We start from the raw sequence: 72,089 nt of genomic DNA, 5'->3' as shown, positions 1-72,089 counted from the left end.
CGGAGTCTGGATAAACTCAAGTGATCGGGGACTGGATAAACTCCAGTGATCGGGGTCTGGATAAACTCCAGTGATCGGGGACTGGATACACCCCAGTGATCGGGGTCTGGATAAACTCCAGTGATCGGGGTCTGGATACACCCCAGTGATCGGGGAGTGGATAAACTCCAGTGATCGGGGTCTGGATAAACTCCAGTGATCGGGGAGTGGATCAACTCCCAGTGATCGGGGACTGGATAAACTCCAGTGATCGGGGACTCTGGATAAACCCCAGTGATCGGTGACTCTGGATAAACTCCCAGTGATCGGGGACTCTGGATAAATTCCAGTGATCGTGGTCTGGATGCACCCCAGTGATCGGGGTCTAGATAAACCCCAGTGATCGGGGACTCTCGATAAACTCCAGTGATTGGGGTCTGGATACACCCCAGTGATCGGGGACTCTGGATAAACCCCAGTGATCAGGGACTCTGATAAACTCCAGTGATCGGGGTCTGGATACGCCCCAGTGATCGGGGTCTGGATAAACTCCAGGGATCGGGGTCTGGATAAACTCCAGTGATCGGGGACTGGACAAACTCCCAGTGATCGGGGACTGGATAAACGCCAGTGATCGGGGCCTAGATAAACTCCAGTGATCGGGGTCTGGATAAATTCCAGTGATCGGGGACTCTGGATAAACACCAGTGATCGGGGTCTGGATAAACTCCCAATGATCGGGGTCTGGATACCCCCCAGTGATCGGGGACTGGATACACCCCAGTGATCGGGGTCTGGATAAACTCCAGTGATCGGGGTCTGGACACACCCCAGTGATCGGGGAGTGGATAAACTCCAGTGATCGGGGTCTGGATAAACTCCAGTGATCGGGGAGTGGATAAACTCCCAGTGATCGGGGACTGGATAAACTCCAGTGATCGGGGACTCTGGATAAACCCCAGTGATCGGTGACTCTGGATAAACTCCCAGTGATCGGGGACTCTGGATAAATTCCAGTGATCGTGGTCTGGATGCACCCCAGTGATCGGGGTCTAGATAAACCCCAGTGATCGGGGACTCTCGATAAACTCCAGTGATTGGGGTCTGGATACACCCCAGTGATCGGGGACTCTGGATAAACCCCAGTGATCGGGGACTCTGATAAACTCCAGTGATCGGGGTCTGGATACGCCCCAGTGATCGGGGTCTGGATAAACTCCAGGGATCGGGGTCTGGATAAACTCCAGTGATCGGGGACTGGACAAACTCCCAATGATCGGGGACTGGATAAACGCCAGTGATCGGGGCCTAGATAAACTCCAGTGATCGGGGTCTGGATAAACTCCAGTGATCGGGGACTCTGGATAAACACCAGTGATCGGGGTCTGGATAAACTCCCAATGATCGGGGTCTGGATACCCCCCAGTGATCGGGGACTGGATAAACTCCAGCGATCGGCGTCTGGATACACCCCAGTGATCGGGGACTGGATAAACTCCAGTGATCGGGGACTGGATAAAATCCAGTGATTGGGGACTGGATAAACTCCCAGTGATCGGGGAATGGATAAACTCCAGTGATCGGGGTCTGGATAAACTCCAGTGATCAGGGACTGGATAAACTCCAGTGATCGGGGTCGGGATACACCCCAGTGATCGGGGTCTGGTTAAACTCCAGTGATCGGGGACTGGATAAACTCCCAGTGATCGGGGACTGGATAAACCCCAGTGATCGGGGACTCTGGATAAACCCCAATGAACGGGGACTGGATAAACTCCCAGTGATCGGGGACTCTGGATAAACTCCAGTGATCGGGTCTCTGGATAAACTCCCAGCGATCGGGGACTGGATAAGCTCCCAGTGATCGGGAACTCTGGATAAACTCCAGTGATCGGGGACTCTGGATAAACGCCAGTGATCGGTCTCTGGACAAACTCCCAGTGATCGGGGACTGGATAAGCTCCCAGTGATCGGGGACTCTGGATAAACTCCAGTGATCGGGTCTCTGGATAAACTCCCAGCGATCGGGGACTGGATAAGCTCCCAGTGATCGGGAACTCTGGATAAACTCCAGTGATCGGGGACTCTGGATAAACGCCAGTGATCGGGGACTGGATAAACTCGAGTGATCGGGGTCTCTGGATAAACCCCCAGTGATCGGGGACTGGATAAACTCCAGTGATCGGGGACTGGATGAACTCCAGTGATCGGGGTCTGGATAAACCCCAGTGATCGGGGACTCTGGATAAACCCCAATAATCGGTGACTCTGGATAAACTCCAGTGATCGGGGTCTGGATACAATCCAGGGATCGGGGTCTGGATAAACCCCAGTGGTCGGGGTCTCTGGATAAATTCCCAGTGATCGTGGTCTGGATAAACTCCAGGGATCACGGTCTCGATAAACTCCAGTGATCGGGGACTGGATAATCTCCAGTGATCGGGGTCTGGGTAAACTCCAGTGATCGGGGACTCTGGATAAACCCCAGTGATCGGGGACTCTGGATAAACCCCAATAATCGGTGACTCTGGATAAACTCCAGTGATCGGCGTCTGGATACAACCCAGGTATCGGGGTCTGGATACATCCCAGTGATCGGGGACTCTGGATAAACTCCAGTGATCGGGGACTCTGTATAAACAACAGTGATCGGGGTCTGGATAAACTCCAGTGATCGGGGACTGGGTAAACTCCCAGTGATCCGGGTCTGGATAAACTCCAGTGATCGCAGACGCTGGATAAACCCCAGTGATCGATGAATCTGGATAAACGCCAGTGATCGGGGACTGGATAAGCCCCAGTGATCGGGGTCTGGATAAAATCCACTGATCGGGGACTGGATAAACTCCCAGTGATCGGGGACTGGATAAACTCCAGTGATCGGAGTCTGGATAAACTCAAGTGATAGGGGACTGGATAAACTCCAGTGATCGAGGTCTGGATAAACTCCAGTGATCGGGGACTGGATACAACACAGTGATCGGGGTTTGGATAAACTCCAGTGATCGGGGACTGGATAAACTCCAGTGATCGGGGTCTGGACACACCCCAGTGATCGGGAACTCTGGATAAACCTCAATGATCGGAGTCTCCGGATAAACTCCCGGTGATCGTGGACTCTGGATAAACTCCAGTGATCGGGGACCCTGGATAAGCTCCAGTGCTCGGGGACTGGATAAACTCCGAGTGATCGGGTCTCTGGATAAACTCTCAGTGATCGGGGCCTGGATACACTCCAGTGATCGGGGTCTGGATAAACTCCAGTGATCGGGGTCTGGATAAACTCCAGTGATCGGGGACTCTGGATAAACCCCAGTGATCGGTGACTCTGGATAAACTCCCAGTGATCGGGGACTCTGGATAAACCCCAGTGATCGGGGACTCTGGATAAACTCCAGTGATCGGGGTCTGGATAAACCCCAGTGATCGGGGACTCTCGATAAACTCCAGTGATCGGGGTCTGGATACACCCCAGTGATCGGGGACTCTGGATACACCCCAGTGATCGGGGACTCTGATAAACTCCAGTGATCGGGGTCTGGATACGCCCCAGTGATCGGGGTCTGGATAAACTCCAGGGATCGGGGTCTGGATAAACTCCAGTGATCGGGGACTGGATAAACTCCCAGTGATCGGGGACTGGATAAACGCCAGTGATCGGGGCCTAGATAAACTCCAGTGATCGGGGTCTGGATAAACTCCAGTGATCGGGGACTCTGGATAAACACCAGTGATCGGGGTCTGGATAAACTCCCAGTGATCGGGGTCTGGATACCCCCAGTGATCGGGGACTGGATATACTCCAGTGATCGGGGTCTGGATACACCCCAGTGATCGGGGACTGGATAAACTCCAGTGATCGGCGTCTGGATACAACCCAGGTATCGGGGTCTGGATACATCCCAGTGATCGGGGACTCTGGATAAACTCCAGTGATCGGGGACTCTGTATAAACAACAGTGATCGGGGTCTGGTTAAACTCCAGTGATCGGGGACTGGATAAACTCCCAGTGATCGGGGTCTGGATAAACTCCCAGTGATCGGGGTCTGGATAAACTCCAGTGATCGGAGTCTGGATAAACTCCAGTGATCGCAGACGCTGGATAAACCCCAGTGATCGATGAATCTGGATAAACGCCAGTGATCGGGGACTGGATAAGCCCCAGTGATCGGGGTCTGGATAAAATCCACTGATCGGGGACTGGATAAACTCCCAGTGATCGGGGACTGGATAAACTCCAGTGATCGGAGTCTGGATAAAATCAAGTGATAGGGGACTGGATAAACTCCAGTGATCGAGGTCTGGATAAACTCCAGTGATCGGGGACTGGATACAACACAGTGATCGGGGTTTGGATAAACTCCAGTGATCGGGGACTGGATAAAATCCAGTGATCGGGGTCTGGACACACCCCAGTGATCGGGAACTCTGGATAAACCTCAATGATCGGAGTCTCCGGATAAACTCCCGGTGATCGTGGACTCTGGATAAACTCCAGTGATCGGGGACCCTGGATAAGCTCCAGTGCTCGGGGACTGGACAAACTCCAGTGATCGGGGTGTGGATACACCCCAGTGATCGGGGCCTGGATACACTCCAGTGATCGGGGTCTGGATAAACTCCAGTGATCGGGGTCTGGATAAACTCCAGTGATCGGGGACTCTGGATAAACCCCAGTGATCGGTGACTCTGGATAAACTCCCAGTGATCGGGGACTCTGGATAAACCCCAGTGATCGGGGACTCTGGATAAACTCCAGTGATCGGGGTCTGGATAAACTCCAGTGATCGGGGTCTGGATACGCCCCAGTGATCGGGGTCTGGATAAACTCCAGGGATCGGGGTCTGGATAAACTCCAGTGATCGGGGACTGGATAAACTCCCAGTGATCGGGGACTGGATAAACGCCAGTGATCGGGGCCTAGATAAACTCCAGTGATCGGGGTCTGGATAAACTCCAGTGATCGGGGACTCTGGATAAACACCAGTGATCGGGGTCTGGATAAACTCCCAGTGATCGGGGTCTGGATACCCCCCAGTGATCGGGGACTGGATATACTCCAGTGATCGGGGCCTGGATACACCCCAGTGATCGGGGACTGGATAAACTCCAGTGATCGTGGACTGGATAAAATCCAGTGATTGGGGACTGGATAAACTCCCAGTGATCGGGGACTGGATAAACTCCAGTGATCGGCGTCTGGATAAACTCCAGTGATCGGGGACTGGATAAACTCCAGTGATCGGGGGCGGGATACACCCCAGTGATCGGGGTCTGGTTAAACTCCAGTGATCGGGGACTGGATAAACTCCAGTGATCGGGGTCGGGATACACCCCAGTGATCGGGGTCTGGTTAAACTCCAGTGATCGGGGACTGGATAAACTCCCAGTGATCGGGGACTGGATAAACCCCAGTGATCGGGGACTCTGGATAAACCCCAATGAACGGGGACTGGATAAACCCCAGTGATCGGGTCTCTGGACAAACTCCCAGTGATCGGGGACTGGATAAGCTCCCAGTGATCGGGGACTCTGGATAAACTCCAGTGATCGGGTCTCTGGATAAACTCCCAGTGATCGGGGACTGGATAAGCTCCCAGTGATCGGGGACTCTGGATAAACCCCAGTGATCGGGGACTGGATAAACTCGAGTGATCGGGGTCTCTGGATAAACCCCCAGTGATCGGGGACTGGATAAACTCCAGTGATCGGGGACTGGATAAACTCCAGTGATCGGGGACTGGATAAACCCCAGTGATCGGGGACTCTGGATAAACCCCAATAATCGGAGACTCTGGATAAACTCCAGTGATCGGGGTCTGGATACAATCCAGGGATCGGGGTCTGGATAAACCCCAGTGGTCGGGGACTCTGGATAAATTCCCAGTGATCGGGGACTCTGGATAAACTCCAGTGATCGGGGTCTGGATAAACTCTAGGGATCGGGGTTTGGATAAACTCCAGTGATCGGGGCCGAGATAAACTCCAGTGATCCGGGACTGGATAAACTCCAGCGATCGGGGTCTGGATACATCCCAGTGATCGAGGACTCTGGATAAACTCCAGTGATCGGGGACTCTGGATAAACACCAGTGATCGGGGTCTGGATAAACTCCAGTGGTCGGGGACTGGATGAACTCCCAGTGATCGGGGTCGCGATAAACTCCAGTGATCGGGGACTGGATAATCTCCAGTGATCGGGGAATGGATAAATTCCAGTGATCGGGGTCTGGATAAACTCCAGTGATCGGGGACTGGATACACCCCAGTGATCGGGGTCTGGATAAACTCCAGTGATCGGGGACTGGACACACCCCAGTGATCGGGAACTCTGGATAAACCTCAATGATCGGGGTCTCCGGATAAACTCCCGGTGATCGTGGAATCTGGATAAACTCCAGTGATCGGGGACCCTGGATAAGCTCCAGTGCTCGGGGACTGGATAAACTCCAGTGATCGGGGTGTGGATACACCCCAGTGATCGGGGTCTGGATACACTCCAGTGATCGGGATCTGGCTAAACTCCAGTGATCGGGGACTGGATAAGCTCCCAGTGATCGGGGACTCTGGATAAACTCCAGTGATCGGGTCTCTGGATAAACTCCAGCGATCGGGGACTGGATAAGCTCCCAGTGATCGGGGACTCTGGATAAACTCCAGTGATCGGGGACTCTGGGTAAACCCCAGTGATCGGGGACTGGATAAACTCCAGTGATCGGGGTCTCTGGATAAACCCCCAGTGATCGGGGTCTGGATACACCCCAGTGATCGGGGACTCTGGATAAACCCCAGTGATCGGGGACTCTGATAAACTCCAGTGATCGGGGTCTGGATACGCCCCAGTGATCGGGGTCTGGATAAACTCCAGGGATCGGGGTCTGGATAAACTCCAGTGATCGGGGACTGGATAAACTCCCAGTGATCGGGGACTGGATAAACGCCAGTGATCGGGGTCTGGATAAACTCCAGTGATCGGGGACTCTGGATAAACACCAGTGATCGGGGTCTGGATAAACTCCCAGTGATCGGGGTCTGGATACCCCCCAGTGATCGGGGACTGGATAAACTCCAGTGATCGGGGTCTGGATACACCCCAGTGATCGGGGACTGGATAAACTCCAGTGATCGGGGACTGGATAAAATCCTGTGATTGGGGACTGGATAAACTCCCAGTGATCGGGTACTGGATAAACTCCAGTGATCGGGGTCTGGATAAACTCCTGTGATCGGGGACTGGATAAACTCCAGTGATCGGGGTCGGGATACACCCCAGTGATCGGGGTCTGGTTAAACTCCAGTGATCGGGGACTGGATAAACTCACAGTGATCGGGGACTGGATACCCCCCCAGTGATCGGGGCTGGATAAACTCCAGTGTTAAGGGTCTGGATACACCCCAATGATCGGGGACTGGATAAACTCCAGTGATCGGGGACTGGATAAACGCCAGTGAACGGGGACTGGATAAACCCCAGTGATCGGGTCTCTGGACAAACTCCCAGTGATCGGGGACTGGATAAGCTCCCAGTGATCGGGGACTCTGGATAAACTCCAGTGATCGGATCTCTGGATAAACTCCCAGTGATCGGGGACTGGATAAGCTCCCAGTGATCGGGGACTCTGGATAAACTCCAGTGATCGGGGACTCTGGATAAACCCCCAGTGATCGGGGACTGGATAAACTCCAGTGATCGGGGACTGGATGAACTCCAGTGATCGGGGTCTGGATAAACCCCAGTGATCGGGGATTCTGGATAAACCCCAATAATCGGTGACTCTGGATAAACTCCAGTGATCGGGGTCTGGATACAATCCAGGGATCGGGGTCTGGATAAACCCCAGTGGTCGGGGAGTCTGGATAAATTCCCAGTGATCGGGGACTCTGGATAAACTCCAGTGATCGGGGTCTGGATAAACTCCAGGGATCGGGGTTTGGATAAACTCCAGTGATCGGGGTCTAGATAAACTCCAGTGATCCGGGACTGGATAAACTCCAGCGATCGGGGTCTGGATACATCCCAGTGATCGAGGACTCTGGATAAACTCCAGTGATCGGGTCTCTGGATAAACTCCAGTGATCGGGGTCGGGATACACCCCAGTGATCGGGGTCTGGTTAAACTCTAGTGATCGGGGACTGGATAAAACCCAATGAACGGGGACTCTGGAAAAAGCCCAGTGATCGGGGACTCTGGATAAACTCCAGGGATCGGGGTCTGGATAAACTCCAGTGATCGGGGACTGGATAAACTCCAGTGATCGGGGTCTGGATACCCCCCCAGTGATCGGGGCTGGATAAACTCCAGTGTTAAGGGTCTGGATACACCCCAATGATCGGGGACTGGATAAACTCCAGTGATCGGGGACTGGATAAAATCCAGTGATTGGGGACTGGATAAACTCCCAGTGATCGGGGACTGGATAAACCCCAGTGATCGGGGTCGGGATAATCCCCAGTGATCGGGGTCTGGTTAAACTCCAGTGATCGGGGACTGGATAAACTCCCAGTGATCGGGGACTGGATAAACGCCAATGATCGGGGACTCTGGATAAACCCCAATGAACGGGGACTCTGGATAAACCCCAGTGATCGGGGACTCTGGATAAAGCCCAATGATCGGGGACTCTGGATAAACTCCAGTGATCTGGAACTGGATAAACCCCAGTGATCGGGTCTCTGGATAAACTCCCAGTGATCGGGGACTGGATAAGCTCCCAGTGATCGGGGACTCTGGATAAACTCCAGTGATCGGGTCTCTGGATAAACTCCCAGTGATCGGGGACTGGATAAGCTCCCAGTGATCGGGGACTCTGGATAAACTCCAGTGATCGGGGACTCTGGGTAAACCCCAGTGATCGGGGACTGGATAAACTCCAGTGATCGGGGTCTCTGGATAAACCCCCAGTGATCGGGGACTGGATAAACTCCAGTGATCGGGGACTGGATAAACCCCAATGAACGGGGACTCTGGATAAAGCCCAGTGATCGGGGACTCTGGATAAACTCCAGGGATCGGGGTCTGGATAAACTCCAGTGATCGGGGACTGGATAAGCTCCCAGTGATCGGGGACTGGATAAACGCCAGTGAACGGGGACTGGATAAACCCCAGTGATCGGGTCTCTGGACAAACTCCCAGTGATCGGGGACTGGATAAGCTCCCAGTGATCGGGGACTCTGGATAAACTCCAGTGATCGGGGACTCTGGATAAACCCCCAGTGATCGGGGACTGGATAAACTCCAGTGATCGGGGACTGGATGAACTCCAGTGATCGGGGTCTGGATAAACCCCAGTGATCGGGGATTCTGGATAAACCCCAATAATCGGTGACTCTGGATAAACTCCAGTGATCGGGGTCTGGATACAATCCAGGGATCGGGGTCTGGATAAACCCCAGTGGTCGGGGAGTCTGGATAAATTCCCAGTGATCGGGGACTCTGGATAAACTCCAGTGATCGGGGTCTGGATAAACTCCAGGGATCGGGGTTTGGATAAACTCCAGTGATCGGGGTCTAGATAAACTCCAGTGATCCGGGACTGGATAAACTCCAGCGATCGGTGTCTGGATACATCCCAGTGATCGAGGACTCTGGATAAACTCCAGTGATCGGGTCTCTGGATAAACTCCAGTGATCGGGGTCGGGATACACCCCAGTGATCTGGGGTCTGGTTAAACTCTAGTGATCGGGGACTGGATAAACTCCAATGATCGGGGTCTGGATACCCCCCAGTGATCGGGGCTGGATAAACTCCAGTGTTAAGGGTCTGGATACACCCCAATGATCGGGGACTGGATAAACTCCAGTGATCGGGGACTGGATAAAATCCAGTGATTGGGGACTGGATAAACTCCCAGTGATCGGGGACTGGATAAACCCCAGTGATCGGGGTCGGGATAATCCCCAGTGATCGGGGTCTGGTTAAACTCCAGTGATCGGGGACTGGATAAACTCCCAGTGATCGGGGACTGGATAAACGCCAGTGATCGGGGACTCTGGATAAACCCCAATGAACGGGGACTCTGGATAAACCCCAGTGATCGGGGACTCTGGATAAAGCCCAATGATCGGGGACTCTGGATAAACTCCAGTGATCTGGAACTGGATAAACCCCAGTGATCGGGTCTCTGGATAAACTCCCAGTGATCGGGGACTGGATAAGCTCCCAGTGATCGGGGACTCTGGATAAACTCCAGTGATCGGGTCTCTGGATAAACTCCCAGTGATCGGGGACTGGATAAGCTCCCAGTGATCGGGGACTCTGGATAAACTCCAGTGATCGGGGACTCTGGGTAAACCCCAGTGATCGGGGACTGGATAAACTCCAGTGATCGGGGTCTCTGGATAAACCCCCAGTGATCGGGGACTGGATAAACTCCAGTGATCGGGGACTGGATAAACCCCAATGAACGGGGACTCTGGATAAGGCCCAGTGATCAGGGACTCTGGATAAACTCCAGGGATCGGGGTCTGGATAAACTCCAGTGATCGGGGACTGGATAAGCTCCCAGTGATCGGGGACTGGATAAACGCCAGTGATCGGGGCCTAGATAAACTCCAGTGATCGGGGTCTGGATAAACTCCAGTGATCGGAGACTCTGGATAAACACCAGTGAGCGGGGTCTGGATAAACTCCCAGTGATCAGGGTCTGGATAAACTCCAGTGATCGGGGTCTGGATAACCCCCAGTGATCGGGGCTGGATAAACTCCAGTGTTCGGGGTCTGGATACACCCCAGTGATCGGGGACTGGATAAACTCCAGTGATCGGGGACTGGATAAAATCCAGTGATTGGGGACTGGATAAACTCCCAGTGATCGGGGACTGGATAAACTCCAGTGATCGGGGTCGGGATACACCCCAGTGATCGGGGTCTGGTTAAACTCTAGTGATCGGGGACTGGATAAAACCCAATGAACGGGGATTCTGGATAAAGCCCAGTGATCGGGGACTCTGGATAAACTCCAGGGATCGGGGTCTGGATAAACTCCAGTGATCGGGGACTGGATAAACTCCAGTGATCGGGGTCTGGGTACCCCCCAGTGATCGGGGCTGGATAAACTCCAGTGATCGGGGACTGGATAAACTCCAGTGATCGGGTCTGGTTAAACTCCAGTGATCGGGGACTGGATAAACTCCCAGTGATCGGGGACACTGGATAAACTCCCAGTGATCGGGGACTGGATAAACTCCAGTAATCGGGGTCTGGATAAACTCCAGTGATCGGGGTCGGGATACACCCCAGTGATCGGGGTCTGGTTAAACTCCAGTGATCGGGGACTGGATAAACTCCCAGTGATCGGGGACTGGATAAACCCCAGTGATCGGGGACTCTGGATAAACCCCAATGAACGGGGACTGGATAAACCCCAGTGATCGGGTCTCTGGACAAACTCCCAGTGATCGGGGACTGGATAAGCTCCCAGTGGTCGGGGACTCTGGATAAACTCCAGTGATCGGATCTCTGGATAAAGTCCCAGTGATCGGGGACTGGATAAGCTCCCAGTGATCGGGGACTCTGGATAAACTCCAGTGATCGGGGACTCTGGATAAACCCCCAGTGATCGGGGATTCTGGATAAACCCCAATAATCGGTGACTCTGGATAAACTCCAGTGATCGGGGTCTGGATACAATCCAGGGATCGGGGTCTGGATAAACCCCAGTGGTCGGGGAGTCTGGATAAATTCCCAGTGATCGGGGACTCTGGATAAACTCCAGGGATCGGGGTTTGGATAAACTCCAGTGATCGGGGTCTAGATAAACTCCAGTGATCCGGGTCTGTATAAACTCCAGCGATCGGGGTCTGGATACATCCCAGTGATCGAGGACTCTGGATAAACTCCAGTGATCGGGTCTCTGGATAAACTCCAGTGATCGGGGTCGGGATAAACTCCAGTGATCGGGGTCTGGGTACCCCCCAGTGATCGGGGCTGGATAAACTCCAGTGTTAAGGGTCTGGATACACCCCAATGATCGGGGACTGGATAAACTCCAGTGATCGGGGACTGGATAAAATCCAGTGATTGGGGACTGGATAAACTCCCAGTGATCGGGGACTCGATAAACCCCAGTGATCGGGGTCGGGATAATCCCCAGTGATCGGGGTCTGGTTAAACTCCAGTGATCGGGGACTGGATAAACTCCCAGTGATCGGGGACTGGATAAACGCCAGTGATCGGGGACTCTGGATAAACCCCAATGAACGGGGACTCTGGATAAACCCCAGTGATCGGGGACTCTGGATAAAGCCCAATGATCGGGGACTCTGGATAAACTCCAGTGATCTGGAACTGGATAAACCCCAGTGATCGGGTCTCTGGATAAACTCCCAGTGATCGGGGACTGGATAAGCTCCCAGTGATCGGGGACTCTGGATAAACTCCAGTGATCGGGTCTCTGGATAAACTCCCAGTGATCGGGGACTGGATAAGCTCCCAGTGATCGGGGACTCTGGATAAACTCCAGTGATCGGGGACTCTGGGTAAACCCCAGTGATCGGGGACTGGATAAACTCCAGTGATCGGGGTCTCTGGATAAACCCCCAGTGATCGGGGACTGGATAAACTCCAGTGATCGGGGACTGGATAAACTCAATGAACGGGGACTCTGGATAAAGCCCAGTGATCGGGGACTCTGGATAAACTCCAGGGATCGGGGTCTGGATAAACTCCAGTGATCGGGGACTGGATAAGCTCACAGTGATCGGGGACTGGATAAACGCCAGTGATCGGGGCCTAGATAAACTCCAGTGATCGGGGTCTGGATAAACTCCAGTGATCGGAGACTCTGGATAAACACCAGTGAGCGGGGTCTGGATAAACTCCCAGTGATCAGGGTCTGGATAAACTCCAGTGATCGGGGTCTGGATACCCCCCAGTGATCGGGGCTGGATAAACTCCAGTGTTCGGGGTCTGGATACACCCCAGTGATCGGGGACTGGATAAACTCCAGTGATCGGGGACTGGATAAAATCCAGTGATTGGGGACTGGATAAACTCCCAGTGATCGGGGACTGGATAAACTCCAGTGATCGGGGTCTGGATAAACTCCAGTGATCGGGGACTGGATAAACCCCAGTGATCGGGGTCGGGATAATCCCCAGTGATCGGGGTCTGGTTAAACTCCAGTGATCGGGGACTGGATAAACTCCCAGTGATCGGGGACTGGATAAACGCCAGTGATCGGGGACTCTGGATAAACCCCAATGAACGGGGACTCTGGATAAACCCCAGTGATCGGGGACTCTGGATAAAGCCCAATGATCGGGGACTCTGGATAAACTCCAGTGATCTGGAACTGGATAAACCCCAGTGATCGGGTCTCTGGATAAACTCCCAGTGATCGGGGACTGGATAAGCTCCCAGTGATCGGGGACTCTGGATAAACTCCAGTGATCGGGTCTCTGGATAAACTCCCAGTGATCGGGGACTGGATAAGCTCCCAGTGATCGGGGACTCTGGATAAACTCCAGTGATCGGGGACTCTGGGTAAACCCCAGTGATCGGGGACTGGATAAACTCCAGTGATCGGGGTCTCTGGATAAACCCCCAGTGATCGGGGACTGGATAAACTCCAGTGATCGGGGACTGGATAAACCCCAATGAACGGGGACTCTGGATAAAGCCCAGTGATCGGGGACTCTGGATAAACTCCAGGGATCGGGGTCTGGATAAACTCCAGTGATCGGGGACTGGATAAGCTCACAGTGATCGGGGACTGGATAAACGCCAGTGATCGGGGCCTAGATAAACTCCAGTGATCGGGGTCTGGATAAACTCCAGTGATCGGAGACTCTGGATAAACACCAGTGAGCGGGGTCTGGATAAACTCCCAATGATCAGGGTCTGGATAAACTCCAGTGATCGGGGTCTGGATACCCCCCAGTGATCGGGGCTGGATAAACTCCAGTGTTCGGGGTCTGGATACACCCCAGTGATCGGGGACTGCATAAACTCCAGTGATCGGGGACTGGATAAAATCCAGTGATTGGTGACTGGATAAACTCCCAGTGATCGGGGACTGGATAAACTCCAGTGATCGGGGACTGGATAAACCCCAGTGATCGGGGTCGGGATAATCCCCAGTGATCGGGGTCTGGTTAAACTCCAGTGATCGGGGACTGGATAAACTCCCAGTGATCGGGGACTGGATAAACGCCAGTGATCGGGGACTCTGGATAAACCCCAATGAATGGGGACTCTGGATAAACCCCAGTGATCGGGGACTCTGGATAAAGCCCAATGATCGGGGACTCTGGATAAACTCCAGTGATCTGGGACTGGATAAACCCCAGTGATCGGATCTCTGGATAAACTCCCAGTGATCGGGGACTGGATAAGCTCCCAGTGATCGGGGACTCTGGATAAACTCCAGTGATCGGGTCTCTGGATAAACTCCCAGTGATCGGGGACTGGATAAGCTCCCAGTGATCGGGGACTCTGGATAAACTCCAGTGATCGGGGACTCTGGGTAAACCCCAGTGATCGGGGACTGGATAAACTCCAGTGATCGGGGTCTCTGGATAAACCCCCAGTGATCGGGGACTGGATAAACTCCAGTGATCGGGGACTGGATAAACCCCAATGAACGGGGACTCTGGATAAAGCCCAGTGATCGGGGACTCTGGATAAACTCCAGGGATCGGGGTCTGGATAAACTCCAGTGATCGGGGACTGGATAAGCTCACAGTGATCGGGGACTGGATAAACGCCAGTGATCGGGGCCTAGATAAACTCCAGTGATCGGGGTCTGGATAAACTCCAGTGATCGGAGACTCTGGATAAACACCAGTGAGCGGGGTCTGGATAAACTCCCAATGATCAGGGTCTGGATAAACTCCAGTGATCGGGGTCTGGATACCCCCCAGTGATCGGGGCTGGATAAACTCCAGTGTTCGGGGTCTGGATACACCCCAGTGATCGGGGACTGGATAAACTCCAGTGATCGGGGACTGGATAAAATCCAGTGATTGGGGACTGGATAAACTCCCAGTGTTCGGGGACTGGATAAACTCCAGTGATCGGGGTCTGGATAAACTCCAGTGATCGGGGACTGGATAAACCCCAGTGATCGGGGTCGGGATAATCCCCAGTGATCGGGGTCTGGTTAAACTCCAGTGATCGGGGACTGGATAAACTCCCAGTGATCGGGGACTGGATAAACGCCAGTGATCGGGGACTCTGGATAAACCCCAATGAATGGGGACTCTGGATAAACCCCAGTGATCGGGGCCTCTGGATAAAGCCCAATGATCGGGGACTCTGGATAAACTCCAGTGATCTGGGACTGGATAAACCCCAGTGATCGGGTCTCTGGATAAACTCCCAGTGATCGGGGACTGGATAAGCTCCCAGTGATCGGGGACTCTGGATAAACTCCAGTGATCGGGTCTCTGGATAAACTCCCAGTGATCGGGGACTGGATAAGCTCCCAGTGATCGGGGACTCTGGATAAACTCCAGTGATCGGGGACTCTGGGTAAACCCCAGTGATCGGGGACTGGATAAACTCCAGTGATCGGGGTCTGGATAAACCACAGTGATCGGGGACTCTGGATAAATCCCAATAATCGGTGACTCTGGATAAACTCCCAGTGATCGGGGACTGGATACGCGCCCAGTGATCGGGGACTCTGGATAAACTCCAGTGATCGGGTCTCTGGATAAACTCCCACTGATCGGGGACTGGATAAGCTCCCAGTGATCGGGGACTCTGGATAAACTCCAGTGATCGGGGGATCTGGGTAAACCCCAGTGATCGGGGACTGGATAAACTCCAATGATCGGGGTCTCTGGATAAACCCCCAGTGATCGGGGACTGGATAAACTCCAGTGATCGGGGTCTGGATAAACCCCAGTGGTCGGGGACTCTGGATAAATTCCCAGTGATCGGGGACTCTGGATAAGCTCCAGTGATCGGGGTCTGGATAAACTTCAGTGATCGGGGTCTGGATAAACTCCAGGGATCGGGGTCTGGATAAACTCCAGTGATCGGGGACTGGATAAGCTCCCAGTGATCGGGGACTGGATAAACGCCAGTGATCGGGGCCTAGATAAACTCCAGTGATCGGGGTCTGGATAAACTCCAGTGATCGGGGACTCTGGATAAACACCAGTGAGCGGGGTCTGGATAAACTCCCAGTGATCAGGGTCTGGATAAACTCCAGTGATCGGGGTCTGGATACCCCCCAGTGATCGGGGCTGGATAAACTCCAGTGTTCGGGGTCTGGATACACCCCAGTGATCGGGGACTGGATAAACTCCAGTGATCGGGGACTGGATAAAATCCAGTGATTGGGGACTGGATAAACTCCCAGTGATCGGGGACTGTATAAACTCCAGTGATCGGGGTCTGGAGAAACTCCAGTGATCGGGGACGGGATAAACCCCAGTGATCGGGGTCGGGATAATCCCCAGTGATCGGGGTCTGGTTAAACTCCAGTGATCGGGGACTGGATAAACTCCCAGTGATCGGGGACTGGATAAACGCCAGTGATCGGGGACTCTGGATAAACACCAATGAACGGGGACTCTGGATAAACCCCAGTGATCGGGGACTCTGGATAAAGCCCAATGATCGGGGACTCTGGATAAACTCCAGTGATCTGGGACTGGATAAACCCCAGTGATCGGGTCTTTGGATAAACTCCCAGTGATCGGGGACTGGATAAGCTCCCAGTGATCGGGGACTCTGGATAAACTCCAGTGATCGGGTCTCTGGATAAACTCCCAGTGATCGGGGACTGGATAAGCTCCCAGTGATCGGGGTCTCTGGATAAACTCCAGTGATCGGGGACTCTGGGTAAACCCCAGTGATCGGGGACTGGATAAACTCCAGTGATCGGGGTCTCTGGATAAACCCCCAGTGATCGGGGACTGGATAAACTCCAGTGATCGGGGTCTGGATAAACCCCAGTGATCGGGGACTCTGGATAAACCCCAATAATCGGTGACTCTGGATAAACTCCCAGTGATCGGGGACTGGATAAGCTCCCAGTGATCGGGGACTCTGGATAAACTCCAGTGATCGGGTCTCTGGATAAACTCCCAGTGATCGGGGACTGGATACGCTCCCAGTGATCGGGGACTCTGGATAAACTCCAGTGATCGGGGGCTCTGGGTAAACCCCAGTGATCGGGGACTGGATAAACTCCAGTGATCGGGGTCTCTGGATAAACCCCCAGTGATCGGGGACTGGATAAACTCCAGTGCTCGGGGTCTGGATAAACCCCAGTGGTCGGGGACTCTGGATAAATTCCCAGTGATCGGGGACTCTGGATAAGCTCCAGTGATCGGGGTCTGGATAAACTCCAGTGATCGGGGTCTGGATAAACTCCAGTGATCGGGGACTCTGGATAAACACCAGTGAGCGGGGTCTGGATAAACTCCCAGTGATCAGGTTCTGGATAAACTCCAGTGATCGGGGTCTGGATACCCCCCAGTGATCGGGGCTGGATAAACTCCAGTGTTCGGGGTCTGGATACACCCCAGTGATCGGGGACCGGATAAACTCCAGTGATCGGGGACTGGATAAAATCCAGTGATTGGGGACTGGATAAACTCCCAGTGATCGGGGACTGGATAAACTCCAGTGATCGGGGTCTGGATAAACTCCAGTGATCGGGGACTGGATAAACCCCAGTGATCGGGGTCGGGATAATCCCCAGTGATCGGGGTCTGGTTAAACTCCAGTGATCGGGGACTGGATAAACTCCCAGTGATCGTGAACTCTGGATAAACGCCAGTGATCGGGGACTCTGGATAAACCCCAATGAACGGGGACTCTGGATAAACCCCAGTGATCGGGGACTCTGGATAAAGCCCAATGATCGGGGACTCTGGATAGACTCCAGTGATCTGGGACTGGATAAACCCCAGTGATCGGGTCTCTGGATAAACTCCCAGTGATCGGGGACTGGATAAGCTCCCAGTGATCGGGGACTCTGGGTAAACCCCAGTGATCGGGGACTGGATAAACTCCAGTGATCGGGGTCTCTGGATAAACCCCCAGTTATCGGGGACTGGATAAACTCCAGTGATCGGGGTCTGAATAAACTCCAGGGATCGGGGTTTGGATAAACTCCAGTGATCGGGGCCTAGATAAACTCCAGTGATCCGGGACTGGATAAACTCCAGCGATCGGGGTCTGGATACATCCCAGTGATCGGGGAGTCTGGATAAACTCCAGTGATCGGGGACTCTGGATAAACACCAGTGATCGGCGTCTGGATAAACTCCAGTGATCGGGGACTGGATGAACTCCCAGTGATCGGGGTCTGGATAAACTCCAGTGAGCGGGGACTGGATAAACTCCAGTGATCGGGGTCTGGATAAACTCCAGTGATCGGAGATTCTGGATAAACCCCAGTGTTCGGGGAATCTGGATAAACGCCAGTGATCGGCGACTGGATAAACCCCAGTGATCGGGGTCTGGATAAAATCCACTGATCGGGGACTGGATAAACTCCCAGTGATCGGGGACTGGATAAACTCCAGTGATCGGAGTCTGGATAAACTCAAGTGATCGGGGACTGGATTAACTCCAGTGATCGGGGTCTGGATGAACTCCAGTGATCGGGGACTGGATACACCCCAGTGATCGGGGTCTGGATAAACTCCAGTGATCGGGGTCTGGACACACCCCAGTGATCGGGGTGTGGATAAACTCCAGTGATCGGGGTCTGGATAAACTCCAGTGATCGGGGACTCTGGATAAACCCCAATGAACGGGGACTGGATAAACCCCAGTGATCGGGTCTCTGGACAAACTCCCAGTGATCGGGGACTGGATAAGCTCCCAGTGATCGGGGACTCTGGATAAACTCCAGTGATCGGGTCTCTGGATAAACTCCCAGTGATCGGGGACTGGATAATCTCCCAGTGATCGGGCACTCTGGATAAACCCCAGTGATCGGGGACTGGATAAACTCGAGTGATCGGGGTCTCTGGATAAACCCCCAGTGATCGGGGTCTGGATAAACTCCAGTGATCGGAGATTCTGGATAAACCCCAGTGTACGGGGAATCTGGATAAACGCCAGTGATCGGCGACTGGATAAACCCCAGTGATCGGGGTCTGGATAAAATCCACTGATCGGGGACTGGATAAACTCCCAGTGATCGGGGACTGGATAAACTCCAGTGATCGGAGTCTGGATAAACTCAAGTGATCGGGGACTGGATAAACTCCAGTGATCGGGGTCTGGATAAACTCCAGTGATCGGGGACTGGATACACCCCAGTGATCGGGGTCTGGATAAACTCCAGTGATCGGGGTCTGGACACACCCCAGTGATCGGGGAGTGGATAAACTCCAGTGATCGGGGTCTGGATAAACTCCAGTGATCGGGGACTCTGGATAAACCCCAATGAACGGGGACTGGATAAACCCCAGTGATCGGGTCTCTGGACAAACTCCCAGTGATCGGGGACTGGATAAGCTCCCAGTGATCGGGCACTCTGGATAAACCCCAGTGATCGGGGACTGGATAAACTCGAGTGATCGGGGTCTCTGGATAAACCCCCAGTGATCGGGAATGGATAAACTCCAGTGATCGGGGACTGGATAAACTCCAGTGATCGGGGTCTGGATAAACCCCAGTGATCGGGGACTCTGGATAAACCCCAATAATCGGAGACTCTGGATAAACTCCAGTGATCGGGGTCTGGATACAATCCAGGGATCGGGGTCTGGATAAACCCCAGTGGTCGGGGACTCTGGATAAATTCCCAGTGATCGGGGACTCTGGATAAACTCCAGTGATCGGGGTCTGGATAAACTCTAGGGATCGGGGTTTGGATAAACTCCAGTGATCGGGGCCTAGATAAACTCCAGTGACCCGGGACTGGATAAACTCCAGCGATCGGGGTCTGGATACATCCCACTGATCGAGGACTCTGGATAAACTCCAGTGATCGGGGACTCTGGATAAACACCAGTGATCGGGGTCTGGATAAACTCCAGTGATCGGGGACTGGATGAACTCCCAGTGATCGGGGTCGCGATAAACTCCAGTGATCGGGGACTGGATAATCTCCAGTGATCGGGGAATGGATAAACTCCAGTGATCGGGGTCTGGATAAACTCCAGTGATCGGGGACTCTGGATAAACCCCAATGAACGGGGACTGGATAAACCCCAGTGATCGGGTCTCTGGACAAACTCCCAGTGATCGGGGACTGGATAAGCTCCCAGTGATCGGGGACTCTGGATAAACTCCAGTGATCGGGTCTCTGGATAAACTCCCAGTGATCGGGGACTGGATAATCTCCCAGTGATCGGGCACTCTGGATAAACCCCAGTGATCGGGGACTGGATAAACTCGAGTGATCGGGGTCTCTGGATAAACCCCCAGTGATCGGGAATGGATAAACTCCAGTGATCGGGGACTGGATAAACTCCAGTGATCGGGGTCTGGATAAACCCCAGTGATCGGGGACTCTGGATAAACCCCAATAATCGGAGACTCTGGATAAACTCCAGTGATCGGGGTCTGGATACAATCCAGGGATCGGGGTCTGGATAAACCCCAGTGGTCGGGGACTCTGGATAAATTCCCAGTGATCGGGGACTCTGGATAAACTCCAGTGATCGGGGTCTGGATAAACTCTAGGGATCGGGGTTTGGATAAACTCCAGTGATCGGGGCCTAGATAAACTCCAGTGACCCGGGACTGGATAAACTCCAGCGATCGGGGTCTGGATACATCCCACTGATCGAGGACTCTGGATAAACTCCAGTGATCGGGGACTCTGGATAAACACCAGTGATCGGGGTCTGGATAAACTCCAGTGATCGGGGACTGGATGAACTCCCAGTGATCGGGGTCGCGATAAACTCCAGTGATCGGGGACTGGATAATCTCCAGTGATCGGGGAATGGATAAACTCCAGTGATCGGGGTCTGGATAAACTCCAGTGATCGGGGACTGGATACACCCCAGTGATCGGGGTCTGGATAAACTCCAGTGATCGGGGACTGGACACACCCCAGTGATCGGGAACTCTGGATAAACCTCAATGATCGGGGTCTCCGGATAAACTCCCGGTGATCGTGGACTCTGGATAAACTCCAGTGATCGGGGACCCTGGATAAGCTCCAGTGCTCGGGGACTGGATAAACTCCAGTGATCGGGGACTGGATAAACTCCAGTGATCGGGGTCTGGATAAACCCCAGTGATCGGGGACTCTGGATAAACCCCAATAATCGGAGACTCTGGATAAACTCCAGTGATCGGGGTCTGGATACAATCCAGGGATCGGGGTCTGGATAAACCCCAGTGGTCGGGGACTCTGGATAAATTCCCAGTGATCGGGGACTCTGGATAAACTCCAGTGATCGGGGTCTGGATAAACTCTAGGGATCGGGGTTTGGATAAACTCCAGTGATCGGGGCCTAGATAAACTCCAGTGACCCGGGACTGGATAAACTCCAGCGATCGGGGTCTGGATACATCCCACTGATCGAGGACTCTGGATAAACTCCAGTGATCGGGGACTCTGGATAAACACCAGTGATCGGGGTCTGGATAAACTCCAGTGATCGGGGACTGGATGAACTCCCAGTGATCGGGGTCGCGATAAACTCCAGTGATCGGGGACTGGATAATCTCCAGTGATCGGGGAATGGATAAACTCCAGTGATCTGGGTCTGGATAAACTCCAGTGATCGGGGACTGGATACACCCCAGTGATCGGGGTCTGGATAAACTCCAGTGATCGGGGACTGGACACACCCCAGTGATCGGGAACTCTGGATAAACCTCAATGATCGGGGTCTCCGGATAAACTCCCGGTGATCGTGGACTCTGGATAAACTCCAGTGATCGGGGACCCTGGATAAGCTCCAGTGCTCGGGGACTGGATAAACTCCAGTGATCGGGGTGTGGATACACCCCAGTGATCGGGGTCTGGATACACTCCAGTGATCGGGATCTGGCTAAACTCCAGTGATCGGGGTCTGGATAAACTCCCAGTGATCGTGGACTCTGGATAAACCCCAGTGATTGGGGACTCTGGATAAACTCCAGTGATCGGGGTCTGGATGCACCCCAGTGATCGGGGTCTGGATAAACCCCAGTGATCGGGGACTCTCGATAAACTCCAGTGATCGGGGTCTGGATACACCCCAGTGATCGGGGACTCTGGATAAACCCCAGTGATCGGGGACTCTGATAAACTCCAGTGATCGGGGTCTGGATACACCCCAGTGATCGGGGACTCTGGATAAACCCCAGTGATCGGGGACTCTGATAAACTCCAGTGATCGGGGTCTGGATACGCCCCAGTGATCGGGGTCTGGATAAACTCCAGGGATCGGGGTCTGGATAAACTCCAGTGATCGGGGACTGGATAAACTCCCAGTGATCGGGGACTGGATAAACGCCAGTGATCGGGGTCTGGATAAACTCCAGTGATCGGGGACTCTGGATAAACACCAGTGATCGGGGTCTGGATAAACTCCCAGTGACCGGGGTCTGGATACCCCCCAGTGATCGGGGACTGGATAAACTCCAGTGATCGGGGTCTGGATACACCCCAGTGATCGGGGACTGGATAAACTCCAGTGATCGGGGACTGGATAAAATCCTGTGATTGGGGACTGGATAAACTCCCAGTGATCGGGGACTGGATAAACTCCAGTGATCGGGGTCTGGATAAACTCCAGTGATCGGGGACCTAATAAACTCCAGTGATCGGGGTCGGGATACACCCCAGTGATCGGGGTCTGGTTAAACTCCAGTGATCGGGGACTGGATAAACTCCCAGTGATCGGGGACTGGATAAACCCCAGTGATCGGGGACTCTGGATAAACCCCAATGAACGGGGACTGGATAAACCCCAGTGATCGGGTCTCTGGACAAACTCCCAGTGATCGGGGACTGGATAAGCTCCCAGTGATCGGGGACTCTGGATAAACCCCAATAATCGGTGACTCTGGATAAACTCCAGTGATCGGGGTCTGGATACAATCCAGGGATCGGGGTCTGGATAAACCCCAGTGGTCGGGGACTCTGGATAAATTCCCAGTGATCGGGGACTCTGGATAAACTCCAGTGATCGGGGTCTGGATAAACTCCAGGGATCGGGGTTTGGATAAACTCCAGTGATCGGGGTCTAGATAAACTCCAGTGATCCGGGACTGGATAAACTCCAGCGATCGGGGTCTGGATACATCCCAGTGATCGGGGACTCTGTATAAACAACTGTGATCGGGTATCTGGATAAACTCCAGTGATCGGGGTCGGGATACACCCCAGTGATCGGGGTCTGGTTAAACTCTAGTGATCGGGGACTGGATAAAACCCAATGAACGGGGTCTGGATAAACCCCAGTGGTCGGGGACTCTGGATAAATTCCCAGTGATCGGGGACTCTGGATAAACTCCAGTGATCGGGGTCTGGATAAACTCTAGGGATCGGGGTTTGGATAAACTCCAGTGATCGGGGCCTAGATAAACTCCAGTGACCCGGGACTGGATAAACTCCAGCGATCGGGGTCTGGATACATCCCACTGATCGAGGACTCTGGATAAACTCCAGTGATCGGGGACTCTGGATAAACACCAGTGATCGGGGTCTGGATAAACTCCAGTGATCGGGGACTGGATGAACTCCCAGTGATCGGGGTCGCGATAAACTCCAGTGATCGGGGACTGGATAATCTCCAGTGATCGGGGAATGGATAAACTCCAGTGATCGGGGTCTGGATAAACTCCAGTGATCGGGGACTGGATACACCCCAGTGATCGGGGTCTGGATAAACTCCAGTGATCGGGGACTGGACACACCCCAGTGATCGGGAACTCTGGATAAACCTCAATGATCGGGGTCTCCGGATAAACTCCCGGTGATCGTGGACTCTGGATAAACTCCAGTGATCGGGGACCCTGGATAAGCTCCAGTGCTCGGGGACTGGATAAACTCCAGTGATCGGGGACTGGATAAACTCCAGTGATCGGGGTCTGGATAAACCCCAGTGATCGGGGACTCTGGATAAACCCCAATAATCGGAGACTCTGGATAAACTCCAGTGATCGGGGTCTGGATACAATCCAGGGATCGGGGTCTGGATAAACCCCAGTGGTCGGGGACTCTGGATAAATTCCCAGTGATCGGGGACTCTGGATAAACTCCAGTGATCGGGGTCTGGATAAACTCTAGGGATCGGGGTTTGGATAAACTCCAGTGATCGGGGCCTAGATAAACTCCAGTGACCCGGGACTGGATAAACTCCAGCGATCGGGGTCTGGATACATCCCACTGATCGAGGACTCTGGATAAACTCCAGTGATCGGGGACTCTGGATAAACACCAGTGATCGGGGTCTGGATAAACTCCAGTGATCGGGGACTGGATGAACTCCCAGTGATCGGGGTCGCGATAAACTCCAGTGATCGGGGACTGGATAATCTCCAGTGATCGGGGAATGGATAAACTCCAGTGATCTGGGTCTGGATAAACTCCAGTGATCGGGGACTGGATACACCCCAGTGATCGGGGTCTGGATAAACTCCAGTGATCGGGGACTGGACACACCCCAGTGATCGGGAACTCTGGATAAACCTCAATGATCGGGGTCTCCGGATAAACTCCCGGTGATCGTGGACTCTGGATAAACTCCAGTGATCGGGGACCCTGGATAAGCTCCAGTGCTCGGGGACTGGATAAACTCCAGTGATCGGGGTGTGGATACACCCCAGTGATCGGGGTCTGGATACACTCCAGTGATCGGGATCTGGCTAAACTCCAGTGATCGGGGTCTGGATAAACTCCCAGTGATCGTGGACTCTGGATAAACCCCAGTGATTGGGGACTCTGGATAAACTCCAGTGATCGGGGTCTGGATGCACCCCAGTGATCGGGGTCTGGATAAACCCCAGTGATCGGGGACTCTCGATAAACTCCAGTGATCGGGGTCTGGATACACCCCAGTGATCGGGGACTCTGGATAAACCCCAGTGATCGGGGACTCTGATAAACTCCAGTGATCGGGGTCTGGATACACCCCAGTGATCGGGGACTCTGGATAAACCCCAGTGATCGGGGACTCTGATAAACTCCAGTGATCGGGGTCTGGATACGCCCCAGTGATCGGGGTCTGGATAAACTCCAGGGATCGGGGTCTGGATAAACTCCAGTGATCGGGGACTGGATAAACTCCCAGTGATCGGGGACTGGATAAACGCCAGTGATCGGGGTCTGGATAAACTCCAGTGATCGGGGACTCTGGATAAACACCAGTGATCGGGGTCTGGATAAACTCCCAGTGACCGGGGTCTGGATACCCCCCAGTGATCGGGGACTGGATAAACTCCAGTGATCGGGGTCTGGATACACCCCAGTGATCGGGGACTGGATAAACTCCAGTGATCGGGGACTGGATAAAATCCTGTGATTGGGGACTGGATAAACTCCCAGTGATCGGGGACTGGATAAACTCCAGTGATCGGGGTCTGGATAAACTCCAGTGATCGGGGACCTAATAAACTCCAGTGATCGGGGTCGGGATACACCCCAGTGATCGGGGTCTGGTTAAACTCCAGTGATCGGGGACTGGATAAACTCCCAGTGATCGGGGACTGGATAAACCCCAGTGATCGGGGACTCTGGATAAACCCCAATGAACGGGGACTGGATAAACCCCAGTGATCGGGTCTCTGGACAAACTCCCAGTGATCGGGGACTGGATAAGCTCCCAGTGATCGGGGACTCTGGATAAACCCCAATAATCGGTGACTCTGGATAAACTCCAGTGATCGGGGTCTGGATACAATCCAGGGATCGGGGTCTGGATAAACCCCAGTGGTCGGGGACTCTGGATAAATTCCCAGTGATCGGGGACTCTGGATAAACTCCAGTGATCGGGGTCTGGATAAACTCCAGGGATCGGGGTTTGGATAAACTCCAGTGATCGGGGTCTAGATAAACTCCAGTGATCCGGGACTGGATAAACTCCAGCGATCGGGGTCTGGATACATCCCAGTGATCGGGGACTCTGTATAAACAACTGTGATCGGGTATCTGGATAAACTCCAGTGATCGGGGTCGGGATACACCCCAGTGATCGGGGTCTGGTTAAACTCTAGTGATCGGGGACTGGATAAAACCCAATGAACGGGGACTCTGGATAAAGCCCAGTGATCGGGGACTCTGGATAAACTCCAGGGATCGGGGTCTGGATAAACTCCAGTGATCGGGGACTGGATAAACGCCAGTGATCGGGGCCTAGATAAACTCCAGTGATCGGGGTCTGGATAAACTCCAGTGATCGGGGACTCTGGATAAACACCAGTGAGCGGGGTCTGGATAAACTCCCGGTGATCGTGGACTCTGGATAAACTCCAGTGATCGGGGACCCTGGATAAGCTCCAGTGCTCGGGGACTGGATAAACTCCAGTGATCTGGGTCTGGATAAACTCCCAGTGATCGGGGACTCTGGATAAACCCCAGTGATCGGGGACTCTGGATAAACTCCAGTGATCGGGGTCTGGATGCACCCCAGTGATCGGGGTCTGGATAAACCCCAGTGATCGGGGACTCTCGATAAACTCCAGTGATCGGGGTCTGGATACACCCCAGTGATCGGGGTCTGGATAAACTCCAGGGATCGGGGTCTGGATAAACTCCAGTGATCGGGGACTGGATAAACTCCCAGTGATCGGGGACTGGATAAACGCCAGTGATCGGGGTCTGGATAAACTCCAGTGATCGGGGACTCTGGATAAACACCAGTGATCGGGGTCTGGATAAACTCCCAGTGATCGGGGTTTGGATACCCCCCAGTGATCGGGGACTGGATAAACTCCAGTGATCGGGGTCTGGATACACCCCAGTGATCGGGGACTGGATAAACTCCAGTGATCGGGGACTGGATAAAATCCTGTGATTGGGGACTGGATAAACTCCCAGTGATCGGGGACTGGATAAACTCCAGTGATCGGGGTCTGGATAAACTCCAGTGATCGGGGACTGGATAAACTCCAGTGATCGGGGTCGGGACACACCCCAGTGATCGGGGTCTGGTTAAACTCCAGTGATCGGGGACTGGATAAACTCCCAGTGATCGGGGACTGGATAAACCCCAGTGATCGGGGACTCTGGATAAACCCCAATGAACGGGGACTGGATAAACCCCAGTGATCGGGTCTCTGGACAAACTCCCAGTGATCGGGGACTCTGGATAAGCTCCCAGTGATCGGGGACTATGGATAAACCCCCAGTGATCGGGGACTGGATAAACTCCAGTGATCGGGGACTGGATGAACTCCAGTGATCGGGGTCTGGATAAACCCCAGTGATCGGGGACTCTGGATAAACCCCAATAATCGGTGACTCTGGATAAACTCCAGTGATCGGGGTCTGGATACAATCCAGGGATCGGGGTCTGGATAAACCCCAGTGGTCGGGGACTCTGGATAAATTCCCAGTGATCGGGGACTCTGGATAAACTCCGGTGATCAGGGTCTGGATAAACTTCAGGGATCGGGGTTTGGATAAACTCCAGTGATCGGGGTCTAGATAAACTCCAGTGATACGGGACTGGATAAACTCCAGCGATCGGGGTCTGGATACATCCCAGTGATCGAGGACTCTGGATAAACTCCAGTGATCGGGTCTCTGGATAAACTCCAGTGATCGGGGTCGGGATACACCCCAGTGATCGTGGTCTGGTTAAACTCTAGTGATCGGGGACTGGATAAAACCCAATGAACGGGGACTCTGGATAAAGCCCAGTGATCGGGGACTCTGGATAAACTCCAGGGATCGGGGCCTGGATAAACTCCAGTGATCGGGGACTGGATAAGCTCCCAGTGATCGGGGACTGGATAAACGCCAGTGATCGGGGCCTAGATAAACTCCAGTGATCGGGGTCTGGATAAACTCCAGTGATCGGGGACTCTGGATAAACACCAGTGAGCGGGGTCTGGATAAACTCCCAGTGATCAGGGTCTGGATAAACTCCAGTGATCGGGGTCTGGATACCCCCCAGTGATCGGGGCTGGATAAACTCCAGTGTTAAGGGTCTGGATACACCCCAGTGATCGGGGACTGGATAAAATCCAGTGATTGGGGACTGGATAAACTCCCAGTGATCGGGGACTGGATAAACCCAAGTGATCGGGGTCGGGATAATCCCCCGTGATCGGGGTCTGGTTAAACTCCAGTGATCGGGGACTGGATAAACTCCCAGTGATCGGGGACTGGATAAACGCCAGTGATCGGGGACTCTGGATAAACCCCAATGAACGGGGACTCTGGATTAACCCCAGTGATCGGGGACTCTGGATAAACTCCCAGTGATCGGGGACTGGATAAGCTCCCAGTGATCGGGGACTCTGGATAAACTCCAGTGATCGGGGACTCTGGGTAAACCCCAGTGATCGGGGACTGGATAAACTCCAGTGATCGGGGTCTCTGGATAAACCCCCAGTGATCGGGGACTGGATAAACTCCAGTGATCGGGGACTGGATAAACCCCAATGAACGGGGACTCTGGATAAAGCCCAGTGATCGGGGACTCTGGATAAACTCCAGGGATCGGGGTCTGGATAAACTCCAGTGATCGGGGAATGGATAAGCTCCCAGTGATCGGGGACTGGATAAACGCCAGTGATCGGGGCCTAGATAAACTCCAGTGATCGGGGTCTGGATAAACTCCAGTGATCGGGGACTCTGGATAAACACCAGTGAGCGGGGTCTGGATAAACTCCCAGTGATCAGGGTCTGGATAAACTCCAGTCATCGGGGTCTGGATACCCCCCAGTGATCAGGGCTGGATAAACTCCAGTGTTCGGGGTCTGGATACACCCCAGTGATCGGGGACTGGATAAACTCCAGTGATCGGGGACTGGATAAAATCCAGTGATTGGATACTGGATAAACTCCCAGTGATCGGGGACTGGATAAACTCTAGTGATCGGGGTCTGGATCAACTCCAGTGATCGGGGACTGGATAAACCCCAGTGATCGGGGTCGGGATAATCCCCAGTGATCGGGGTCTGGTTAACCTCCAGTGATCGGGGACTGGATAAACTCCCAGTGATCGGGGACTTGATAAACGCCAGTGATCGGGGACTCTGGATAAACACCAATGAACGGGGACTCTGGATAAATCCCAGTGATCGGGGACTCTGGATAAAGCCCAATGATCGGGGACTCTGGATAAACTCCAGTGATCTGGGACTGGATAAACCCCAGTGATCGGGTCTCTGGATAAACTCCCAGTGATCGGGGACTGGATAAGCTCCCAGTGATCGGGGACTCTGGATAAACTCCAGTGATCGGGTCTCTGGATAAACTCCCAGTGATCGTGGACTGGATAAGCTCCCAGTGATCGGGGACTCTGGATAAACTCCAGTGATCGGGGACTCTGGGTAAACCCCAGTGATCGGGGACTGGATAAACTCCAGTGATCGGGGTCTCTGGATAAACCCCCAGTGATCGGGGACTGGATAAACTCCAGTGATCGGGGTCTGGATAAACCCCAGTGATCGGGGACTCTGGATAAACCCCAATAATCGGTGACTCTGGATAAACTCCCAGTGATCGGGGACTGGATAAGCTCCCAGTGATCGGGGACTCTGGATAAACTCCAGTGATCGGGTCTCTGGATAAACTCCCAGTGATCGGGGACTGGATAAGCTCCCAGTGATCGGGGACTCTGGATAAACTCCAGTGATCGGGGGCTCTGGGTAAACCCCAGTGATCGGGGACTGGATAAACTCCAGTGATCGGGGTCTCTGGATAAACCCCCAGTGATCGGGGACTGGATAAACTCCAGTGATCGGGGTCTGGATAAACCCCAGTGGTCGGGGACTCTGGATAAATTCCCAGTGATCGGGGACTCTGGATAAGCTCCAGTGATCGGGGTCTGGATACACCCCAGTGATCGGGGTCTGGATAAACTCCAGGGATCGGGGTCTGGATAAACTCCAGTGATCGGGGACTGGATAAACTCCCAGTGATCGGGGACTGGATAAACGCCAGTGATCGGGGTCTGGAGAAACTCCAGTGATCGGGGACTCTGGATAAACACCAGTGATCGGGGTCTGGATAAACTCCCAGTGATCGGGGTCTGGATACCCCCCAGTGATCGGGGACTGGATAAACTCCAGTGATCGGGGTCTGGATACACCCCAGTGATCGGGGACTGGATAAACTCCAGTGATCGGGGACTGGATAAAATCCTGTGATTGGGGACTGGATAAACTCCCAGTGATCGGGGACTGGATAAACTCCAGTGATCGGGGTCTGGATAAACTCCAGTGATCGGGGACTGGATAAACTCCAGTGATCGGGGTCGGGACACACCCCAGTGATCGGGGTCTGGTTAAACTCCAGTGATCGGGGACTGGATAAACTCCCAGTGATCGGGGACTGGATAAACCCCAGAGATCGGGGACTCTGGATAAACCCCAATGAACGGGGACTGGATAAACCCCAGTGATCGGGTCTCTGGACAAACTCCCAGTGATCGGGGACTCTGGATAAGCTCCCAGTGATCGGGGACTATGGATAAACCCCCAGTGATCGGGGACTGGATAAACTCCAGTGATCGGGGACTGGATGAACTCCAGTGATCGGGGTCTGGATAAACCCCAGTGATCGGGGACTCTGGATAAACCCCAATAATCGGTGACTCTGGATAAACTCCAGTGATCGGGGTCTGGATACAATCCAGGGATCGGGGTCTGGATAAACCCCAGTGGTCGGGGACTCTGGATAAATTCCCAGTGATCGGGGACTCTGGATAAACTCCAGTGATCGGGGTCTGGATAAACTTCAGGGATCGGGGTTTGGATAAACTCCAGTGATCGGGGTCTAGATAAACTCCAGTGATACGGGACTGGATAAACTCCAGCGATCGGGGTCTGGATACATCCCAGTGATCGAGGACTCTGGATAAACTCCAGTGATCGGGTCTCTGGATAAACTCCAGTGATCGGGGTCGGGATACACCCCAGTGATCGTGGTCTGGTTAAACTCTAGTGATCGGGGACTGGATAAAACCCAATGAACGGGGACTCTGGATAAAGCCCAGTGATCGAGGACTCTGGATAAACTCCAGGGATCGGGGCCTGGATAAACTCCAGTGATCGGGGACTGGATAAGCTCCCAGTGATCGGGGACTGGATAAACGCCAGTGATCGGGGCCTAGATAAACTCCAGTGATCGGGGTCTGGATAAACTCCAGTGATCGGGGACTCTGGATAAACACCAGTGAGCGGGGTCTGGATAAACTCCCAGTGATCAGGGTCTGGATAAACTCCAGTGATCGGGGTCTGGATACCCCCCAGTGATCGGGGCTGGATAAACTCCAGTGTTAAGGGTCTGGATACACCCCAGTGATCGGGGACTGGATAAAATCCAGTGATTGGGGACTGGATAAACTCCCAGTGATCGGGGACTGGATAAACCCAAGTGATCGGGGTCGGGATAATCCCCAGTGATCGGGGTCTGGTTAAACTCCAGTGATCGAGGACTGGATAAACTCCCAGTGATCGGGGACTGGATAAACGCCAGTGATCGGGGACTCTGGATAAACCCCAATGAACGGGGACTCTGGATTAACCCCAGTGATCGGGGACTCTGGATAAACTCCCAGTGATCGGGGACTGGATAAGCTCCCAGTGATCGGGGACTCTGGATAAACTCCAGTGATCGGGGACTCTGGGTAAACCCCAGTGATCGGGGACTGGATAAACTCCAGTGATCGGGGTCTCTGGATAAACCCCCAGTGATCGGGGACTGGATAAACTCCAGTGATCGGGGACTGGATAAACCCCAATGAACGGGGACTCTGGATAAAGCCCAGTGATCGGGGACTCTGGATAAACTCCAGGGATCGGGGTCTGGATAAACTCCAGTGATCGGGGACTGGATAAGCTCCCAGTGATCGGGGACTGGATAAACGCCAGTGATCGGGGCCTAGATAAACTCCAGTGATCGGGGTCTGGATAAACTCCAGTGATCGGGGACTCTGGATAAACACCAGTGAGCGGGGTCTGGATAAACTCCCAGTGATCAGGGTCTGGATAAACTCCAGTCATCGGGGTCTGGATACCCCCCAGTGATCAGGGCTGGATAAACTCCAGTGTTCGGGGTCTGGATACACCCCAGTGATCGGGGACTGGATAAACTCCAGTGATCGGGGACTGGATAAAATCCAGTGATTGGATACTGGATAAACTCCCAGTGATCGGGGACTGGATAAACTCTAGTGATCGGGGTCTGGATCAACTCCAGTGATCGGGGACTGGATAAACCCCAGTGATCGGGGTCGGGATAATCCCCAGTGATCGGGGTCTGGTTAAACTCCAGTGATCGGGGACGGGATAAACTCCCAGTGATCGGGGACTGGATAAACGCCAGTGATCGGGGACTCTGGATAAACACCAATGAACGGGGACTCTGGATAAACCCCAGTGATCAGGGACTCTGGATAAAGCCCAATGATCGGGGACTCTGGATAAACTCCAGTGATCTGGGACTGGATAAACCCCAGTGATCGGGTCTCTGGATAAACTCCCAGTGATCGGGGACTGGATAAGCTCCCAGTGATCGGGGACTCTGGATAAACTCCAGTGATCGGGTCTCTGGATAAACTCCCAGTGATCGTGGACTGGATAAGCTCCCAGTGATCGGGGACTCTGGATAAACTCCAGTGATCGGGGACTCTGGGTAAACCCCAGTGATCGGGGACTGGATAAACTCCAGTGATCGGGGTCTCTGGATAAACCCCCAGTGATCGGGGACTGGATAAACTCCAGTGATCGGGGTCTGGATAAACCCCAGTGATCGGGGACTCTGGATAAACCCCAATAATCGGTGACTCTGGATAAACTCCCAGTGATCGGGGACTGGATAAGCTCCCAGTGATCGGGGACTCTGGATAAACTCCAGTGATCGGGTCTCTGGATAAACTCCCAGTGATCGGGGACTGGATAAGCTCCCAGTGATCGGGGACTCTGGATAAACTCCAGTGATCGGGGGCTCTGGGTAAACCCCAGTGATCGGGGACTGGATAAACTCCAGTGATCGGGGTCTCTGGATAAACCCCCAGTGATCGGGGACTGGATAAACTCCAGTGATCGGGGTCTGGATAAACCCCAGTGGTCGGGGACTCTGGATAAATTCCCAGTGATCGGGGACTCTGGATAAGCTCCAGTGATCGGGGTCTGGATAAACTCCAGTGATCGGGGTCTGGATAAACTCCAGTGATCGGGGACTCTGGATAAACACCAGTGAGCGGGGTCTGGATAAACTCCCAGTGATCAGGGTCTGGATAAACTCCAGTGATCGGGGTCTGGATACCCCCCAGTGATCGGGGCTGGATAAACTCCAGTGTTCGGGGTCTGGATACACCCCAGTGATCGGGGACTGGATAAACTCCAGTGATCGGGAACTGGATAAAATCCAGTGATTGGGGACTGGATAAACTCCCAGTGATCGGGGACTGGATAAACTCCAGTGATCGGGGTCTGGATAAACTCCAGTGATCGGGGACTGGATAAACCCCAGTGATCGGGGTCGGGATAATCCCCAGTGATCGGGGTCTGGTTAAACTCCAGTGATCGGGGACTGGATAAACTCCCAGTGATCGGGCACTGGATAAACGCCAGTGATCGGGGACTCTGGATAAACCCCAATGAACGGGGACTCTGGATAAACCCCAGTGATCGGGGACTCTGGATAAAGCCCAATGATCGGGGACTCTGGATAAACTCCAGTGATCTGGGACTGGATAAACCCCAGTGATCGGGTCTCTGGATAAACTCCCAGTGATCGGGGACTGGATAAGCTCCCAGTGATCGGGGACTCTGGATAAACTCCAGTGGTCGGGTCTCTGGATAAACTCCCAGTGATCGGGGAATGGATAAGCTCCCAGTGATCGGGGACTCTGGATAAACTCCAGTGATCGGGGACTCTGGGTAAACCCCAGTGATCGGGGACTGGATAAACTCCAGTGATCGGGGTCTCTGGATAAACCCCCAGTGATCGGGCACTGGATAAACTCCAGTGATCCGGGACTGGATAAACTCCAGCGATCGGGGTCTGGATACATCCCAGTGATCGGGGAGTCTGGATAAACTCCAGTGATCGGGGACTCTGGATAAACACCAGTGATCGGCGTCTGGATAAACTCCAGTGATCGGGGACTGGATGAACTCCCAGTGATCGGGGTTTGGATAAACTCCAGTGATCGGGGACTGGATAAACTCCAGTGATCGGGGTCTGGATAAACTCCAGTGATCGGAGATTCTGGATAAACCCCAGTGATCGGGGAATCTGGATAAACGCCAGTGATCGGCGACTGGATAAACCCCAGTGATCGGGGTCTGGAAAAATCCACTGATCGGGGACTGGATAAACTCCCAGTGATCGGGGACTGGATAAACTCCAGTGATCGGAGTCTGGATAAACTCAAGTGATCGGGGACTGGATAAACTCCAGTGATCGGGGTCTGGAAAACTCCAGTGATCGGGGACTGGATACACCCCAGTGATCGGGGTCTGGATAAACTCCAGTGATCGGGGTCTGGACACACCCCAGTGATCGGGGAGTGGATAAACTCCAGTGATCGGGGTCTGGATAAACTCCAGTGATCGGGGAGTGGATAAACTCCCAGTGATCGGGGACTGGATAAACTCCAGTGATCGGGGACTCTGGATAAACCCCAGTGATCGGTGACTCTGGATAAACTCCCAGTGATCGGGGACTCTGGATAAACTCCAGTGATCGTGGTCTGGATGCACCCCAGTGATCGGGGTCTAGATAAACCCCAGTGATCGGGGACTCTCGATAAACTCCAGTGATTGGGGTCTGGATACACCCCAGTGATCGGGGACTCTGGATAAACTCCAGTGATCGGGGACTCTGATAAACTCCAGTGATCGGGGACTGGATAAACTCCCAGTGATCGGGGACTCTGGATAAACTCCAGTGATCGGGGCCTAGATAAACTCCAGTGATCCGGGACTGGATAAGCTCCAGCGATCGGGGTCTGGATACATCCCAGTGATCGGGGAGTCTGGATAAACTCCAGTGATCGGGGACTCTGGATAAACACCAGTGATCGGCGTCTGGATAAACTCCAGTGATCGGGGACTGGATGAACTCCCAGTGATCGGGGTCTGGATAAACTCCAGTGATCGGAGATTCTGGATAAACCCCAGTGATCGGGGAATCTGGATAAACGCCAGTGATCGGCGACTGGATAAACCCCAGTGATCGGGGTCTGGATAAAATCCACTGATCGGGGACTGGATAAACTCCCAGTGATCGGGGACTGGATAAACTCCAGTGATCGGAGTCTGGATAAACTCAAGTGATCGGGGACTGGATAAACTCCAGTGATCGGGGTCTGGATAAACTCCAGTGATCGGGGACTGGATACACCCCAGTGATCGGGGTCTGGATAAACTCCAGTGATCGGGGTCTGGACACACCCCAGTGATCGGGGAGTGGATAAACTCCAGTGATCGGGGTCTGGATAAACTCCAGTGATCGGGGAGTGGATAAACTCCCAGTGATCGGGGACTGGATAAACTCCAGTGATCGGGGACTCTGGATAAACCCCAGTGATCGGTGACTCTGGATAAACTCCCAGTGATCGGGGACTCTGGATAAACTCCAGTGATCGTGGTCTGGATGCACCCCAGTGATCGGGGTCTAGATAAACCCCAGTGATCGGGGACTCTCGATAAACTCCAGTGATTGGGGTCTGGATACACCCCAGTGATCGGGGACTCTGGATAAACCCCAGTGATCGGGGACTCTGATAAACTCCAGTGATCGGGGTCTGGATACGCCCCAGTGATCGGGGTCTGGATAAACTCCAGTTATCGGGGTCTGGATAAACTCCAGTGATCGGGGACTGGATAAACTCCCAGTGATCGGGGACTGGATAAACGCCAGTGATCGGGGCCTAGATAAACTCCAGTGATCGGGGTCTGGATAAACTCCAGTGATCGGGGACTCTGGATAAACACCAGTGATCGGGGTCTGGATAAACTCCCAGTGATCGGGGTCTGGATACCCCCCAGTGATCGGGGACTGGATAAACTCCAGTGATCGGCGTCTGGATACACCCCAGTGATCGGGGACTGGATAAACTCCAGTGATCGGGGACTGGATAAAATCCAGTGATTGGGGACTGGATAAACTCCCAGTGATCGGGGACTGGATAAACTCCAGTGATCGGGGTCTGGATAAACTCCAGTGATCAGGGACTGGATAAACTCCAGTGATCGGGGTCGGGATACACCCCAGTGATCGGGGTCTGGTTAAACTCCAGTGATCGGGGACTGGATAAACTCCCAGTGATCGGGGACTGGATAAACCCCAGTGATCGGGGACTCTGGATAAACCCCAATGAACGGGGACTGGATAAACCCCAGTGATCGGTCTCTGGACAAACTCCCAGTGATCGGGGACTGGATAAGCTCCCAGTGATCGGGGACTGGATAAACTCCAGTGATCGGGGTCTCTGGATAAACCCCCAGTGATCGGGCACTGGATAAACTCCAGTGATCCGGGACTGGATAAACTCCAGCGATCGGGGTCTGGATACATCCCAGTGATCGGGGAGTCTGGATAAACTCCAGTGATCGGGGACTCTGGATAAACACCAGTGATCGGCGTCTGGATAAACTCCAGTGATCGGGGACTGGATGAACTCCCAGTGATCGGGGTTTGGATAAACTCCAGTGATCGGGGACTGGATAAACTCCAGTGATCGGGGTCTGGATAAACTCCAGTGATGGGGAATCTGGATAAACGCCAGTGATCGGGGAGTGGATAAACTCCGAGTGATCGGGGACTGGATAAACTCCAGTGATCGGAGTCTGGATAAACTCAAGTGATCGGGGACTGGATAAACTCCAGTGATCGGGGTCTGGAAAACTCCAGTGATCGGGGACTGGATACACCCCAGTGATCGGGGTCTGGATAAACTCCAGTGATCGGGGTCTGGACACATCCCAGTGATCGGGGAGTGGATAAACTCCAGTGATCGGGGTCTGGATGAACTCCAGTGATCGGGGAGTGGATAAACTCCCAGTGATCGGGGACTGGATAAACTCCAGTGATCGGGGACTCTGGATAAACCCCAGTGATCGGTGACTCTGGATAAACTCCCAGTGATCGGGGACTCTGGATAAACTCCAGTGATCGTGGTCTGGATGCACCCCAGTGATCGGGGTCTAGATAAACCCCAGTGATCGGGGACTCTCGATAAACTCCAGTGATTGGGGTCTGGATACACCCCAGTGATCGGGGACTCTGGATAAACCCCAGTGATCGGGGACTCTGATAAACTCCAGTGATCGGGGACTGGATAAACTCCCAGTGATCGGGGACTCTGGATAAACTCCAGTGATCGGGGCCTAGATAAACTCCAGTGATCCGGGACTGGATAAGCTCCAGCGATCGGGGTCTGGATACATCCCAGTGATCGGGGAGTCTGGATAAACTCCAGTGATCGGGGACTCTGGATAAACACCAGTGATCGGCGTCTGGATAAACTCCAGTGATCGGGGACTGGATGAACTCCCAGTGATCGGGGTCTGGATAAACTCCAGTGATCGGAGATTCTGGATAAACCCCAGTGATCGGGGAATCTGGATAAACGCCAGTGATCGGCGACTGGATAAACCCCAGTGATCGGGGTCTGGATAAAATCCACTGATCGGGGACTGGATAAACTCCCAGTGATCGGGGACTGGATAAACTCCAGTGATCGGAGTCTGGATAAACTCAAGTGATCGGGGACTGGATAAACTCCAGTGATCGGGGTCTGGATAAACTCCAGTGATCGGGGACTGGATACACCCCAGTGATCGGGGTCTGGATAAACTCCAGTGATCGGGGTCTGGACACACCCCAGTGATCGGGGAGTGGATAAACTCCAGTGATCGGGGTCTGGATAAACTCCAGTGATCGGGGAGTGGATAAACTCCCAGTGATCGGGGACTGGATAAACTCCAGTGATCGGGGACTCTGGATAAACCCCAGTGATCGGTGACTCTGGATAAACTCCCAGTGATCGGGGACTCTGGATAAACTCCAGTGATCGTGGTCTGGATGCACCCCAGTGATCGGGGTATAGATAAACCCCAGTGATCGGGGACTCTCGATAAACTCCAGTGATTGGGGTCTGGATACACCCCAGTGATCGGGGACTCTGGATAAACCCCAGTGATCGGGGACTCTGATAAACTCCAGTGATCGGGGTCTGGATACGCCCCAGTGATCGGGGTCTGGATAAACTCCAGTTATCGGGGTCTGGATAAACTCCAGTGATCGGGGACTGGATAAACTCCCAGTGATCGGGGACTGGATAAACGCCAGTGATCGGGGCCTAGATAAACTCCAGTGATCGGGGTCTGGATAAACTCCAGTGATCGGGGACTCTGGATAAACACCAGTGATCGGGGTCTGGATAAACTCCCAGTGATCGGGGTCTGGATACCCCCCAGTGATCGGGGACTGGATAAACTCCAGTGATCGGGGACTGGATAAAATCCAGTGATTGGGGACTGGATAAACTCCCAGTGATCGGGGACTGGATAAACTCCAGTGATCGGGGTCTGGATAAACTCCAGTGATCAGGGACTGGATAAACTCCAGTGATCGGGGTCGGGATACACCCCAGTGATCGGGGTCTGGTTAAACTCCAGTGATCGGGGACTGGATAAACTCCCAGTGATCGGGGACTGGATAAACCCCAGTGATCGGGGACTCTGGATAAACCCCAATGAACGGGGACTGGATAAACCCCAGTGATCGGTCTCTGGACAAACTCCCAGTGATCGGGGACTGGATAAGCTCCCAGTGATCGGGGACTCTGGATAAACTCCAGTGATCGGGTCGCTGGATAAACTCCCAGCGATCGGGGACTGGATAAGCTCCCAGTGATCGGGGACTCTGGATAAACTCCAGTGATCGGGGACTCTGGATAAACCCCAGTGATCGGGGACTGGATAAACTCGAGTGATCGGGGTCTCTGGATAAACCCCCAGTGATCGGGGACTGGATAAACTCCAGTGATCGGGGACTGGATGAACTCCAGTGATCGGGGTCTGGATAAACCCCAGTGATCGGGGACTCTGGATAAACCCCAATGAACGGGGACTCTGGATAAACTCCAGTGATCGGGGTCTGGATACAATCCAGGGATCGGGGTCTGGATAAACCCCAGTGGTCGGGGACTCTGGATAAATTCCCAGTGATCGGGAACTGGATAAACTCCAGGGATCGGGGTCTCGATAAACTCCAGTGATCGGGGACTGGATAATCTCCAGTGATCGGGGTCTGGGTAAACTCCAGTGATCGGGGACTCTGGATAAACCCCAGTGATCGGGGACTCTGGATAAACCCCAATAATCGGTGACTCTGGATAAACTCCAGTGATCGGGGTCTGGATACAACCCAGGAATCGGGGTCTGGATACATCCCAGTGATCGGGGACTCTGGATAAACTCCAGTGATCGGGGACTCTGTATAAACAACAGTGATCGGGGTCTGGATAAACTGCAGTGATCGGGGACTGGATAAACTCCCAGTGATCGGGGTCTGGATAAACTCCCAGTGATCGGGGTCTGGATAAACTCCAGTGATCGGAGTCTGGATAAACTCCAGTGATCGGAGTCTGGATAAACTCAAGTGATCGGGGACTGGATAAACTCCAGTGATCGAGGTCTGGATAAACTCCAGTGATCGGGAACTGGATACACCCCAGTGATCGGGGTTTGGATAAACTCCAGTGATCGGGGACTGGATAAACTCCAGTGATCGGGGTCTGGACACACCCCAGTGATCGGGAACTCTGGATAAACCTCAATGATCGGAGTCTCCGGATAAACTCCCGGTGATCGTGGACTCTGGATAAACTCCAGTGATCGGGGACCCTGGATTAGCTCCAGTGCTCGGGGACTGGACAAACTCCAGTGATCGGGGTGTGGATACACCCCAGTGATCGGGGCCTGGATACACTCCAGTGATCGGGGTCTGGATAAACTCCAGTGATCGGGGTCTGGATAAACTCCAGTGATCGGGGACTCTGGATAAACCCCAGTGATCGGTGACTCTGGATAAACTCCAGTGATCGGGGTCTGGATAAACCCCAGTGATCGGGGACTCTCGATAAACCCCAGTGATCGGGGACTCTGGATAAACTCCAGTGATCGGGGTCTGGATAAACCCCAGTGATCGGGGACTCTCGATAAACTCCAGTGACCGGGGTCTGGATACACCCCAGTGATCGGGGACTCTGGATACACCCCAGTGATCGGGGACTCTGATAAACTCCAGTGATCGGGGTCTGGATACGCCCCAGTGATCGGGGTCTGGATAAACTCCAGGGATCGGGGTCTGGATAAACTCCAGTGATCGGGGACTGGATAAACTCCCAGTGATCGGGGTCTGGATAAACTCCAGTGATCGGGGACTCTGGATAAACACCAGTGATCGGGGTCTGGATAAACTCCCAGTGATCGGGGTCTGGATACCCCCCAGTGATCGGGGACTGGATAAACTCCAGTGATCGGGGTCGGGATACACCCCAGTGATCGGGATCTGGTTAAACTCCAGTGATCGGGGACTGGATAAACTCCCAGTGATCGGGGACTGGATAAACCCCAGTGATCGGGGACTCTGGATAAACCACAATGAACGGGGACTGGATAAACTCCCAGTGATCGGGGTCTGGATAAACTCCCAGTGATCGGGGTCTGGATAAACTCCAGTGATCGGAGTCTGGATAAACTCCAGTGATCGGAGACGCTGGATAAACCCCAGTGATCGGGAAATCTGGATAAACGCCAGTGATCGGGGACTGGATAAACCCCATCCACTGATCGGGGACTGGATAAACTCCCAGTGATCGGGGACTGGATAAACTCCAGTGATCGGAGTCTGGATAAACTCAAGTGATCGGGGACTGGATAAACTCCAGTGATCGAGGTCTGGATAAACTCCAGTGATCGGGAACTGGATACACCCCAGTGATCGGGGTTTGGATAAACTCCAGTGATCGGGGACTGGATAAACTCCAGTGATCGGGGTCTGGACACACCCCAGTGATCGGGAACTCTGGATAAACCTCAATGATCGGAGTCTCCGGATAAACTCCCGGTGATCGTGGACTCCGGATAAACTCCAGTGATCGGGGACCCTGGATTAGCTCCAGTGCTCGGGGACTGGACAAACTCCAGTGATCGGGGTGTGGATACACCCCAGTGATCGGGGCCTGGATACACTCCAGTGATCGGGGTCTGGATAAACTCCAGTGATCGGGGTCTGGATAAACTCCAGTGATCGGGGACTCTGGATAAACCCCAGTGATCGGTGACTCTGGATAAACTCCCAGTGATCGGGGACTCTGGATAAACCCCAGTGATCGGGGACGCTGGATAAACTCCAGTGATCGGGGTCTGGATAAACCCCAGTGATCGGGGACTCTCGATAAACTCCAGTGATCGGGGTCTGGATACACCCCAGTGATCGGGGACTCTGGATACACCCCAGTGATCGGGGACTCTGATAAACTCCAGTGATCGGGGTCTGGATACGCCCCAGTGATCGGGGTCTGGATAAACTCCAGGGATCGGGGTCTGGATAAACTCCAGTGATCGGGGACTGGATAAACTCCCAGTGATCGGGGACTGGATAAACGCCAGTGATCGGGGCCTAGATAAACTCCAGTGATCGGGGTCTGGATAAACTCCAGTGATCGGGGACTCTGGATAAACACCAGTGATCGGGGTCTGGATAAACTCCCAGTGATCGGGGTCTGGATACCCCCCAGTGATCGGGGACTGGATAAACTCCAGTGATCGGGGTCGGGATACACCCCAGTGATCGGGGTCTGGTTAAACTCCAGTGATCGGGGACTGGATAAACTCCCAGTGATCGGGGACTGGATAAACCCCAGTGATCGGGGACTCTGGATAAACCCCAATGAACGGGGACTGGATAAACCCCAGTGATCGGTCTCTGGACAAACTCCCAGTGATCGGGGACTGGATAAGCTCCCAGTGATCGGGGACTCTGGATAAACTCCAGTGATCGGGTCTCTGGATAAACTTCCAGCGATCGGGGACTGGATAAGCTCCCAGTGATCGGGGACTCTGGATAAACTCCAGTGATCGGGGACTCTGGATAAACCCCAGTGATCGGGGACTGGATAAACTCGAGTGATCGGGGTCTCTGGATAAACCCCCAGTGATCGGGGACTGGATAAACTCCAGTGATCGGGGACTGGATGAACTCCAGTGATCGGGGTCTGTATAAACCCCAGTGATCGGGGACTCTGGATAAACCCCAATAATCGGTGACTCTGGATAAACTCCAGTGATCGGGGTCTGGATACAATCCAGGGATCGGGGTCTGGATAAACCCCAGTGGTCGGGGACTCTGGATAAATTCCCAGTGATCGGGTCTGGATAAACTCCAGGGATCGGGGTCTCGATAAACTCCAGTGATCGGGGACTGGATAATCTCCAGTGATCGGGGTCTGGGTAAACTCCAGTGATCGGGGACTCTGGATAAACCCCAGTGATCGGGGACTCTGGATAAACCCCAATAATCGGTGACTCTGGATAAACTCCAGTGATCGGGGTCTGGATACAACCCAGGAATCGGGGTCTGGATACATCCCAGTGATCGGGGACTCTGGATAAACTCCAGTGATCGGGGACTCTGTATAAACAACAGTGATCGGGGTCTGGATAAACTGCAGTGATCGGGGACTGGATAAACTCCCAGTGATCGGGGTCTGGATAAACTCCCAGTGATCGGGGTCTGGATAAACTCCAGTGATCGAGGTCTGGATAAACTCCAGTGATCGGGAACTGGATACACCCCAGTGATCGGGGTTTGGATAAACTCCAGTGATCGGGGACTGGATAAACTCCAGTGATCGGGGTCTGGACACACCCCAGTGATCGGGAACTCTGGATAAACCTCAATGATCGGAGTCTCCGGATAAACTCCCGGTGATCGTGGACTCTGGATAAACTCCAGTGATCGGGGACCCTGGATTAGCTCCAGTGCTCGGGGACTGGACAAACTCCAGTGATCGGGGTGTGGATACACCCCAGTGATCGGGGCCTGGATACACTCCAGTGATCGGGGTCTGGATAAACTCCAGTGATCGGGGTCTGGATAAACTCCAGTGATCGGGGACTCTGGATAAACCCCAGTGATCGGTGACTCTGGATAAACTCCAGTGATCGGGGTCTGGATAAACCCCAGTGATCGGGGACTCTCGATAAACCCCAGTGATCGGGGACTCTGGATAAACTCCAGTGATCGGGGTCTGGATAAACCCCAGTGATCGGGGACTCTCGATAAACTCCAGTGACCGGGGTCTGGATACACCCCAGTGATCGGGGACTCTGGATACACCCCAGTGATCGGGGACTCTGATAAACTCCAGTGATCGGGGTCTGGATACGCCCCAGTGATCGGGGTCTGGATAAACTCCAGGGATCGGGGTCTGGATAAACTCCAGTGATCGGGGACTGGATAAACTCCCAGTGATCGGGGTCTGGATAAACTCCAGTGATCGGGGACTCTGGATAAACACCAGTGATCGGGGTCTGGATAAACTCCCAGTGATCGGGGTCTGGATACCCCCCAGTGATCGGGGACTGGATAAACTCCAGTGATCGGGGTCGGGATACACCCCAGTGATCGGGATCTGGTTAAACTCCAGTGATCGGGGACTGGATAAACTCCCAGTGATCGGGGACTGGATAAACCCCAGTGATCGGGGACTCTGGATAAACCACAATGAACGGGGACTGGATAAACTCCCAGTGATCGGGGTCTGGATAAACTCCCAGTGATCGGGGTCTGGATAAACTCCAGTGATCGGAGTCTGGATAAACTCCAGTGATCGGAGACGCTGGATAAACCCCAGTGATCGGGAAATCTGGATAAACGCCAGTGATCGGGGACTGGATAAACCCCATCCACTGATCGGGGACTGGATAAACTCCCAGTGATCGGGGACTGGATAAACTCCAGTGATCGGAGTCTGGATAAACTCAAGTGATCGGGGACTGGATAAACTCCAGTGATCGAGGTCTGGATAAACTCCAGTGATCGGGAACTGGATACACCCCAGTGATCGGGGCCTGGATACACTCCAGTGATCGGGGTCTGGATAAACTCCAGTGATCGGGGTCTGGATAAACTCCAGTGATCGGGGACTCTGGATAAACACCAGTGATCGGTGACTCTGGATAAACTCCCAGTGATCGGGGACTCTGGATAAACCCCAGTGATCGGGGACTCTGGATAAACTCCAGTGATCGGGGTCTGGATAAACTCCAGTGATCGGGGTCTGGATAAACTCCAGTGATCGGGGACTCTGGGTAAACACCAGTGATCGGTGACTCTGGACAAACTCCAGTGATCGGGGTGTGGATACACCCCAGTGATCGGGGCCTGGATACACTCCAGTGATCGGGGTCTGGATAAACCCCAGTGATCGGGGACTCTCGATAAACTCCAGTGACCGGGGTCTGGATACACCCCAGTGATCGGGGACTCTGGATACACCCCAGTGATCGGGGACTCTGATAAACTCCAGTGATCGGGGTCTGGATACGCCCCAGTGATCGGGGTCTGGATAAACTGCAGGGATCGGGGTCTGGATAAACTCCAGTGATCGGGGACTGGATAAACTCCCAGTGATCGGGGACTGGATAAACGCCAGTGATCGGGGCCTAGATAAACTCCAGTGATCGGGGTCTGGATAAACTCCAGTGATCGGGGACTCTGGATAAACACCAGTGATCGGGGTCTGGATAAACTCCCAGTGATCGGGGTCTGGATACCCCCCAGTGATCGGGGACTGGATAAACTCCAGTGATCGGGGTCGGGATACACCCCAGTGATCGGGGTCTGGTTAAACTCCAGTGATCGGGGACTGGATAAACTCCCAGTGATCGGGGACTGGATAAACCCCAGTGATCGGGGACTCTGGATAAACCCCAATGAACGGGGACTGGATAAACCCCAGTGATCGGTCTCTGGACAAACTCCCAGTGATCGGGGACTGGATAAGCTCCCAGTGATCGGGGACTCTGGATAAACTCCAGTGATCGGGTCTCTGGATAAACTCCCAGCGATCGGGGACTGGATAAGCTCCCAGTGATCGGGGACTCTGGATAAACTCCAGTGATCGGGGACTCTGGATAAACCCCAGTGATCGGGGACTGGATAAACTCGAGTGATCGGGGTCTCTGGATAAACCCCCAGTGATCGGGGACTGGATAAACTCCAGTGATCGGGGACTGGATGAACTCCAGTGATCGGGGTCTGTATAAACCCCAGTGATCGGGGACTCTGGATAAACCCCAATAATCGGTGACTCTGGATAAACTCCAGTGATCGGGGTCTGGATACAATCCAGGGATCGGGGTCTGGATAAACCCCAGTGGTCGGGGACTCTGGATAAATTCCCAGTGATCGGGGTCTGGATAAACTCCAGGGATCGGGGTCTCGATAAACTCCAGTGATCGGGGACTGGATAATCTCCAGTGATCGGGGTCTGGGTAAACTCCAGTGATCGGGGACTCTGGATAAACCCCAGTGATCGGGGACTCTGGATAAACCCCAATAATCGGTGACTCTGGATAAACTCCAGTGATCGGGGTCTGGATACAACCCAGGAATCGGGGTCTGGATACATCCCAGTGATCGGGGACTCTGGATAAACTCCAGTGATCGGGGACTCTGTATAAACAACAGTGATCGGGGTCTGGATAAACTGCAGTGATCGGGGACTGGATAAACTCCCAGTGATCGTGGTCTGGATAAACTCCCAGTGATCGGGGTCTGGATAAACTCCAGTGATCGGAGTCTGGATAAACTCCAGTGATCGGAGACGCTGGATAAACCCCAGTGATCTGGGAATCTGGATAAACGCCAGTGATCGGGGACTGGATAAACCCCAGTGATCGGGGTCTGGATAAAATCCACTGATCGGGGACTGGATAAACTCCAGTGATCGGGGACTGGATAAACTCCCAGTGATCGGGGTCTGGATAAACTCCCAGTGATCGGGGTCTGGATAAACTCCAGTGATCGAGGTCTGGATAAACTCCAGTGATCGGGAACTGGATACACCCCAGTGATCGGGGTTTGGATAAACTCCAGTGATCGGGGACTGGATAAACTCCAGTGATCGGGGTCTGGACACACCCCAGTGATCGGGAACTCTGGATAAACCTCAATGATCGGAGTCTCCGGATAAACTCCCGGTGATCGTGGACTCTGGATAAACTCCAGTGATCGGGGACCCTGGATTAGCTCCAGTGCTCGGGGACTGGACAAACTCCAGTGATCGGGGTGTGGATACACCCCAGTGATCGGGGCCTGGATACACTCCAGTGATCGGGGTCTGGATAAACTCCAGTGATCGGGGTCTGGATAAACTCCAGTGATCGGGGACTCTGGATAAACACCAGTGATCGGTGACTCTGGATGAACTCCCAGTGATCGGGGACTCTGGATAAACCCCAGTGATCGGGGACTCTGGATAAACTCCAGTGATCGGGGTCTGGATAAACCCCAGTGATCGGGGACTCTCGATAAACTCCAGTGACCGGGGTCTGGATACACCCCAGTGATCGGGGACTCTGGATACACCCCAGTGATCGGGGACTCTGATAAACTCCAGTGATCGGGGTCTGGATACGCCCCAGTGATCGGGGTCTGGATAAACTCCAGGGATCGGGGTCTGGATAAACTCCAGTGATCGGGGACTGGATAAACTCCCAGTGATCGGGGACTGGATAAACGCCAGTGATCGGGGCCTAGATAAACTCCAGTGATCGGGGTCTGGATAAACTCCAGTGATCGGGGACTCTGGATAAACACCAGTGATCGGGGTCTGGATAAACTCCCAGTGATCGGGGTCTGGATATCCCCCAGTGATCGGGGACTGGATAAACTCCAGTGATCGGGGTCGGGATACACCCCAGTGATCGGGGTCTGGTTAAACTCCAGTGATCGGGGACTGGATAAACTCCCAGTGATCGGGGACTGGATAAACCCCAGTGATCGGGGACTCTGGATAAACCCCAATGAACGGGGACTGGATAAACCCCAGTGATCGGTCTCTGGACAAACTCCCAGTGATCGGGGACTGGATAAGCTCCCAGTGATCGGGGACTCTGGATAAACTCCAGTGATCGGGTCTCTGGATAAACTCCCAGCGATCGGGGACTGGATAAGCTCCCAGTGATCGGGGACTCTGGATAAACTCCAGTGATCGGGGACTCTGGATAAACCCCAGTGATCGGGGACTGGATAAACTCGAGTGATCGGGGTCTCTGGATAAACCCCCAGTGATCGGGGACTGGATAAACTCCAGTGATCGGGGACTGGATGAACTCCAGTGATCGGGGTCTGTATAAACCCCAGTGATCGGGGACTCTGGATAAACCCCAATAATCGGTGACTCTGGATAAACTCCAGTGATCGGGGTCTGGATACAATCCAGGGATCGGGGTCTGGATAAACCCCAGTGGTCGGGGACTCTGGATAAATTCCCAGTGATCGGGGTCTGGATAAACTCCAGGGATCGGGGTCTCGATAAACTCCAGTGATCGGGGACTGGATAATCTCCAGTGATCGGGGTCTGGGTAAACTCCAGTGATCGGGGACTCTGGATAAACCCCAGTGATCGGGGACTCTGGATAAACCCCAATAATCGGTGACTCTGGATAAACTCCAGTGATCGGGGTCTGGATACAACCCAGGAATCGGGGTCTGGATACATCCCGGTGATCGGGGACTCTGGATAAACTCCAGTGATCGGGGACTCTGTATAAACAACAGTGATCGGGGTCTGGATAAACTGCAGTGATCGGGGACTGGATAAACTCCCAGTGATCGGGGTCTGGATAAACTCCAGTGATCGGAGTCTGGATAAACTCCAGTGATCGGAGACGCTGGATAAACCCCAGTGATCGGGGAATCTGGATAAACGCCAGTGATCGGGGACTGGATAAACCCCAGTGATCGGGGTCTGGATAAAATCCACTGATCGGGGACTGGATAAACTCCCAGTGATCGGGGACTGGATAAACTCCAGTGATCGGAGTCTGGATAAACTCAAGTGATCGGGGACTGGATAAACTCCAGTGATCGAGGTCTGGATAAACTCCAGTGATCGGGAACTGGATACACCCCAGTGATCGGGGTTTGGATAAACTCCAGTGATCGGGGACTGGATAAACTCCAGTGATCGGGGTCTGGACACACCCCAGTGATCGGGAACTCTGGATAAACCTCAATGATCGGAGTCTCCGGATAAACTCCCGGTGATCGTGGACTCTGGATAAACTCCAGTGATCGGGGACCCTGGATTAGCTCCAGTGCTCGGGGACTGGACAAACTCCAGTGATCGGGGTGTGGATACACCCCAGTGATCGGGGCCTGGATACACTCCAGTGATCGGGGTCTGGATAAACTCCAGTGATCGGGGTCTGGATAAACTCCAGTGATCGGGGACTCTGGATAAACCCAAGTGATCGGTGACTCTGGATAAACTCCCAGTGATCGGGGACTCTGGATAAACCCCAGTGATCGGGGACTCTGGATAAACTCCAGTGATCGGGGTCTGGATAAACCCCAGTGATCGGGGACTCTCGATAAACTCCAGTGATCGGGGTCTGGATACACCCCAGTGATCGGGGACTCTGGATACACCCCAGTGATCGGGGACTCTGATAAACTCCAGTGATCGGGGTCTGGATACGCCCCAGTGATCGGGGTCTGGATAAACTCCAGGGATCGGGGTCTGGATAAACTCCAGTGATCGGGGACTGGATAAACTCCCAGTGATCGGGGACTGGATAAACGCCAGTGATCGGGGCCTAGATAAACTCCAGTGATCGGGGTCTGGATAAACTCCAGTGATCGGGGACTCTGGATAAACACCAGTGATCGGGGTCTGGATAAACTCCCAGTGATCGGGGTCTGGATACCCCCCAGTGATCGGGGACTGGATAAACTCCAGTGATCGGGGTCTGGATACAATCCAGTGATCGGGGACTGGATAAACTCCAGTGATCGTGGACTGGATAAAATCCAGTGATTGGGGACTGGATAAACTCCCAGTGATCGGGGACTGGATAAACTCCAGTGATCGGGGTCTGGATAAACTCCAGTGATCGGGGACTGGATAAACTCCAGTGATCGGGTTCGGTATACACCCCAGTGATCGGGGTCTGGTTAAACTCCAGTGATCGGGGACTGGATAAACTCCCAGTGATCGGGGACTGGATAAACCCCAGTGATCGGGGACTCTGGATAAACCCCAATGAACGGGGACTGGATAAACCCCAGTGATCGGGTCTCTGGACAAACTCCCAGTGATCGGGGACTGGATAAGCTCCCAGTGATCGGGGACTCTGGATAAACTCCAGTGATCGGGTCTCTGGATAAACTCCCAGTGATCGGGGACTGGATAAGCTCCCAGTGATCGGGGACTCTGGATAAACCCCAGTGATCGGGGACTGGATAAACTCGAGTGATCGGGGACTCTGGATAAACCCCAGTGATCGGTGACTCTGGATAAACTCCCAGTAATCGGGGACTCTGGATAAACCCCAGTGATCGGGGACTCTGGATAAACTCCAGTGATCGGGGTCTGGATAAACCCCAGTGATCGGGGACTCTCGATAAACTCCAGTGATCGGGGTCTGGATACACCCCAGTGACCGGGGACTCTGGATACACCCCAGTGATCGGGGACTCTGATAAACTCCAGTGATCGGGGTCTGGATACGCCCCAGTGTTCGGGGACTGGATAAACTCCCAGTGATCGGGGACTGGATAAACGCCAGTGATCGGGGCCTAGATAAACTCCAGTGATCGGGGTCTGGATAAACTCCAGTGATCGGGGACTCTGGATAAACACCAGTGATCGGGGTCTGGATAAACTCCCAGTGATCGGGGTCTGGATACCCCCCAGTGATCGGGGACTGGATAAACTCCAGTGATCGGGGTCTGGATACACCCCAGTGATCGGGGACTGGATAAACTCCAGTGATCGTGGACTGGATAAAATCCAGTGATTGGGGACTGGATAAACTCCCAGTGATCGGGGACTGGATAAACTCCAGTGATCGGGGTCTGGATAAACTCCAGTGATCGGGGACTGGATAAACTCCAGTGATCGGGGTCGGGATACACCCCAGTGATCGGGGTCTGGTTAAACTCCAGTGATCGGGGACTGGATAAACTCCCAGTGATCGGGGACTGGATAAACCCCAGTGATCGGGGACTCTGGATAAACCCCAATGAACGGGGACTGGATAAACCCCAGTGATCGGGTCTCTGGACAAACTCCCAGTGATCGGGGACTGGATAAGCTCCCAGTGATCGGGGACTCTGGATAAACTCCAGTGATCGGGTCTCTGGATAAACTCCCAGTGATCGGGGACTGGATAAGCTCCCAGTGATCGGGGACTCTGGATAAACCCCAGTGATCGGGGACTGGATAAACTCGAGTGATCGGGGACTCTGGATAAACCCCAGTGATCGGTGACTCTGGATAAACTCCCAGTGATCGGGGACTCTGGATAAACCCCAGTGATCGGGGACTCTGGATAAACTCCAGTGATCGGGGTCTGGATAAACCCCAGTGATCGGGGACTCTCGATAAACTCCAGTGATCGGGGTCTGGATACACCCCAGTGATCGGGGACTCTGGATACACCCCAGTGATCGGGGACTCTGATAAACTCCAGTGATCGGGGTCTGGATACGCCCCAGTGATCGGGGTCTGGATAAACTCCAGGGATCGGGGTCTGGATAAACTCCAGTGATCGGGGACTGGATAAACTCCCAGTGATCGGGGACTGGATAAACGCCAGTGATCGGGGCCTAGATAAACTCCAGTGATCGGGGTCTGGATAAACTCCAGTGATCGGGGACTCTGGATAAACACCAGTGATCGGGGTCTGGATAAACTCCCAGTGATCGGGGTCTGGATACCCCCCAGTGATCGGGGACTGGATAAACTCCAGTGATCGGGGTCTGGATACACCCCAGTGATCGGGGACTGGATAAACTCCAGTGATCGTGGACTGGATAAAATCCAGTGATTGGGGACTGGATAAACTCCCAGTGATCGGGGACTGGATAAACTCCAGTGATCGGGGTCTGGATAAACTCCAGTGATCGGGGACTGGATAAACTCCAGTGATCGGGGTCGGGATACACCCCAGTGATCGGGGTCTGGTTAAACTCCAGTGATCGGGGACTGGATAAACTCCCAGTGATCGGGGACTGGATAAACCCCAGTGATCGGGGACTCTGGATAAACCCCAATGAACGGGGACTGGATAAACCCCAGTGATCGGGTCTCTGGACAAACTCCCAGTGATCGGGGACTGGATAAGCTCCCAGTGATCGGGGACTCTGGATAAACTCCCAATGATCGGGTCTCTGGATAAACTCCCAGTGATCGGGGACTGGATAAGCTCCCAGTGATCGGGGACTCTGGATAAACCCCAGTGATCGGGGACTGGATAAACTCGAGTGATCGGGGTCTCTGGATAAACCCCCAGTGATCGGGGACTGGATAAACTCCAGTGATCGGGGACTGGATAAACTCCAGTGATCGGGGTCTGGATAAACCCCAGTGATCGGGGACTCTGGATAAACCCCAATAATCGGAGACTCTGGATAAACTCCAGTGATCGGGGTCTGGATACAATCCAGGGATCGGGGTCTGGATAAACCCCAGTGGTCGGGGACTCTGGATAAATTCCCAGTGATCGGGGACTCTGGATAAACTCCAGTGGTCGGGGTCTGGATAAACTCTAGGGATCGGGGTTTGGATAAACTCCAGTGATCGGGGCCTAGATAAACTCCAGTGATCCGGGACTGGATAAACTCCAGCGATCGGGGTCTGGATACATCCCAGTGATCGAGGACTCTGGATAAACTCCAGTGATCGGGGACTCTGGATAAACACCAGTGATCGGGGTCTGGATAAACTCCAGTGATCGGGGACTGGATGAACTCCCAGTGATCGGGGTCGCGATAAACTCCAGTGATCGGGGACTGGATAATCTCCAGTGACCGGGGACTGGATACACCCCAGTGATCGGGGTCTGGAAAAACTCCAGTGATCGGGGACTGGACACACCCCAGTGATCGGGAACTCTGGATAAACCTCAATGATCGGGGTCTCCGGATAAACTCCCGGTGATCGTGGACTCTGGATAAACTCCAGTGATCGGGGACCCTGGATAAGCTCCAGTGCTCGGGGACTGGATAAACTCCAGTGATCGGGGTGTGGATACACCCCAGTGATCGGGGTCTGGATACACTCCAGTGATCGGGGTCTGGCTAAACTCCAGTGATCGGGGTCTGGATAAACTCCAGTGATCGGGGACTCTGGATAAACCCCAGTGATCGGTGACTCTGGATAAACTCCCAGTGATCGGGGACTCTGGATAAACCCCAGTGATCGGGGACTCTGGATAAACTCCAGTGATCGGGGTCTGGATGCACCTCAGTGATCGGGGTCTGGATAAACCCCAGTGATCGGGGACTCTCGATAAACTCCAGTGATCGGGGTCTGGATACACCCCAGTGATCGGGGACTCTGGATAAACCCCAGTGATCGGGGACTCTGATAAACTCCAGTGATCGGGGTCTGGATACGCCCCAGTGATCGGGGTCTGGATAAACTCCAGGGATCGGGGTCTGGATAAACTCCAGTGATCGGGGACTGGATAAACTCCCAGTGATCGGGGACTGGATAAACGCCAGTGATCGGGGTCTGGATAAACTCCAGTGATCGGGGACTGGATAAGCTCCCAGTGATCGGGGACTGGATAAACGCCAGTGATCGGGGCCTAGATAAACTCCAGTGATCGGGGTCTGGATAAACTCCAGTGATCGGGGACTCTGGATAAACACCAGTGATCGGGGTCTGGATAAACTCCCAGTGATCGGGGTCTGGATACCCCCCAGTGATCGGGGACTGGATAAACTCCAGTGATCGGGGTCTGGATACACCCCAGTGATCGGGGACTGGATAAACTCCAGTGATCGGGGACTGGATAAAATCCTGTGATTGGGGACTGGATAAACTCCCAGTGATCGGGGACTGGATAAACTCCAGTGATCGGGGTCTGGATAAACTCCAGTGATCGGGGACTGGATAAACTCCAGTGATCGGGGTCGGGATACACCCCAGTGATCGGGGTCTGGTTAAACTCCAGTGATCGGGGACTGGATAAACTCCCAGTGATCGGGGACTGGATAAACCCCAGTGATCGGGGACTCTGGATAAACCCAATGAACGGGGACTGGATAAACCCCAGTGATCGGGTCTCTGGACAAACTCCCAGTGATCGGGGACTGGATAAGCTCCCAGTGATCGGGGACTCTGGATAAACTCCAGTGATCGGGTCTCTGGATAAACTCCCAGTGATCGGGGACTGGATAAACTCCAGTGATCGGGGTCTGGATAAACCCCAGTGATCGGGGACTCTGGATAAACCCCAATAATCGGAGACTCTGGATAAACTCCAGTGATCGGGGTCTGGATACAATCCAGGGATCGGGGTCTGGATAAACCCCAGTGGTCGGGGACTCTGGATAAATTCCCAGTGATCGGGGACTCTGGATAAACTCCAGTGGTCGGGGTCTGGATAAACTCTAGGGATCGGGGTTTGGATAAACTCCAGTGATCGGGGCCTAGATAAACTCCAGTGATCCGGGACTGGATAAACTCCAGCGATCGGGGTCTGGATACATCCCAGTGATCGAGGACTCTGGATACACTCCAGTGATCGGGGACTCTGGATAAACACCAGTGATCGGGGTCTGGATAAACTCCAGTGATCGGGGACTGGATGAACTCCCAGTGATCGGGGTCGCGATAAACTCCAGTGATCGGGGATTGGATAATCTCCAGTGACCGGGGACTGGATACACCCCAGTGATCGGGGTCTGGAAAAACTCCAGTGATCGGGGACTGGACACACCCCAGTGATCGGGAACTCTGGATAAACCTCAATGATCGGGGTCTCCGGATAAACTCCCGGTGATCGTGGACTCTGGATAAACTCCAGTGATCGGGGACCCTGGATAAGCTCCAGTGCTCGGGGACTGGATAAACTCCAGTGATCGGGGTGTGGATACACCCCAGTGATCGGGGTCTGGATACACTCCAGTGATCGGGGTCTGGCTAAACTCCAGTGATCGGGGTCTGGATAAACTCCAGTGATCGGGGACTCTGGATAAACCCCAGTGATCGGTGACTCTGGATAAACTCCCAGTGATCGGGGACTCTGGATAAACCCCAGTGATCGGGGACTCTGGATAAACTCCAGTGATCGGGGTCTGGATGCACCTCAGTGATCGGGGTCTGGATAAACCCCAGTGATCGGGGACTCTCGATAAACTCCAGTGATCGGGGTCTGGATACACCCCAGTGATCGGGGACTCTGGATAAACCCCAGTGATCGGGGACTCTGATAAACTCCAGTGATCGGGGTCTGGATACGCCCCAGTGATCGGGGTCTGGATAAACTCCAGGGATCGGGGTCTGGATAAACTCCAGTGATCGGGGACTGGATAAACTCCCAGTTATCGGGGACTGGATAAACGCCAGTGATCGGGGTCTGGATAAACTCCAGTGATCGGGGACTGGATAAGCTCCCAGTGATCGGGGACTGGATAAACGCCAGTGATCGGGGCCTAGATAAACTCCAGTGATCGGGGTCTGGATAAACTCCAGTGATCGGGGACTCTGGATAAACACCAGTGATCGGGGTCTGGATAAACTCCCAGTGATCGGGGTCTGGATACCCCCCAGTGATCGGGGACTGGATAAACTCCAGTGATCGGGGTCTGGATACACCCCAGTGATCGGGGACTGGATAAACTCCAGTGATCGGGGACTGGATAAAATCCTGTGATTGGGGACTGGATAAACTCCCAGTGATCGGGGACTGGATAAACTCCAGTGATCGGGGTCTGGATAAACTCCAGTGATCGGGGACTGGATAAACTCCAGTGATCGGGGTCGGGATACACCCCAGTGATCGGGGTCTGGTTAAACTCCAGTGATCGGGGACTGGATAAACTCCCAGTGATCGGGGACTGGATAAACCCCAGTGATCGGGGACTCTGGATAAACCCAATGAACGGGGACTGGATAAACCCCAGTGATCGGGTCTCTGGACAAACTCCCAGTGATCGGGGACTGGATAAGCTCCCAGTGATCGGGGACTCTGGATAAACTCCAGTGATCGGGTCTCTGGATAAACTCCCAGTGATCGGGGACTGGATAAGCTCCCAGTGATCGGGGACTCTGGATAAACTCCAGTGATCGGGGACTCTGGATAAACCCCCAGTGATCGGGGACTGGATAAACTCCAGTGATCGGAGTCTGGATAAACTCCAGTGATCGGGGTCGGGATACACCCCAGTGATCGGGGTCTGGTCAAACTCTAGTGATCGGGGACTGGATAAAACCCAATGAACGGGGACTCTGGATAAAGCCCAGTGATCGGGGACTCTGGATAAACTCCAGGGATCGGGGTCTGGATAAACTCCAGTGATCGGGGACTGGATAAGCTCCCAGTGATCGGGGACTGGATAAACGCCAGTGATCGGGGCCTAGATAAACTCCAGTGATCGGGGTCTGGATAAACTCCAGTGATCGGGGACTCTGGATAAACACCAGTGATCGGGGTCTGGATAAACTCCCAGTGATCGGGGTCTGGATACCCCCCAGTGATCGGGGACTGGATAAACTCCAGTGATCGGGGTCTGGATACACCCCAGTGATCGGGGACTGGATAAACTCCAGTGATCGGGGACTGGATAAAATCCTGTGATTGGGGACTGGATAAACTCCCAGTGATCGGGGACTGGATAAACTCCAGTGATCGGGGTCTGGATAAACTCCAGTGATCGGGGACTGGATAAACTCCAGTGATCGGGGTCGGGATACACCCCAGTGATCGGGGTCTGGTTAAACTCCAGTGATCGGGGACTGGATAAACTCCCAGTGATCGGGGACTGGATAAACCCCAGTGATCGGGGACTCTGGATAAACCCCAATGAACGGGGACTGGATAAACCCCAGTGATCGGGTCTCTGGACAAACTCCCAGTGATCGGGGACTGGATAAGCTCCCAGTGATCGGGGACTCTGGATAAACTCCAGTGATCGGGTCTCTGGATAAACTCCCAGTGATCGGGGACTGGATAAGCTCCCAGTGATCGGGGACTCTGGATAAACTCCAGTGATCGGGGACTCTGGATAAACCCCCAGTGATCGGGGACTGGATAAACTCCAGTGATCGGGGACTGGATGAACTCCAGTGATCGGGGTCTGGATAAACCCCAGTGATCGGGGACTCTGGATAAACCCCAATAATCGGTGACTATGGATAAACTCCAGTGATCGGGGTCTGGATACAATCCAGGGATCGGGGTCTGGATAAACCCCAGTGGTCGGGGACTCTGGATAAATTCCCAGTGATCGGGGACTCTGGATAAACTCCAGTGATCGGGGTCTGGATAAACTCCAGGGATCGGGGTTTGGATAAACTCCAGTGATCGGGGTCTAGATAAACTCCAGTGATCCGGGACTGGATAAACTCCAGCGATCGGGGTCTGGATACAGCCCAGTGATTGAGGACTCTGGATAAACGCCAGTGATCGGGGACTGGATAAAACCCAGTGATCGGGGTCTGGATAAAATCCAGTGATCGGGGACTGGATAAACTCCCAGTGATCGGGGACTGGATAAACTCCAGTGATCGTGGACTGGATAAAATCCAGTGATTGGGGACTGGATAAACTCCCAGTGATCGGGGACTGGATAAACTCCAGTGATCGGGGTCTGGATAAACTCCAGTGATCGGGGACTGGATAAACTCCAGTGATCGGGGTCGGGATACACCCCAGTGATCGGGGTCTGGTTAAACTCCAGTGATCGGGGACTGGATAAACTCCCAGTGATCGGGGACTGGATAAACCCCAGTGATCGGGGACTCTGGATAAACTCCCAGTGATCGGGGACTGGATAAACCCCAGTGATCGGGTCTCTGGACAAACTCCCAGTGATCGGGGACTGGATAAGCTCCCAGTGATCGGGGACTCTGGATAAACTCCAGTGATCGGGTCTCTGGATAAACTCCCAGTGATCGGGGACTGGATAAGCTCCCAGTGATCGGGGACTCTGGATAAACCCCAGTGATCGGGGACTGGATAAACTCGAGTGATCGGGGACTCTGGATAAACCCCAGTGATCGGTGACTCTGGATAAACTCCCAGTGATCGGGGACTCTGGATAAACCCCAGTGATCGGGGACTCTGGATAAACTCCAGTGATCGGGGTCTGGATAAACCCCAGTGATCGGGGACTCTCGATAAACTCCAGTGATCGGGGTCTGGATACACCCCAGTGACCGGGGACTCTGGATACACCCCAGTGATCGGGGACTCTGATAAACTCCAGTGATCGGGGTCTGGATACGCCCCAGTGATCGGGGACTGGATAAACTCCCAGTGATCGGGGACTGGATAAACGCCAGTGATCGGGGCCTAGATAAACTCCCAGTGATCGGGGTCTGGATACCCCCCAGTGATCGGGGACTGGATAAACTCCAGTGATCGGGGTCTGGATACACCCCAGTGATCGGGGACTGGATAAACTCCAGTGATCGTGGACTGGATAAAATCCAGTGATTGGGGACTGGATAAACTCCCAGTGATCGGGGACTGGATAAACTCCAGTGATCGGGGTCTGGATAAACTCCAGTGATCGGGGACTGGATAAACTCCAGTGATCGGGGTCGGGATACACCCCAGTGATCGGGGTCTGGTTAAACTCCAGTGATCGGGGACTGGATAAACTCCCAGTGAACGGGGACTGGATAAACCCCAGTGATCGGGGACTCTGGATAAACCCCAATGAACGGGGACTGGATAAACCCCAGTGATCGGGTCTCTGGACAAACTCCCAGTGATCGGGGACTGGATAAGCTCCCAGTGATCGGGGACTCTGGATAAACTCCAGTGATCGGGTCTCTGGATAAACTCCCAGTGATCGGGGACTGGATAAGCTCCCAGTGATCGGGGACTCTGGATAAACCCCAGTGATCGGGGACTGGATAAACTCGAGTGATCGGGGACTCTGGATAAACCCCAGTGATCGGTGACTCTGGATAAACTCCCAGTGATCGGGGACTCTGGATAAACCCCAGTGATCGGGGACTCTGGATAAACTCCAGTGATCGGGGTCTGGATAAACCCCAGTGATCGGGGACTCTCGATAAACTCCAGTGATCGGGGTCTGGATACACCCCAGTGATCGGGGACTCTGGATACACCCCAGTGATCGGGGACTCTGATAAACTCCAGTGATCGGGGTCTGGATACGCCCCAGTGATCGGGGTCTGGATAAACTCCAGGGATCGGGGTCTGGATAAACTCCAGTGATCGGGGACTGGATAAACTCCCAGTGATCGGGGACTGGATAAACGCCAGTGATCGGGGCCTAGATAAACTCCAGTGATCGGGGTCTGGATAAACTCCAGTGATCGGCGACTGGATAAACACCAGTGATCGGGGTCTGGATAAACTCCCAGTGATCGGGGTCTGGATACCCCCCAGTGATCGGGGACTGGATAAACTCCAGTGATCGGGGTCTGGATACACCCCAGTGATCGGGGACTGGATAAACTCCAGTGATCGTGGACTGGATAAACTCCAGTGATCGGGGACTGGATAAACTCCAGTGATCGGTGTCGGGATACACCCCAGTGATCGGGGTCTGGTTAAACTCCAGTGATCGGGGACTGGATAAACTCCCAGTGATCGGGGACTGGATAAACCCCAGTGATCGGGGACTCTGGATAAACCCCAATGAACGGGGACTGGATAAACCCCAGTGATCGGGTCTCTGGACAAACTCCCAGTGATCGGGGACTGGATAAGCTCCCAGTGATCGGGGTCTCTGGATAAACTCCAGTGATCGGGTCTCTGGATAAACTCCCAGTGATCGGGGACTGGATAAGCTCCCAGTGATCGGGGACTCTGGATAAACCCCAGTGATCGGGGACTGGATAAACTCGAGTGATCGGGGTCTCTGGATAAACCCCCAGTGATCGGGGACTGGATAAACTCCAGTGATCGGGGACTGGATAAACTCCAGTGATCGGGGTCTGGATAAACCCCAGTGATCGGGGACTCTGGATAAACCCCAATAATCGGAGACTCTGGATAAACTCCAGTGATCGGGGTCTGGATACAATCCAGGGATCGGGGTCTGGATAAACCCCAGTGGTCGGGGACTCTGGATAAATTCCCAGTGATCGGGGACTCTGGATAAACTCCAGTGGTCGGGGTCTGGATAAACTCTAGGGATCGGGGTTTGGATAAACTCCAGTGATCGGGGCCTAGATAAACTCCAGTGATCCGGGACTGGATAAACTCCAGCGATCGGGGTCTGGATACATCCCAGTGATCGAGGACTCTGGATAAACTCCAGTGATCGGGGACTCTGGATAAACACCAGTGATCGGGGTCTGGATAAACTCCAGTGATCGGGGACTGGATGAACTCCCAGTGATCGGGGTCGCGATAAACTCCAGTGATCGGGGACTGGATAATCTCCAGTGACCGGGGACTGGATACACCCCAGTGATCGGGGTCTAGATAAACTACAGTGATCGGGGACTGGACACACCCCAGTGATCGGGAACTCTGGATAAACCTCAATGATCGGGGTCTCCGGATAAACTCCCGGTGATCGTGGACTCTGGATAAACTCCAGTGATCGGGGACCCTGGATAAGCTCCAGTGCTCGGGGACTGGATAAACTCCAGTGATCGGGGTGTGGATACACCCCAGTGATCGGGGTCTGGATACACTCCAGTGATCGGGGTCTGGCTGAACTCCAGTGATCGGGGTCTGGATAAACTCCAGTGATCGGGGACTCTGGATAAACCCCAGTGATCGGTGACTCTGGATAAACTCCCAGTGATCGGGGACTCTGGATAAACCCCAGTGATCGGGGACTCTGGATAAACTCCAGTGATCGGGGTCTGGATGCACCTCAGTGATCGGGGTCTGGATAAACCCCAGTGATCGGGGACTCTCGATACACCCCAGTGATCGGGGTCTGGTTAAACTCTAGTGATCGGGGACTGGATAAAACCCAATGAACGGGGACTCTGGATAAAGCCCAGTGATCTGGGACTCTGGATAAACTCCAGGGATCGGGGTCTGGATAAACTCCAGTGATCGGGGACTGGATAAGCTCCCAGTGATCGGGGACTGGATAAACGCCAGTTATCGGGGCCTAGATAAACTCCAGTGATCGGGGTCTGGATAAACTCCAGTGATCGGGGACTCTGGATAAACACCAGTGATCGGGGTCTGGATAAACTCCCAGTGATCGGGGTCTGGATGCCCCCCAGTGATCGGGGACTGGATAAACTCCAGTGATCGGGGTCTGGATACACCCCAGTGATCGGGGACTGGATAAACTCCAGTGATCGGGGACTGGATAAAATCCTGTGATTGGGGACTGGATAAACTGCCAGTGATCGGGGACTGGATAAACTCCAGTGATCGGGGTCTGGATAAACTCCAGTGATCGGGGACTGGATAAACTCCAGTGATCGGGGTCGGGATACACCCCAGTGATCGGGGTCTGGTTAAACTCCAGTGATCGGGGACTGGATAAACTCCCAGTGATCGGGGACTGGATAAACCCCAGTGATCGGGGACTCTGGATAAACCCCAATGAACGGGGACTGGATAAACCCCAGTGATCGGGTCTCTGGACAAACTCCCAGTGATCGGGGACTGGATAAGCTCCCAGTGATCGGGGACTCTGGATAAACTCCAGTGATCGGGTCTCTGGATAAACTCCCAGTGATCGGGGACTGGATAAGCTCCCAGTGATCGGGGACTCTGGATAAACTCCAGTGATCGGGGACTCTGGATAAACCCCCAGTGATCGGGGACTGGATAAACTCCAGTGATCGGGGACTGGATGAACTCCAGTGATCGGGGACTCTGGATAAACCCCAATAATCGGTGACTATGGATAAACTCCAGTGATCGGGGTCTGGATACAATCCAGGGATCGGGGTCTGGATAAACCCCAGTGGTCGGGGACTCTGGATAAATTCCCAGTGATCGGGGACTCTGGATAAACTCCAGTGATCGGGGTCTGGATAAACTCCAGGGATCGGGGTTTGGATAAACTCCAGTGATCGGGGTCTAGATAAACTCCAGTGATCCGGGACTGGATAAACTCCAGCGATCGGGGTCTGGATACACCCCAGTGATCGAGGACTCTGGATAAACGCCAGTGATCGGGGACTGGATAAAACCCAGTGATCGGGGTCTGGATAAAATCCAGTGATCGGGGACTGGATAAACTCCCAGTGATCGGGGACTGGATAAACTCCAGTGATCGGAGTCTGGATAAACTCCAGTGATCGGGGTCGGGATACACCCCAGTGATCGGGGTCTGGTTAAACTCTAGTGATCGGGGACTGGATAAAACCCAATGAACGGGGACTCTGGATAAAGCCCAGTGATCGGGGACTCTGGATAAACTCCAGGGATCGGGGTCTGGATAAACTCCAGTGATCGGGGACTGGATAAGCTCCCAGTGATCGGGGACTGGATAAACGCCAGTGATCGGGGCCCAGATAAACTCCAGTGATCGGGGTCTGGATAAACTCCAGTGATCGGGGACTCTGGATAAACACCAGTGATCGGGGTCTGGATAAACTCCCAGTGATCGGGGTCTGGATGCCCCCCAGTGATCGGGGACTGGATAAACTCCAGTGATCGGGGTCTGGATACACCCCAGTGATCGGGGACTGGATAAACTCCAGTGATCGGGGACTGGATAAAATCCTGTGATTGGGGACTGGATAAACTCCCAGTGATCGGGGACTGGATAAACTCCAGTGATCGGGGTCTGGATAAACTCCAGTGATCGGGGACTGGATAAACTCCAGTGATCGGGGTCGGGATACACCCCAGTGATCGGGGTCTGGTTAAACTCCAGTGATCGGGGACTGGATAAACTCCCAGTGATCGGGGACTGGATAAACCCCAGTGATCGGGGACTCTGGATAAACCCCAATGAACGGGGACTGGATAAACCCCAGTGATCGGGTCTCTGGACAAACTCCCAGTGATCGGGGACTGGATAAGCTCCCAGTGATCGGGGACTCTGGATAAACTCCAGTGATCGGGTCTCTGGATAAACTCCCAGTGATCGGGGACTGGATAAGCTCCCAGTGATCGGGGACTCTGGATAAACTCCAGTGATCGGGGACTCTGGATAAACCCCCAGTGATCGGGGACTGGATAAACTCCAGTGATCGGGGACTGGATGAACTCCAGTGATCGGGGTCTGGATAAACCCCAGTGATCGGGGACTCTGGATAAACCCCAATAATCGGTGACTATGGATAAACTCCAGTGATCGGGGTCTGGATACAATCCAGGGATCGGGGTCTGGATAAACCCCAGTGGTCGGGGACTCTGGATAAATTCCCAGTGATCGGGGACTCTGGATAAACTCCAGTGATCGGGGTCTGGATAAACTCCAGGGATCGGGGTTTGGATAAACTCCAGTGATCGGGGTCTAGATAAACTCCAGTGATCCGGACTGGATAAACTCCAGCGATCGGGGTCTGGATACACCCCAGTGATCGAGGACTCCGGATAAACGCCAGTGATCGGGGACTGGATAAAACCCAGTGATCGGGGTCTGGATAAAATCCAGTGATCGGGGACTGGATAAACTCCCAGTGATCGGGGACTGGATAAACTCCAGTGATCGGAGTCTGGATAAACTCCAGTGATCGGGGTCGGGATACACCCCAGTGATCGGGGTCTGGTTAAACTCTAGTGATCGGGGACTGGATAAAACCCAATGAACGGGGACTCTGGATAAAGCCCAGTGATCGGGGACTCTGGATAAACTCCAGGGATCGGGGTCTGGATAAACTCCAGTGATCGGGGACTGGATAAGCTCCCAGTGATCGGGGACTGGATAAACGCCAGTGATCGGGGCCTAGATAAACTCCAGTGATCGGGGTCTGGATAAACTCCAGTGATCGGGGACTCTGGATAAACACCAGTGATCGGGGTCTGGATAAACTCCCAGTGATCGGGGTCTGGATGCCCCCCAGTGATCGGGGACTGGATAAACTCCAGTGATCGGGGTCTGGATACACCCCAGTGATCGGGGACTGGATAAACTCCAGTGATCGGGGACTGGATAAAATCCTGTGATTGGGGACTGGATAAACTCCCAGTGATCGGGGACTGGATAAACTCCAGTGATCGGGGTCTGGATAAACTCCAGTGATCGGGGACTGGATAAACTCCAGTGATCGGGGTCGGGATACACCCCAGTGATCGGGGTCTGGTTAAACTCCAGTGATCGGGGACTGGATAAACTCCCAGTGATCGGGGACTGGATAAACCCCAGTGATCGGGGACTCTGGATAAACCCCAATGAACGGGGACTGGATAAACCCCAGTGATCGGGTCTCTGGACAAACTCCCAGTGATCGGGGACTGGATAAGCTCCCAGTGATCGGGGACTCTGGATAAACTCCAGTGATCGGGTCTCTGGATAAACTCCCAGTGATCGGGGACTGGATAAGCTCCCAGTGATCGGGGACTCTGGATAAACTCCAGTGATCGGGGACTCTGGATAAACCCCCAGTGATCGGGGACTGGATAAACTCCAGTGATCGGGGACTGGATGAACTCCAGTGATCGGGGTCTGGATAAACCCCAGTGATCGGGGACTCTGGATAAACCCCAATAATCGGTGACTATGGATAAACTCCAGTGATCGGGGTCTGGATACAATCCAGGGATCGGGGTCTGGATAAACCCCAGTGGTCGGGGACTCTGGATAAATTCCCAGTGATCGGGGACTCTGGATAAACTCCAGTGATCGGGGTCTGGATAAACTCCAGGGATCGGGGTTTGGATAAACTCCAGTGATCGGGGTCTAGATAAACTCCAGTGATCCGGGACTGGATAAACTCCAGCGATCGGGGTCTGGATACACCCCAGTGATCGAGGACTCTGGATAAACGCCAGTGATCGGGGACTGGATAAAACCCAGTGATCGGGGTCTGGATAAAATCCAGTGATCGGGGACTGGATAAACTCCCAGTGATCGGGGACTGGATAAACTCCAGTGATCGGAGTCTGGATAAACTCCAGTGATCGGGGTCGGGATACACCCCAGTGATCGGGGTCTGGTTAAACTCTAGTGATCGGGGACCGGATAAAACCTAATGAACGGGGACTCTGGATAAAGCCCAGTGATCGGGGACTCTGGATAAACTCCAGGGATCGGGGTCTGGATAAACTCCAGTGATCGGGGACTGGATAAGCTCCCAGTGATCGGGGACTGGATAAACGCCAGTGATCGGGGCCTAGATAAACTCCAGTGATCGGGGTCTGGATAAACTCCAGTGATCGGGGACTCTGGATAAACACCAGTGATCGGGGTCTGGATAAACTCCCAGTGATCGGGGTCTGGATGCCCCCCAGTGATCGGGGACTGGATAAACTCCAGTGATCGGGGTCTGGATACACCCCAGTGATCGGGGACTGGATAAACTCCAGTGATCGGGGACTGGATAAAATCCTGTGATTGGGGACTGGATAAACTCCCAGTGATCGGGGACTGGATAAACTCCAGTGATCGGGGTCTGGATAAACTCCAGTGATCGGGGACTGGATAAACTCCAGTGATCGGGGTCGGGATACACCCCAGTGATCGGGGTCTGGTTAAACTCCAGTGATCGGGGACTGGATAAACTCCCAGTGATCGGGGACTGGATAAACCCCAGTGATCGGGGACTCTGGATAAACCCCAATGAACGGGGACTGGATAAACCCCAGTGATCGGGTCTCTGGACAAACTCCCAGTGATCGGGGACTGGATAAGCTCCCAGTGATCGGGGACTCTGGATAAACTCCAGTGATCGGGTCTCTGGATAAACTCCCAGTGATCGGGGACTGGATAAGCTCCCAGTGATCGGGGACTCATGATAAACTCCAGTGATCGGGGACTCTGGATAAACCCCCAGTGATCGGGGACTGGATAAACTCCAGTGATCGGGGACTGGATGAACTCCAGTGATCGGGGTCTGGATAAACCCCAGTGATCGGGGACTCTGGATAAACCCCAATAATCGGTGACTATGGATAAACTCCAGTGATCGGGGTCTGGATACAATCCAGGGATCGGGGTCTGGATAAACCCCAGTGGTCGGGGACTCTGGATAAATTCCCAGTGATCGGGGACTCTGGATAAACTCCAGTGATCGGGGTCTGGATAAACTCCAGGGATCGGGGTTTGGATAAACTCCAGTGATCGGGGTCTAGATAAACTCCAGTGATCCGGGACTGGATAAACTCCAGCGATCGGGGTCTGGATACACCCCAGTGATCGAGGACTCCGGATAAACGCCAGTGATCGGGGACTGGATAAAACCCAGTGATCGGGGTCTGGATAAAATCCAGTGATCGGGGACTGGATAAACTCCCAGTGATCGGGGACTGGATAAACTCCAGTGATCGGAGTCTGGATAAACTCCAGTGATCGGGGTCGGGATACACCCCAGTGATCGGGGTCTGGTTAAACTCTAGTGATCGGGAACTGGATAAAACCCAATGAACGGGGACTCTGGATAAAGCCCAGTGATCGGGGACTCTGGATAAACTCCAGGGATCGGGGTCTGGATAAACTCCAGTGATCGGGGACTGGATAAGCTCCCAGTGATCGGGGACTGGATAAACGCCAGTGATCGGGGCCTAGATAAACTCCAGTGATCGGGGTCTGGATAAACTCCAGTGATCGGGGACTCTGGATAAACACCAGTGAGCGGGGTCTGGATAAACTCCCAGTGATCAGGGTCTGGATAAACTCCAGTGATCGGGGTCTGGATACGCCCCAGTGATCGGGGCTGGATAAACTCCAGTGTTAAGGGTCTGGATACACCCCAGTGATCGGGGACTGGATAAACTCCAGTGATCGGGGACTGGATAAAATCCAGTGATTGGGGACTGGATAAACTCCCAGTGATCTGGGACTGGATAAACCCCAGTGATCGGGGTCGGGATAATCCCCAGTGATCGGGGTCTGGTTAAACTCCAGTGATCGGGGACTGGATAAACTCCCAGTGATCGGGGACTGGATAAACGCCAGTGATCGGGGACTCTGGATAAACCCCAATGAACGGGGACTCTGGAAAAACCCCAGTGATCGGGGACTCTGGATAAAGCCCAATGATCGGGGACTCTGGATAAACTCCAGTGATCTGGAACTGGATAAACCCCAGTGATCGGGTCTCTGGATAAACTCCCAGTGATCGGGGACTGGATAAGCTCCCAGTGATCGGGGACTCTGGATAAACTCCAGTGATCGGGTCTCTGGATAAACTCCCAGTGATCGGGGACTGGATAAGCTCCCAGTGATCGGGGACTCTGGATAAACTCCAGTGATCGGGGACTCTGGGTAAACCCCAGTGATCGGGGACTGGATAAACTCCAGTGATCGGGGTCTCTGGATAAACCCCCAGTGATCGGGGACTGGATAAACTCCAGTGATCGGGGACTGGATAAACCCCAATGAACGGGGACTCTGGATAAAGCCCAGTGATCGGGGACTCTGGATAAACTCCAGGGAAGGGGTCTGGATAAACTCCAGTGATCGGGGACTGGATAAGCTCCCAGTGATCGGGGACTGGATAAACGCCAGTGATCGGGGCCTAGATAAACTCCAGTGATCGGGGTCTGGATAAACTCCAGTGATCGGGGACTCTGGATAAACAGCAGTGACCGGGACAGGATAAACTCCCAGTGATCAGGGTCTGGATAAACTCCAGTGATCGGGGTCTGGATACCCCCCAGTGATCGGGGCTGGATAAACTCCAGTGTTCGGGGTCTGGATACACCCCAGTGATCGGGGACTGGATAAACTCCAGTGATCGGGGACTGGATAAAATCCAGTGATTGGGGACTGGATAAACTCCCAGTGATCGGGGACTGGATAAACTCCAGTGATCGGGGTCTGGATAAACTCCAGTGATCGGGGACTGGATAAACCCCAGTGATCGGGGTCGGGATAATCCCCAGTGATCAGGGTCTGGATAAACTCCAGTGATCGGGGTCTGGATACCCCCCAGTGATCGGGGCTGGATAAACTCCAGTGTTAAGGGTCTGGATACACCCCAGTGATCGGGGACTGGATAAACTCCAGTGATCGGGGACTGGATAAAATCCAGTGATTGGGGACTGGATAAACTCCCAGTGATCTGGGACTGGATAAACCCCAGTGATCGGGGTCGGGATAATCCCCAGTGATCGGGGTCTGGTTAAACTCCAGTGATCGGGGACTGGATAAACTCCCAGTGATCGGGGACTGGATAAACGCCAGTGATCGGGGACTCTGGATAAACCTCAATGAACGGGGACTCTGGAAAAACCCCAGTGATCGGGGACTCTGGATAAAGCCCAATGATCGGGGACTCTGGATAAACTCCAGTAATCTGGAACTGGATAAACCCCAGTGATCGGGTCTCTGGATAAACTCCCAGTGATCGGGGACTGGATAAGCTCCCAGTGATCGGGGACTTTGGATAAACTCCAGTGATCGGGTCTCTGGATAAACTCCCAGTGATCGGGGACTGGATAAGCTCCCAGTGATCGGGGACTCTGGATAAACTCCAGTGATCGGGGACTCTGGGTAAACCCCAGTGATCGGGGACTGGATAAACTCCAGTGATCGGGGTCTCTGGATAAACCCCCAGTGATCGGGGACTGGATAAACTCCAGTGATCGGGGACTGGATAAACCCCAATGAACGGGGACTCTGGATAAAGCCCAGTGATCGGGGACTCTGGATAAACTCCAGGGAAGGGGTCTGGATAAACTCCAGTGATCGGGGACTGGATAAGCTCCCAGTGATCGGGGACTGGATAAACGCCAGTGATCGGGGCCTAGATAAACTCCAGTGATCGGGGTCTGGATAAACTCCAGTGATCGGGGACTCTGGATAAACAGCAGTGACCGGGGCAGGATAAACTCCCAGTGATCAGGGTCTGGATAAACTCCAGTGATCGGGGTCTGGATACCCCCCAGTGATCGGGGCTGGATAAACTCCAGTGTTCGGGGTCTGGATACACCCCAGTGATCGGGGACTGGATAAACTCCAGTGATCGGGGACTGGATAAAATCCAGTGATTGGGGACTGGATAAACTTCCAGTGATCGGGGACTGGATAAACTCCAGTGATCGGGGTCTGGATAAACTCCAGTGATCGGGGACTGGATAAACCCCAGTGATCGGGGTCGGGATAATCCCCAGTGATCGGGGACTGGTTAAACTCCAGTGATCGGGGACTGGATAAACTCCCAGTGATCGGGGACTGGATAAACGCCAGTGATCGGGGACTCTGGATAAACCCCAATGAACGGGGACTCTGGATAAACCCCAGTGATCGGGGACTCTGGATAAAGCCCAATGATCGGGGAATCTGGATAAACTCCAGTGATCTGTGACTGGATAAACCCCAGTGATCGGGTCTCTGGATAAACTCCCAGTGATCGGGGGCTCTGGATAAACAACAGTGATCGGGGTCTGGATAAACTCCAGTGAACGGGGACTGGATAAACTCGCAGTGATCGGGGACTCTGGATAAACTCCAGTGATCGGGGACTGGATGAACACCAGTGATCGGGTTCTCTGGATAAACTCCAGTGATCGGGGTCTGGATACACCCCAGTGATCGGGGTCTGGATAAACTCCAGGGATCGGGGTCTGGATAAAATCCAGCGATCGGGGTCTGGTTACACCCCAGTGATCGGGGTCTGGATAAACTCCAGTGATCGGGGACTCTGGATAAAGTCCAGTGATCGGGGACTCTGGATAAACCCCAGTGATCGGGGACTGGGTGAACTCCAGATATCGGGGTCTCTGGATAAACTACCAGTGATCGGGGACTGGATAAACTCCAGGGATCGGGGACTGGATAAACTCCAGCGATCGGGGTCTGGTTACACCCCAGTGATCGGGGACTCTGGATAAACACCAGTGATCGGGGTCTGGATAAACTCCAGTGATCGGGGACTGGATAAACTCCCAGTGATCGGGGACTCTGGATAAAGTCCAGTGATCGGGGACTCTGGATAAACCCCAGTGATCGGGGACTGGGTGAACTCCAGATATCGGGGTCTCTGGATAAACTACCAGTGATCGGGGTCTGGATACAATCCAGGGATCGGGGTCTGGATAAACCCCAGTGGTCGGGGACTCTGGATAAATTCCCAGTGATCGGGGACTCTGGATAAACTCCAGTGATCGGGGTCTGGATAAACTCTAGGGATCGGGGTTTGGATAAACTCCAGTGATCGGGGCCTAGATAAACTCCAGTGATCCGGGACTGGATAAACTCCAGCGATCGGGGTCTGGATACATCCCAGTGATCGAGGACTCTGGATAAACTCCAGTGATCGGGGACTCTGGATAAACACCAGTGATCGGGGTCTGGATAAACTCCAGTGATCGGGGACTGGATGAACTCCCAGTGATCGGGGTCGCGATAAACTCCAGTGATCGGGGACTGGATAATCTCCAGTGACCGGGGACTGGATACACCCCAGTGATCGGGGTCTGGATAAACTCCAGTGATCGGGGACTGGACACACCCCAGTGATCGGGAACTCTGGATAAACCTCAATGATCGGGGTCTCCGGATAAACTCCCGGTGATCGTGGACTCTGGATAAACTCCAGTGATCGGGGACCCTTAATAAGCTCCAGTGCTCGGGGACTGGATAAACTCCAGTGATCGGGGTGTGGATACACCCCAGTGATCGGGGTCTGGATACACTCCAGTGATCGGGGTCTGGCTAAACTCCAGTGATCGGGGTCTGGATAAACTCCAGTGATCGAGGACTCTGGATAAACCCCAGTGATCGGTGACTCTGGATAAACTCCCAGTGATCGGGGACTCTGGATAAACCCCAGTGATCGGGGACTCTGGATAAACTCCAGTGATCGGGGTCTGGATGCACCTCAGTGATCGGGGTCTGGATAAACCCCAGTGATCGGGGACTCTCGATAAACTCCAGTGATCGGGGTCTGCATACACCCCAGTGATCGGGGACTCTGGATAAACCCCAGTGATCGGGGACTCTGATAAACTCCAGTGATCGGGGTCTGGATACGCCCCAGTGATCGGGGTCTGGATAAACTCCAGGGATCGGGGTCTGGATAAACTCCAGTGATCGGGGACTGGATAAACTCCCAGTTATCGGGGACTGAATAAACGCCAGTGATCGGGGTCTGGATAAACTCCAGTGATCGGGGACTCTGGATAAACGCCAGTGATCGGGGTCTGGATAAACTCCCAGTGATCGGGGTCTGGATACCCCCCAGTGATCGGGGACTGGATAAACTCCAGTGATCGGGGTCTGGATACACCCCAGTGATCGGGGACTGGATAAACTCCAGTGATCGGGGACTGGATAAAATCCTGTGATTGGGGACTGGATAAACTCCCAGTGATCGGGGACTGGATAAACTCCAGTGATCGGGGTCTGGATAAACTCCAGTGATCGGGGACTGGATAAACTCCAGTGATCGGGGTCGGGATACACCCCAGTGATCGGGGTCTGGTTAAACTCCAGTGATCGGGGACTGGATAAACTCCCAGTGATCGGGGACTGGATAAACCCCAGTGATCGGGGACTCTGGATAAACCCCAATGAACGGGGACTGGATAAACCCCAGTGATCGGGTCTCTGGACAAACTCCCAGTGATCGGGGACTGGATAAGCTCCCAGTGATCGGGGACTCTGGATAAACTCCAGTGATCGGGTCTCTGGATAAACTCCCAGTGATCGGGGACTGGATAAGCTCCCAGTGATCGGGGACTCTGGATAAACTCCAGTGATCGGGGACTCTGCATAAACCCCCAGTGATCGGGGACTGGATAAACTCCAGTGATCGGGGACTGGATGAACTCCAGTGATCGGGGTCTGGATAAACCCCAGTGATCGGGGACTCTGGATAAACCCCAATAATCGGTGACTCTGGATAAACTCCAGTGATCGGGGTCTGGATACAATCCAGGGATCGGGGTCTGGATAAACCCCAGTGGTCGGGGACTCTGGATAAATTCCCAGTGATCGGGGACTCTGGATAAACTCCAGTGATCGGGGTCTGGATAAACTCCAGGGATCGGGGTTTGGATAAACTCCAGTGATCGGGGTCTAGATAAACTCCAGTGATCCGGGACTGGATAAACTCCAGCGATCGGGGTCTGGATACACCCCAGTGATCGAGAAATCTGGATAACCCCCAGTGATCGGGGACTGGATAAAACCCAGTGATCGGGGTCTGGATAAAATCCAGTGATCGGGGACTGGATAAACTCCCAGTGATCGGGGACTGGATAAACTCCAGTGATCGGAGTCTGGATAAACTCCAGTGATCGGGGTCGGGATACACCCCAGTGATCGGGGTCTGGTTAAACTCTAGTGATCGGGGACTGGATAAAACCCAATGAACGGGGACTCTGGATAAAGCCCAGTGATCGGGGAATCTGGATAAACTCCAGGGATCGGGGTCTGGATAAACTCCAGTGATCGGGGACTGGATAAGCTCCCAGTGATCGGGGACTGGATAAACGCCAGTGATCGGGGCCTAGATAAACTCCAGTGATCGGGGTCTGGATAAACTCCCAGTGATCGGGGTCTGGATACCCCCCAGTGATCGGGGACTGGATAAACTCCAGTGATCGGGGTCTGGATACACCCCAGTGATCGGGGACTGGATACACTCCAGTGATCGGGGACTGGATAAAATCCTGTGATTGGGGACTGGATAAACTCCCAGTGATCGGGGACTGGATAAACTCAAGTGATCGGGGTCTGGATAAACTCCAGTGATCGGGGACTGGATAAACTCCAGTGATCGGGGTCGGGATACACCCCAGTGATCGGGGTCTGGATACACCCCAGTGATCGG

The sequence above is a fragment of the Pristiophorus japonicus genome, chromosome 20 (genome assembly GCF_044704955.1).
Source record: "Pristiophorus japonicus isolate sPriJap1 chromosome 20, sPriJap1.hap1, whole genome shotgun sequence".
In the NCBI taxonomy this organism is placed as follows: domain Eukaryota; kingdom Metazoa; phylum Chordata; class Chondrichthyes; family Pristiophoridae; genus Pristiophorus; species Pristiophorus japonicus.
This window is presented reverse-complemented; position numbering follows the sequence as displayed.